A 72,089-nucleotide genomic window follows, 5' to 3' on the forward strand; every position below is an offset into this window, starting at 1 on the left:
GAAGGGGAGAAATCGATCTAAGTTACGCAACTTCAGCTACGTGAATAACGTAGCTGAAGTCGACGTACTTAGATCTACTTACCGCAGTGTCTTCACTGCGGTAAGTCGACGGCTGACACTCTCCCGTCGACTCCGCCTGCGCCTCTTGCCCTGGTGGAGTACCAGAATCGATGGGAGAGTGCTTGGCGGTCAATTTATTAAGTCTAGACTAGACACGATAAATCAACCCCCGCTGGATCGATTGCTGCCTGTCGATCCAGCGGGTCATGTAGACAAGCCCTTAGTTAGAACTCTACAACTTCAGTAATTCAGCTTGAGGTTATGGGGCTATTACAGGCAGGGCCGGCTTTAAGCTGATTTGGCCGATTCCCCGGAACGGGGCCCCGCGCCTAAGAGGGCCCTGCAACGTCCGGTGTTGCCGGCGGAGTGGGGGGGGGGGCGGGGGCGGGGTGGGGGCGGGGGGGCGCGAGACAATTCGCGTCCCGGCGTGGGGCCCCGCACCTGCTAAAGCCGGTCCTGATTACAGGAGTGGGTGGGTGAGGTTCTGTGGCCTACAATATGCAGGAGGTCAGACTAGATGATCATGATGGTCCCATCTGGCCTTAAAGTCTGCAAATCTATGAACAGAGGGATCCCACTGGTGGTAAGCCACATGGGGATAAAAGGACAAGGAACTTAAGCAACAGTTTCTGTAAAGGGAACACTGTGGTTGCAGCAAGCGCATTGGGCTGCAAAGTCCAAGACAAGTGCAGAGCAGAGATTCTAGGTGAGTGTCAGGAACTCAGGCCACACCATCCTTTTACCACCTCCTGTTGGCTCCATCATGGAACTGCACTGGAGATGTTGTCAAAGGGTGTTCAAGGAGAGGATAGGAAGCCATGCTTTCAGGCTTTCTGCCCAGTGAACAAAGAAATGATAAAATACGGGTAGGGAAAAATAAGCAGGAATAAAAATGTCAGAGCTAGTGATGGGGGAACGTATCCACGCAGTGTCCCCCATCAGAACTGGCCTTGAGTTCAGGAGAGAGTTGCTGCCTACTTCCCATGCATAGGAGGCTTAAAATTAGGGGTTCGTGGGTCATATATTGCTGAAGGTGTAGTTTGCAAGTTTGGGTAGTTTGCAAGATATGGAGAGGCTATGTTCCAACCCTTGCCTAGTGAGAGCGGGGATGCGTAATAACTCCATTGAATGGAAACAGGAGGCACAGGTCTAAACAACCTGAGACAGTGCTGAGAAACTTTAAATAAAGATGCTTGGCAGATGCCATGAAAGGCTTGGACCAAACTCACACTTCTCTGTTTGCCATTGTCCTGAGCAACAGGTAAATCTTGAAACTCCCCCTTGCCCCCAGCCACTTCCCACTAATGGAGCAAAACCGATAAACAGGGATAGATTTATTCTGCATCAAAAGGGAAGTTGTTTAAATGGCATGAGGGATTAAACCATGCCGGAAAGAACGCTCCTTCTGTAATCCTACATAATTAATGGGATGTGATCCTGCTCAATCCATTAAATTCCCAACATGCAGGCACAAGCGGTTTGCTTTAACTGCCTTTCAATGAGGCCCTCCCCCACCCACCAAACATGGTAAACAATATGCACAGTACACACATGCCATCCTTTACCTGGCTGGCTGGGAACTAAACAACATATGTGTTTGCAAGGTGGTGTCTGAGGGGCCTGTTCTATTGATTCTGCCACACAGCTGCTGCCACAGAACTAGCGAGAGCTCTGTGAGAGAATCACTGGGTCTGAGCTGGGCTGTAGTGAAACAGAAGCTTGGTACAGCGGTGCCCCAAATGGATGACATCAAGAGTTGCCTTTGCATCTTGTCAGCAGCCAAGGCTACACTCAATGTACTGCTGTTCAGCACTTCCACAGCAACGAACAAATATTAACGAATTGATGCCATTTAAAAAAAAATGCAGACGTCCAACCATAGTATGGGCTTGCCCGTGTATCTTCCTGGATAGGGAAGGGAGACACTCCCTGCTGTTTACGGACACCAGAAATAACAATCTCCCACCCCGCCCTGCCTCTTTCCCTGGTGCTACATTAGACCTCACCCCAAAAGGAGATTTTGCCTTCAGTTGACCTGAAAAATCTGTCAGTCATGCTGAGCATCTGACTTGAGGTTGGATTCGGATAAACAATCTCTGATTTTGCACCCAAAAATAACTACACCGCACAAAATCAGGCCCACGGATTTAAAGGCTGTGTTGAGGTCATGTAAGGCTACCAATAAGTGGATAAACCCTGCTGTGATGCCTACCAGTCACTCCCGCCTGGCATTGCTTAGGCAAATGATGAGAGGTGACTTCTGTGTTTCTGTTCAGTTCTGCTCATTTTGTTACCTCAAGTTTTCTTCCTTCCCCACCTGTTCTTTCCTCCTGCCATGTCCTGTATGTCATATTGACTCAGCTCGCTAGGGCAAGGACTGTCTTACATACCTGTACATCACCTAGCCCCATGGGGCCTTGATCCATGACTGGGGCTCCTAGGGCTAGTGAAATATAAATAAAAACAAACAACAACGTAACAGCAGAACATTGTATTTTTACCTTTTAATATATTTGAGTGAGTGGTGATATTCACTAGACCTGCATTATCAGGGGATAAAACAATTGTGCTGCGGAGGACTGAAGTGGCATCTGATTGCGGACCAACAAAATACCAGACTAGGAGTTAGGAGGAGAAAGATCCCTGTTGTTATACATCCATAGGTCTCTTTCCATTGTGTTTTTAAAGCACTGACATCTGAGGCCAGGTCTGTACTATCAATTGACATCGCTATCACTATGCCACTCAGGGATGTGAAAAATCCACACTGAAATCCAGTGATACTGACCTAACCCCAAGGTAGACAGCGCTCGGTCCACAGGAGGGCTTCTCCCGTAGACATAGCTATCGCCTCTCACACAGGTGGATTAAGTACGCCGAGGGGCAAAGCTCTCCTATCCGCGCAGTAGAGTCTTCACTGAAGTGCTACAGCTGCGCCACCGCAGCATTTTAAGTGTAGACCTGCCCTGAACAAAAACACCGGTACCAATCCAGGCATCATTCAACAGGAAGAACTGGATTAACGCATTTTATCAGCATTGTATCAGGCTTAGTCTGGGCTTTACAACCTGATCTTCAAAAGGAGTGTTTGAGAAGAGGAAAAAGGCCAGTTCAATCACAGAATCATAAGTTTACCACAGCAAGGCCTCCTGCTCCTTTGAGGGAGAAGGAAGACTGGGTATTTCTTTGCTTTGGGCAACTAGCCCTGCTTTTGTGATGCAAACAGGAAAGAATTTTATCTTGCACAGCAGATCAGTCACCCAGAGGTCTATGGGAAGGGTGGGAAGTGAGAGGCAAGGCTAAGGCACAGAGAAGCAATATGACTTTGCCCTGAGGCTTAGTTTCCTAAAGGCAGCCAAGTTAACCCATTCATATCTCTTCAAGACCCATAAATCCGCAATTTTATCACCACCAAAGCAGGGCACGCAGGAGGAGCAGAGCTGTGAGAGTAACTGATTTTTTTTGGTCTTTCAGCCATACCAAAAAAGAAAATAATACTGTAATTACGAAGCATAGTCTGGTGTTGAACAGAGTGTTTAATTTAATCTTTGGGCTTCTTGAAACTTAAAAAAAAGTTAATAAGCCAACGTAAATTTTGAAATGAGGAGGGCCCTCAAATCAAAAACTTGAAACTTTTTGATTTCAGATTGTTTTTTTTTAAAACCAAAACAATTTGGCAAATCTGACCTGAATTTGCAAAAGGTTTTGGTCAAACCAAATCTGCATTTTTCCGTGAAAAATTTCAGCCAAAAAAATTCACTCAGCTCTCCCCGGGAGTTCTTAACCCACACAGACTTCCCACTAGGGGCAGCTTCTGTAAATATCTGCTGACAGAGTACAAGCCCACCAAGAGAGATTTGTGCTGACTCAGGCGGATACAAGCACCACGAGGGAGTAACACCAAATCCAGAGCTCAGGCTGGTGGCCATCAATAAGGATGAAGCCAGTGGGAGACTCTCATTAATAGTGCTGACCTTACTGTATATTTGCTCAACAGTGATTGTTGTGTTAAAAGTTTCAGATCCCTCTAGGTCAAACTGTAAATCAGCATGGCTCCATTGATGGCAGTAACACCAGCCAAAGATCCAGATCTCTCTCTTGACCATCACGCTTTGTTTTGCCCACTAGGACTATGTGTTAGGAGTACAGCAATACTATCTATAAACCCCTATGACATTTCACAATGCATTTCAGGGGAAATCTTTCTCACCTGCCCTTATCAGAGAGGGTCAACGGGAACCCTGGAGCTTTGATTGTGATGGGTGCAGCTCAAAGGGCATTAGTAGGAAATGCTCTAGGCCCGAGGTCTTCCAGCAGAGCATGGTGAACACCTAAAAACATGCTCTGTGATTATCTGCGCTAACAAAAATTGAATTCGCTTCTGTGCTTGTGCCCCTGTTGCAATCTTCTAGCAAGCTACTTGGCTGTCAGAAACTTGCATGGAAACAGCAAATTTTTCAACTCACAAAACACACAGGTCATATTCACACAGTCTTTCACGTTGAGAATTGGAATCTAAAAGTTAGTGACATTCATCCTGCCAGGAATCAGGAGCACCTTCATGAGAGCTACATGTGCCATACTGACAGACAGTGTGAATTTTGGGCATTGGATAGTTGGAAGGAGCGGCTTATGAACAATCTACTGACTAAGAATCATTGTGAATCAATTCAAGATTATCCCCCACTGCCCAAACGTCATTCATGAACAGAAGCGTCTGGGTCCACTGAATAAATTATTTGTGCCGATTTACTACTTGCTGAGTTCTACCTCACAGCAACCCTGAGTCAGTTCCTCTCTTGGTTCAGGCCAAACCACTTCTTCAGAGCCAAACTGATTCGGGCAGCACCTTCCCACAGACATGCCATGTGTCACATAGGAATACAATGAAAAAACCATCGTCTCTCAGACTGGATTCCAACAGACAGCACAAGTAACTGCTGGACTAATCCTGGGAGCCCTTTGTATTCTTAGAGTGAGTCACGCACTCCTCAGTGGCCACAGTCATACAGTGGGCTGACTTAGCAATACCTATTGGACAAAGCAGGTGAGGCAATATCTTTTATTGGACCATCTTCTGTTGGTGAAAGAGACGAGCTTTTGAGTTCCACAGAACTGTTCTTCAGGTCTGAGAAAGATCCTCAGAGTGTCAGAGCTAAATATAAGGTGGAACAGATAGTTCAGCATAAGGAGTTCACATGTTCTAAGAGACCATTCAAGGTGAAGGAGGCAGTTAACACCTCTGCAGTGGTAGGACAAAAGAGGGTTAGTGGGTTATAGATTGTTGTAATGAGCAATAATCCACTATCTTTATTGAGTCCTTGATTTTTAGTATCTAACAACGTTATGAATTTAAGCTCCCTCAGGCTTGTCTTTTGAAGGTGTTGTGCAGATTTCCTTTGAGGATGAGGACAGAGAGGTCACATATGGAGCAATTGGTTTGTGAAAAGTGTTCGCCCTTGAGCGAGATGGTGTTTTTGTCTTTTAGACATTTCCTGTGTGAGTTCATTCAAGAACGTAGTGATTGTCTCATTCCACCCATTTAGTTATTATTGGGGTATTTAGTGCGCTGGATGAGGTTCACCACATGTTGTGATAGGCATGTGTAGAACCCATGGAACTTGAAAAATGTGTTGTGGGGGGTACTGATCGTCGTAGGAATGGAGATTTATCTGCAGGTTTTGCATCTGTTAGAGCAGGGACTGGTGCAGCTTTGAATTGGTGGGTTCTGGTCTGTGGGGAGTTTGCTTCTGATGATGAAGTTGGCAAGGTTGAGGAGTGGTTTGAAAGCCAGAAGAAAGGGTTTGGGAAAGATTTCTTTCAGGATGTGGTCAACAAAGAGTATGAATTGTAACTGCTTAATGATACCCTATATGGGTTCCAGTGTGGGGTGGTAAGTGCAGGGCCGGTGCTACCATTAAGGCAAGCTAGGCGGTTGCCTAGGGTGCCAAGATTTGGGGGCGCCAAAAAGCGGTGCCTCCAAATTTTTTTTTACAGCGTTCCTGGGCTGGGCTGCCGGCGGCGCACTGACACGTGCGGCTCAGACTCCCTCTCCAGTGCAGCGGCCTCTCCATGCAATTATTGTCATTGCCGGCGGGGGCGGTGTGCTCGGGGAGGGGGCGTAGCAGAGGTGAGCTGGGGTGGGGAGCCCTGCGGCAGCTCCTCCCCCCCGCCCTGAGGCACCCCCCCACCCCCACGGCAGCTCCCCACCCCAGCTCATCTCTGCTACGCCCCCTCCCCGAGCGCGCAGTCGCCGCTCCACTTCTCCCGCCTCCCAGGCTTGCGGCGCCAATCAGCTGTTTGGCGCTGCAAGCCTGGGAGGGGAGGAGAATTAGAGTGGGGGCGGCGTGCTCGGGGTGGAGGCAGAGCAGAGGTGAGCTGGGGTGGGGAGCTGCCGCACGGCTCCCCGGGGGGGCGGAGGGGGAGTTGGGTGGCCCGTTCCAACATAAATTGGTCCAATTACCTCACTTGCCTTGTCTCTTTAATATCCTGGCACCAACAATATACCGGTGGCAGGTATAGAGTATGCAACAGCCAGTGCACTGCTGAGGCCAATATTACCCATGGTTGAATGGAATGGATAATAGGAAGCAGAGCAAGGTGCCTGACAAGATCTCAGCTGCATTCCACTTTGTATTGGCTTAGAGAGATTTTTGAGTCCCAAACCTTGGTGCAATGAGAAGATGTTGCCTTGTCTGACTAATTTACGTCTCTTCAAGGACCCGAAAGGACATTTTCCACATGCCTTAATCTTTGACTTGCCACTAAGCTCTATATCATTCCAATGCCTGGTGTCTCTGGGTTCTGAGCGAGACTACATTAAATGATGCCCCATCACCAGTACAGATGCAGGAGAGTTTGCCTCACATACCACTTGCTTCAAATACCTCCCTAACTCAAAGCCTCGGGCTTAATCTCATACTACCTCATAACTGGCAGCTGAGAAAGAGATCTCAGGAGCAGTACAAAGGTGGCAACATCCTGGCAGATCAGTGTTCCTGGGGAAAGGGAGGAGGCACTGATCCAGGCTCTCTGGAGTCACAGGAGCAGCCTTACCTTCTTCAGCTTGCCACTCTTGGTCCCCACGAACACCACACTGTAGCCGTTGTAGACGTACGAAGCGACCGAGGTCATCCGGTCACGGCTGGCGGTGAAGAGGGTCACCCCCTCCACTGGTGTGGAGCCTCCCAGTGGCTGGTTAATGTCCAGCCCGCAAAAGTTGTCGTCTATCGGGACTGGCTGGAAAAGACAAGGCATTGGGCAAGGGTGAGCTCGAGGTGAAGGTGAAGTGCTCATCCAAGCACTGCAGAACTGAACGCACAGTTGTAACCATAGGGTGAGCGCACCGAACTTCCCCACACAGTAGCTGGGTGTTCACAACAACCCCCTGCTCATGTACAGCTGGTTGATCTCCCTAGGAGCTAGGGTCACCGCCACTCTCCCCAGCATGACCTAATGAACATCTCTCCTTATTTTTGTAATCTAGGCCAAGCAGCTGTGTGGCTGGCATGGGTACAGGCCACGGTGGGTGCACCACACGCTAGCTGCCAGGAAAGCCTTCATGGAGAGGACTGATGAGAATCCCCACAATGTCACTAACAGAAAACCATAGAGGAAAATGGTTTCATTAGCTCTCTTGATTCTCTCCCCTCTCAGATCCAAACCCTCTCCCCTATATTCTGTCCTGGTGCATTCATGTCCTAAGCTGACACTGTGTCTCTCTCCTCCACTGACTTTACCTCCCTCTAAATAGTCTTGGTCGGATTTCTGGAGGTCCTGATCGCCTGCAGCTCCCAGTTAAGAAACGGGAGCTGCCAGGTGCTTAGCATCTCTGAAAAAAAATCAGACCAGCTGCCTTTTCAAGGGCCTACATCAGGGGAGGAAGATTGACTAGAGGCTTGCACTGAAGATCATTCAAAGCTTCTTCTGCATTAACCAGAGAGGTCACAGCACAGCAGCACAAGCCATTTCTTCCTCCCCATCTCAAACCCCAAGAAGAACTGAGCGGGCAGTTTCCACAGCATGGCTGACCTAGGGAGCCAAGGACGAGGACAGAAAACTGACCCAGCCTCACTCACACGGCCATCCAGGGAACCTGTCCCTAATCCACCTCGCTGGCCCCAGGATGTGCTCCAGCAGCCTTGCTCACACTGCACTGGATTGTCAAATCCATTCATAAAAGGAAGCTGCAGTTCTCTCCTCCCCCCATCCCACTTCCCGAAATGACCCAGTGTCACGCAGACAGGTCAGCAGAGAGTCACATGGCTGGGGCCAGCGATTGCCTTCCACTGGCAATGAGCCTGCAGTGGGCGGCTGGGCTCAGAAACACCAGCCACAGGAAGTGCAGGTGTCTGCTCTCTACCTCTGCCCTCTGAGCATAGAAAGGAAGCTGCCATTTCCTCTCCGCTACTCATTTCTTTAGGGAAGCAGCCACCTCCCTCCTGTGCAAACAGCCTGACTTCATGACAGATTTAACACTCCGGATCTCCTCGTTACATTCCCCGAGTGAATATGATGCTGGTGCAAGGTGCCGGCCAGACTGGCTGTTCTTAAGAGGGACAGTGTATTTATCACCTCCCCGCCCCTGCATGGAATGGACCCTGGCAATGCAGAGTTTCCATACTCCTGGCCAACCCCGTCCCATCCTTTGAATGCCCCAATCTGATCTAAAGGGCTGTTTAGTACCTATGTTCTCCTTTCGATACAGCATGGTCTAGCACAGTGTTTTCAACCTTTTTTTCATTTGAGGACCCCTACAAAATTTTGAACGGAGATTTCTCCTTTGGAAAATCTTAGACATAATCTGTGGACGTCCAGGGGCCCGCGGACCAGAGGTTGAAAACCACTGTTCTACGGTAATGACAACGTTTCGTGGACCCCTTAGACATAGTTTTCAGGTCCCCAGGTTGAAAACAACAGGTCTAGCAGATAGAGAACTGGACTGGGAGTCAAGAGCCCTAGCCTTTATTCCCAGCTCTGCCACTGACTTGCGGTGTCCCCTCACTCTGCCTCAGTTTCCCCTCTGTAAAATGGGGATAAGGATGCTTATAAAACACTCTGAGACCAATGAAATGAAAGACTCCATATTATAGCTAAGTATTGCTAATTGATCACTTTGCTGAGCCTGCCCAATATGGAATTAATGCTAATTAGTGCCATTTGTGATGTGGACATCTACCAACTAGGACTGGGATTGCAATTCACCAACTCATCTCCCAGAGGAGCCACTGAATAGCTACCAAATGCCTTTGAGTCACTATTGGCTGCATTAATTTCAGCAGGCTAGATCTGAAAAGCTCACTGTCTCGTGGCCATCCTCTGCACTATCCACTCACCGGTCGCCCCAAAAATCCCTCTCTGTCCTCATTTAGCTCACATTTTTTCTTGGTACCAAAGAATTGGAAGCCAAACTGAATATGTTATGGTGAAAGGAGTTTCCAGGGATTGAGATGGCTCAAAAGGAATCCGTATGGTATGTAAATCAAGATCTGAACTAGCGAAGTAACAACACAGAGTGTGCAACTTCCATTTGCATTCACCTGGTTAGTTTTGTTTGCACTATACTCTCCTGCTGCAGGCTGGGAGAGAGAGGCTTTGGGTTAGTATGATTTTGGAATCAGAATGGGCAGCTGGAAATAGCAGAATGCTTCTAACAAGCTGCGACTTTTTAATCTGTCTACCTAGCTACTTCTGTGGCCCTTCGCACCCTAATCATCTCACAACATTAAGGATTTAATTCTCACAATCTGAAGTAAGGAGGATTATTATCCCTGTTTGGTATTTGGGGAAACCGAGGAACAGAAAGATCAAGTAACTTCCCTAAGCTTACTCAGGGTGTCTGTGGCAGGGCCAGGAATTGAATCCAGGTTTCCCAAATTCCAGTCCAATGTCTCCACCCCAAGACCATTCTTCCCTACCAAAATGGTGTTAGGAGTGAGATCGGATTTCTCCAGAGCAATAGTGGCAATGTACTACAACCATCCTTACTGCTTTGGTGCACTGGACATCCTTCCCCAGCAGCCAGTTGAGCTCCAAGTTGCCTTCCCCCTGGTAACAGGATTGCAGGCGCTCCTTGATCTGGCTGTTGATGGTGCGGATGGGGAAAACGCAAAGAGCCGAGTCATCAGGAGGCTGGTGATACTGCTTCTGCCCCTTGGAGAAGATGGCAAAAAGAATGTCATCCTGGGCTGTGATATTGAGGGCATTGGCCAGCACGTCCCCTGGCTTGGAGAGATAAGCCGCTTGCAGGAGGCGGTACTCCACATCCCCCTTGATGCAACCAAAGGGCAGCGAGACGTAGGAGTGAAACTTGGGGTCATTCTTACAGAGGCGGACGATGCGGGACGTGTAGAAAAGGTCGTTGGCCGAGTTGATGGAGACTCCCTCGGGGGTCTCCGGTTGCACCGTCAGGAAGTAGACGAAATTGCTGCTGGCGAACCCGTAGATATAGAAGATGTCGAAGTGTGAGACCAGGGCCAGCGTGTCTGAGGGGATCTTGATGAGCGATGAGACAAAGTCGCTGTGGAGCTCGTAATCCAACATGGCTGATGACTCCGGGTCCCGCGGCAGCTTGCGGCTAGAGAGGGTGGGGAAGTAATCCTGCTTGCCGTCCACCGCAGTGCCGATGAAGAGCTTGCCGTCCTCACCGTCGGAGCGCACGATCACCCCATACATGGTGCCTGTCTTGTTGACGCTAGAGAGGTAATGCTCCTTCTTGTGGGACGGCTCCACCAGGATAAAGAGGTCGTCCAGCCGCAGCAGCTTGCAGACGCCCTGGTAGAGGCTCCCGCAGGCCAGCAGCCGGTTCTCTGAGTAGTCAATGATCAACAGCTTGTTAACGTTGTTGGTGAGGGTGAGGATCTCACTGCAAGGCTGGACAATGAGGGGCGGGTAGCAGGACTTGTTGTCCTCCTCCGGGCCTGTCTTGTGAGCCACCAGGATGGTCAAGTTACCCGAGAGCTTGTAAACCCGGTTGATGGCTCCAATGTAGACTGCCCCGGTGCCCTGATGGACGGTCAGGTGGTTGAAAGTCCAGTCGCGGTTCTCTGAGTGGAAGGTGTTGAACAGGGCAGTACTGGCTGCGTTCCGGGAAAGTGAGACCAAAAAGAGAAAAACCACAGCTGCTGACCAGCCATCGGAGTCCAGCATCCGAGGCCAGTTCTTCCTCTGATCCATCCTGGGGCAGGGGAGAAGAGAAAGGGGAGGGTGAACTTCCAAGCTCCCTGTATGTGTCCCTTGCCCTGGCGAGGTTCTTCACATGGTTCTGGAGAGGGGGAAAAAATACACACAAAGCAAAGGATTAAATCCAGAGAGTGCCCTGTAGATACAATTCAAGAGAGACGTTTTAGTTATAACAGTCCTTGAAATGAAGCAAGGACATCTCTAAGCCCAGCCAGCATTAAGCAGGGTTCCTAACTTATTGGAAAACCGGTCAGGCTCCATGTTTTGCCACTCGATTTTGCCGCTGTGCATTAATTTGTTACGTGGTTTAACTGTTTATAATGTGCTCGGTGCCTGCGTTCACGGAGTGCAGGAGGAGATAATCAACCTCAGCCCTGGGACAAAGATTCCACAGTTCATGCACCCAACCATCAATCTAAATCTTGGCTGAAGGCACTTTTCCTACCGGGTGTATGACTGTAGGTGAGGGGTAAGTAAGAAGTGTTTTTTGCCTATAAATCCTGTATAATTGTAATTAATGATGAAGGTTAAAGTTTCATGCAGACAAGTACAACTTGCATTTATACAACAAAGCTTTCCATGCTTATAACGGTGCCTCCTCTCTGCCTCTCACCACTGCAGAGGTCTATGTACACTGCTGCCTTTGAGCCAGAAGGATCCCAAAGCAGCCTTTCCAAGGATTACTTCACCCACCACTGAAACGCAGCCACCTGCTTCTGGGCTGGAGGGGCATGGTAGCTGGGTGAACAAATATTGACATAGGAGATTTGCACAAACTCCCTACACTTGTGAAATTAATCCTGGGATCTTTAAAGCCTGTTCAGAGTAGACAGGACTTTGGGGTGCAAGGTCTTGTCCAAAACATCCACTAGATAGTAAACTGCATGTGTACTCTGCAGGGCCGGCTCTGGCTTTTTTGCCACCCCAGGCGAAAAAGCCTCCGGCCGCCCCCCCCCACCCCCCCGCGGGGGGGGCGGAGCTCCGGGAGGAGGGCAGCGAGCCCCGGCAGGGGCTCCGCTCTCCCCCCGGCGGCCGGGGGGAGGGGGGCCAGGGCGCGGGGGGGAGGGCGGCGAGCCCTGCTGTGGCTCCGCTCTCCCCGGGGGCCGGAGCGCTGCGCCGCCGCCCCCCTCCAGGTGCCGCCCCAAGCACCAGCTTGGGTGCCTGGTGCCTGGAGCCGGCCCTGGTACTCTGGGTGGAGGTCATAAATACAAAATCCCATGGAACGACAAAGGTCTTCTTTCATCTATATGGACCTGTAGCTGAAGGCCTGCCTCCAATCAAAGAGCTCTGGCCAAAATCTGTTTGGGTGAGACATGAAAGAAAGCAAGGGACCTTACATGGAAGATGTCTATTTGGAGAAAGCAGTTTATAGTCCCTAAAATTTCCCTTCCCGTTATCAATACCATTAAAAGTGTTGCAGTCATCAGCTCAGTGCAAAAAATTCCCATGGCCTCAGGGAAAAGAGCTGGCTGGAAAGAGTATTCACATGGGAGTGGGATCAAGGGAAGAGGCAGGTGACAGGAGAGCCCTTCATTTCCAGGGCACTTTCTGGGAAGCAGCAACAAAACGTGGAGGCTTCCACGCTTGATTTTCTGTTTCTTTATAAAATGCAGGTGGCAAGAGATGATGCAAGAATCCTTCCCATTCCCAGTGCAGTTACTCTACCTTGTGGTTCATGGGCAAAATCCAGGCGACAAGCCAGAGGAGCCAGATCACAGCAATATCCCATGTATTTGGATGGCCACCTGCAGCTATCCAAGAACCTGGTCCTGCAGAGCTACTAGCCGTGCATGTAGAACATCAGACTTTGAGTTGCTGAGGTTACTTGAAAGTCCACAAAAGCACCCACGCTCCAAGATCAGCCCTGCCCTAAAGCATGTACTTGAGAAACTCCAGTCTGAACAGGACCTGTGATCAACGGGACCTGTGAAATGAACTCAGTGAGGCAGAGGAAGCAGAGTCTGGGAAGGAGGTGACACTTTGCAAGGTGGTATCTGTCCACCTACCCTGAAGCTGCCTCATCACTGCAGTATTCAGGCAGAGGCATTGGTGTTTCGCCCTGCCCCCCTGGCTGAGGGGTAAACTGTAGGAGGAGGAGTGGGAGGAAGGGAGAGAGACTCCAGAGGGATGGGGAAGGATGAACTCAGGACTCCATCCTGGGGCAACTAGATGGGGAAGTTCTAAAGCAGAAAGGAGCTACAGAGAGGACACCATGATCTCCATCCTCCCTCCAAAACCAGCCAACCAAAGCTGTTAGGAAGTGAGAGGTCCCCAAACCACCTGTATCTGAGCAAGGAAAGAGCAGGGAGAACCCTTCCTTGCATCAGTGGGATTGGTCACCGTGTGCACAGAGGAAGGAGCACATGCCTCTTTGCCAAAGCTAGCTACCGCTGCTGGGATAGGCAGGGGCCATGAGCACAGAACCTGGGCTGGCACAAGCAAATGTCCACTTGCTGCTAAAAGGGGCATGACAATTTAGGATCTCGGCCAGTCTCCTCCCCCATCACTCCTGCTTTCTAGAGATGGCATGAGCTGCCTCTTCTCATCCTTCTGAATTTGGCCCACTCCCCTTCCTTCCACCCTGAGAGATTCACTCAAAATGGGAAACTGAAAAAAAAAATCTGCCTTTCTCCAGCCCACTTGTGCACCTCTTGTTTAAGTTTCACAACTCATTGTGTAGAAAACTTTTGCAATCCCCATTTTACCAGCAGGGAACCTAAAGCACAGAAAAGTCAAGGGACTTGACCAAGGCCACACAGTCAGACTGTGGCAGAGCCAGGAACAGAACCTAGCAATCCTGGCTCCCAGCCCCTCTCTGTACCTAGATGATCATACTAGATGAGAGCCTGGAATTCTCCCAGCAGCAAAGTGCTTAGAGGCACTGAGTTTTCTCCTCCTTCTCCCCTTGCACTCCCCTAGGGCTGAGACTCAACCTGATTGAGGTCAGTCTCAGCTCTTTAGTGTCAGCAGGGCAGTGCCTGATTCGCTCTGACAGAGAGGAGCTGAGAGGAACCATGCAACTCCCCCCACACTGACTTTCCTCCCTTTGTCTCCTTTTGATCTGAATGCTGGTCATCAGCTGCTCAGCACCTGCCTGAAAAAGCACTGGTTGGGAGAGAGTGTTCAGGACTTCCACTTATCCTCTGCTTTCAAAAGCTCTCCTTGGCCGTGGACAAGGGAAAGAGGTTTCTACTCTGCAGCTACTGCTGTCATAGGAGTAGCTGTGAGAAGGGAGCAGTGGTAGGGTTGCTGCTGCTGGAACAGGGTGTGTTTGGCTGAGTGGTAACATTGCTGAGTGAATCAACAGTAGCATGCCACATGGCATGCCCTAGTGACACTCTAGCCTCACCAGATTCAGGATGTGGACTGGATTCAGATGAGCCCCCCTGGAAATTCAGATGCTTCTCTGAAGTTTATCTTAATTTTCCAAACCACTTGAGTCTGCTAAGCAGGGCAGTTCATGCAAGGCTTGCAGGATTCTTGGTCATGCCCAAAGTACTATGGCAACAGCCTGTCTTGGCACCTCAGCACTTCTGGCTCGTTAGTTTTAATTAATTGTATTATGATAGAGCCTAGAAACCCTAGTCAAGGCTCTATACCCCACCGGTGAAGGTACTGGACAGACGTAAGAAAGGGTACGTTTGCACTGCAACCGGAAGTGCACTTACAGCTTGTGTAGACGTACCCGAGTTAGCATGGGTATCAACTGCAGCGAAGCCCAGCCTGTCCAAAACTCCACCGAGACCCTAGGACCGGTTCTTCGACAGCTAGCCTGTGCCAAAGTCCACGGTGCTGTAGCTTCACTGCTACTGATGCTGGAGCTAGCCAGAGCAAGCTAACGTGGTGATGTCCACATGTGCAGCAGACAGAGCCACCGACAACTCTGCCCAGAGAGTTTACAGTTTGAGTATCCGACAGGAAGCAACAGACAAATGGGGGTGCGGATTGGGAGACTGATGCAGCAATAGAGTGAGTACAGCTGTACAGAAAAGCAGAAGCCCTCCAACCAGTACTAGACAGGAGTGATCCCAGCAGAGGTAGGTTCTAAGGAGGGACTGAGAAGGGGATAAGATGTCAGATGCTAACCGCTAGGGCATTACAGCACGAAGGGGCAACTCGAGAGCCCTCGCTCCTTCCCTTTGTGCAGTGGTACGGCTGCAGTGAGATGATGGGGGTAACATTGCCCAAAATAACTAGAAGTCCCATTTTCAAGCGTCAAGGGGTATGTCTGCCTTTTGAGCTGGGCGGGGCGGGTTGATTCCCAGCTCCCGGAGACATACTCATGCTAGCTCTGATCAAGCTAGTGTGCTAAACACAGAGCGTAGCTGTGGTGGCAAGAGAAGAGGCTAGCTGCCCCAAATGTGTGCCTCGGGCCTAGGATGGGTACATCTATGGGGCAGCTAGCCCCTCCCACTGATCATCCTGCCAGGGCTACATTCTATTTTTAGCACTTCAGCTTGATCAAAGCTAGTGCAAGTATGTCTCCTTGAACTGGGAATCACTCCCCCCCCCACCGCCCAGCTCCTAGTGTAGACATGCCCAAAGGCGCTTGGGAACCTCAGGGTATGTCTACCTGCAAAAACAAAAAAAACCCCACCCCCCTGTGGCAGCTAGTCTCAGAGCCAGGGTCAAAGGAGCCGGGCTTGCAGGGCTGTTGCTACAGGGGTAAAAATAGTAGTGTAGACATTGCTCCAGCTCTGAAACCCAGTAAGGGGGGAAGGGTGTCCTCAGACGCTGGGCTCACGCCCGACCAGGAACATCTACACTGCTATTTTTAGCACTATAGCGCGAGCCTGAGTCAGTTGACTCCCGGTCAGACTCGCTGCTGCAGGGGGTTTGTTTTTGCAGCGTAGACGTACCCTGAGTGTCACAGACAGTGAGTGAGGAGGGCTCCGAAGTGCCCATCTGTCACTCCAGCAGAAGGAACGGAAGCTGGCTGTACAGACCACGTGCGCTTGCCTCCCAAAAAGGGAGAGATGCTGCAGCCTAATCTCCCCTCGCCCTCATTTAGGCTGTTGAAGGGCAGCCCTAACTCCTCATCCGTCTCCCACTCCTTCAGCAGCAGCTGACTTCTGAGGAGAACAAATGCAACCTTGAGCTGCAGAGATCATTCCACACCTCATCAACACTCCCTCCCTCCAGACACTTGACAACAAGACCATTTCAAAGCTGATGGGGTCTAGTTTGGGCCTGGGGGACAACAGTGGGGTGGGGCTGGAGCCATTCTGACATCCCTTCCCCCACTTCCCTAACACATACACTCAGTCAGCTGTCAAGCGGAATTAGGAACCGTAAGGCTGGGATTTCCTTAGGAAACAGGCGGCTTGCCTTGGGAAAGCGCTGTCTGCGTGATGCATGCTTACATCGGAGAGCGTTTCATCCACCCTTCCGGGACCGCACAGAGAAGCAGAGGGATTTTTTTTTAAAAAAGCCTTTCTACTCCCCGCTCCCCCCCCCGCATGCTTACATGAGCCCAAGGGTGGGACACAGACCCTTAAAAATGAGACCAGATGAGTCCTTATACTTCTATAGCGCCTTTTGTGCCTAAGGGTCTCAAAAGTTCTACACACATGCCACACCTCCTAGCTCTATTATTCATGCTGAGGTAGCTGATAGAGGCTCCACTGCAAGTCCCTCCTGCAAAGAGCTTGTAATCGAAAAAGGAAGCATCATTTCTATTTTACAGATGGTGATGTGAGGCACAAAGAGGGAGCTTTTCAAAAGCACCAACTCCCACTGACTTAGACTTGCATCTGCCTTTTGCAAATCTTCCCCAGAGAGATTACGTGGCTTGTCCACGGTCACACAGGGAGTCTGGGGCAGTCAGGAATTGAAGCCAGATCTCCTGATTCCTAGAATCATAGAATATCAGGTTTGGAAGGGACCTCAGGAGGCCATCTAGTCCAACCCCCTGCTCAAAGCAGGACCAATCCCCAGACAGATTTTTACCCCAGTTCCCTAAATGGCCCACCCAAGGATTGAACTCACAACCCTGGGTTTAGCAGGCCAATGCTCAAACCACTGAGCTATCCCTCCCCCCAAATTTTTTAAACTGGAAGGGACCCTGAAAGGTCATCAAGTCCAGCCCTCTTCCTTCACTAGCAGGACCAAGTAGTGATTTTGCCCCAGATCCCTAGGAGGCCGCCTCAAGGATTGAACTCACAACCCTGAGTTTAGCAGGCCAATACTCAAACTACTGAGCTATCCCTCCCCCATGCCTTAGTCACAAGGCTACCCTTCTACCTGGGAACAGAAGAAAACAGGACTGACATATAGGATGGGAGAAGGAGGGAAATTCTGGCCAATGATACCAGGGGAAAAAAAGTCTCCTTTCATGAAAAGAAACATATGTTCTTTAAATAATCATACAGAATATAGTTTTTAAGCTCTTCTCCAAAAGGCAAATACTTCTCCGATGATGGTGGGACAAAGGCATAGATTAGCTACTGGATTTTTCATCAGCGTCACCTAGCCATGCTCAGAGCAAGTCTAGCTGGCATGGTGCTTAGAACTCTGGCTGCTGAGGCTTACAGCAGCTGTCCTGCTGGTGGTGGCATTGGTAGAGCTGAACAACTGGAAATTTTAACCCCAAAAATTCTAGTGCAGACAAGGCTGTGCAGCAAACTGCATGGAAATCAACGTAGCTTCCATGGAAGGATGAAGAGTCAAGTCAGCTGTGCTGGGATCCGATTGCACCTGTTGTGCCAGGGAGTCTAAGTATTTCAAACCTGATGTTTTAAGCCCCCTCTCGGGCTAAAAGGCACCAGCAGAACGGGCCAAATGCACAATGCAGGATTTAGTGCTTTAAGACAATCATAATCTTCCACAAAAGCCTCAGTGTCATCACCCCATATTTCTGATGCAAATTGTTTCACAAGAGCAACAGATAGGAACACCATGTTTGTGGTGGCTGGAGGTAATTTGGGGTGTAAAAGAAGAGGTGTCAGAGCTGTAACCCTTCAGGTATTGTCCAGATCCACCAGGGAATAAACAACCGATCCAGATGGCAGGGGAGGAAGGTCTATTGGGTAGGGCACTGCACTGCGCTGGGACTCAGGAGACCTGTGTTCACATCCCAGCTCTGCCAAAGACTCCCTGGGTGACCCTGGGCAAATCACTTATTCTGTGTCTCGGTTCCCAATCGGCAAACCAGAGGTGATGCTTCCCCACTGCACAGGATTGTTATGAGGATAACATCTGGTAATAATTATGAGGTGCTCTCAGATTCTATGGGAATGAGGGCCACATAAGGACCTAGAAGGCAGATTTCAAGAGGAAGATCTAACTGTATTAGCAAATAATCCACCAGGAGATATCTTGGGAGGGAATCACATCTATACTTGACCGCTGGGAGAACCAGCTCCCCATTATTCCTTTACACATTGCCTTGGTGTCTTGGTGCTGGTCCCTTTCCCAAAACAAACAGCCTGTGGGATCCAGCAAAATGACTCTTTGAAACGAGCACTGTAATTCAGTTGCAAGTGTCAGTGCATATAACCCAGGTACTAACTGGCAATGAAGTGATGCTGGAAGTGAAGTGCCAACCAGTGCTAATGGTTAAGGACTGTGACACAGCAGTGTTGGATGGGTCTGCCTCGGCAAGCAAGGTCTACATTGCAAAGTGGGTTTCACCCTCTTTTTGAACATCCCTGTTAATTTACCAGGCTAAGATTCTGGCTGTACCATCCATTGTCTAAACACCTCCCATCCAGCAGAGCAGGCTTGAGCCATTTGGAGCAGCCCAGGACTTACTGTGGGATAGAGCAGAGAGCGCTCACAGGGAAGAAAAAGCAGAAACAGGGGTGCACTGAGATCCAGCACACAGGCACATCACCAAGGTAGCAAGAGGGAGCCCTAGGGCACTAGCAGCAAAGCCTAAAATGCACTTTGCAATGGTTGGGAATAACTCTTCTAAGGGCTCCAGCACAGAATGTTTTGCATTTCACCAAGGCCTTTATTCGGCCTTTGCAAAGTTGGATAAGTGTCCTTCTCCCATTTTACAGAGGGAGAAAACAAAGGTAGAGAGAATAACTTGCCCAGAGTTGCACAAATCAATGATAGAAAGGGGGATAAAATCCTGGTGTCCTACCTCTTCAGTTTGCTCTTTTACGCACTAGACCAATGCTGCCTCCAAACCAGAGCTGGGATTTGGAAAGATGAAACATTTTCAAGTTGTCTAAATGGCATATGTGAATGTCTAGTTGGCTAATTCAAAGCACATTTTAGGAGATTTGATACTGCCCATTACCGTAGCAATCTAAATGGCTAAGAATGGAACAGCAGCTCAGTTTGGAGAAATGGCCCAAAGTGCATAATTCTCCATCCTTTACAAATCTGAGGACAGGATGATTGCAGCAGCCAATCTTATCACACTATCTCAGTGCAAGACGTGCTCGTCTCCAGCTTAGCATTTCAGGCTTTGGTTTATTGAATCACCCTCAGGAGAAAGAGTCCATTTTGCAGTCTGTGGTAAAATTGCCTGTTCCATTAGTCAGCAGTGTTAAGACTTTGCTACTCTGGGTGTTTGGCATCAGTGTCAGACTACAACAAATGCAGTTAAAACAGTGCAGTTCCCCTAGTATAGACATGCTGTATTGGTGTGAATTGTAACTTGCACTAAGGCAGCATAGGGGTGAGGTGTAGTCATGTAAACCACCGTTTATACCAATGCCAGGTGTTTACACCAGGGCTTTGCACTAGTACAGTTACACTGATGCAAGAGAAACCATCATTACAAGGCCTTAGAAACCACGGACTGAATTCCTCTGTCTCTCATATGTGGTTTCCCCCACTTCAGAGTAAGAGCGCTTGCACTACTATTGCCTGTGCTATGAATAAAGACAGGACTTTACTCTCCAGAGCTCCCCAATTCAGTACCTCTCACTTGCAGGCAAATGAAGATTTGATTGACTCTGATATTGTTTTTAGTATTTAAATTGCTAACGCTCCCAAAAATGTACCACCCACAAGCGAGTGTCACCGAACGGACGGCTTCTCTTTCAGCTTGCTAACCTTGGGAAGAGAGACAGGTGTTTCTGAAAGGTAAATAAGCGGCTCAATCCCCGAACAGCCATCTCTAATCTCATTGTTAGCGATAAGACAGGGCAGAGGTAACTGAACTAGAAGCCTGTAATTGCCCTAAGTGATACTTCCCTGAAATGCCCACTTCATATTTGTGGTCTCTTAATTTTTACCTCTGGTTGTGGCAATCTGAGGTCTCTCTCCAAGTGAAGCTGTGGCTCCCGATATTGTAAGGAAGGCTGTGGCAGAAGAGGAGTCACTCTGCATTGAACTTGAATGAGAGAGTGGAAACAGAGCGGAGTCAGCCGCCAGAGTTGCCAGCTAACCTTTCAGATCCGCCTCACACGCACATTTCCTCTCATTAATTTTCCAAGCAAATGTTTTTTAAAAACTCTCCCTTTTCTGGCTTGGGAACATTTCAAAAGGGCAGAATCAAGTGGCTCCCGAGTCTCTGCTCTGAGGAAGGCTCTCCACGCTGCAAACTGCTCTTCAGGCATACAAGAGTTGCTGATAACCTGCAGTAAACACTGATGACCTGATCGCAAGCGCCACACTTTCGGGGCAGCTTTCTTCTTGGATAAAATGACAGCGCAGCCTGAAAAGAGACACCGAGCGGCCTGCATGTGAAATTAGCAACAGCGTTGCAGGCTAGGAATGTCCTGCCTTGTTGTTTTAGGCGGAAGGAAATACCAGGAAACTGGACGCAGGGGAGGAACAAAGGAAAACATTTACCCAGATTCCGGATGTGCAGGTACAAGGATCCCACTGAGCAATAGCCAGGGCAGGCTGCGGAATAACTCCAGTTTGCTCAGTTTACTGTGTAAGAAAGAACCGCCCCCCTGTCCCCTATGTACCCCCTATGTACCAAGTGAACCACTGAATTGTGGCATCTCAGAACCCAATACCCCCTAGCCAGAACAGAGTTATTAGCTGGGACAGTGCATGTCAGAAGGGAACTCTGATCATTGCTGTATAGAGAAGATTTCTCGTAAATGATGGTCTCAAAGGCCAAATTAGATCTCTCCCCCCCACACACACACTAAACACAGCTCAATCAAAAAACACTTCTCTCTATCCCATACCAAGGCAAAGGGGTTTTCCATGGCAGAGAACACAAACTGATGGAAATTTAGAAAGCAAAGAAAGAATTTCACTGGATTGGAACGGGCCATGAGAAATTCTTGCTTAAGGGAACTCCGTTACCTCCTTCCCTCTTACTAGCCACGGGTGCTCTTGTGAACATCACTCTCTCAGAAGGAGCAGAGGAGGATAAACATTTATCTAGGGAACAAATGAGTACTTGAACAATATTGTTCAAGTAACCAAGGAACCAGGGCTGCGATTGTCCAAGGAGGGAGTTTGGCAGCTAAATTCCATTGACGTGCAATGGGAGTTGTGTGCCTAAGTCCCCGAGACCTTGTCTACACTAGGAAATTAGGTTGGTCCAACTACGTCACTCAGGGGTTTGAAAAATCCACATCTCTGAGCGACGCAGTTAAACCAACCTAATCCCCGGTGTGGACAGCGCTAGATTAACAGGAGAATTCTCCTGCCAACCCCAGTTACTGCCTCTCGGGGAAATGGAGGATGGTGCTGTGCCGCTGCAATGTTTTCAGTATAGACAAGCCTCTGAAAAAGGGTATGTGTGAGCTCACACGTGGTGAAATCCTAGCAAAAAGAGAAGGCAGTTAGTTATTCTCATACGTGCCAGGAGGTTGAGGTGAAGAGTAGGAGGAAGCCTAGGGTTTCGTTTTTATCTGCTAACTCATATTCAAACTACAAACCTGTCTTGTTTTCACTAGGAGTTACCTCAAATTAGTTACCATGTGTTGGCTAACACATGATGAGAACACACCTTTTCCCCTAGTGAGAGATGCACCCTCAGGCTACTTTGGAAACCCTGCTCAAGGTGTCTAATACCTGACAGCCACCAATCAGAGAGGGAAGGGGACCACATCCTCCCGATCGTCACTTTATTGCCAACGTATGAGAGCTGGTGAGAAACTTTTTGATGAAATGTTTGTCAAAAAAGAAAAAAAGCCTTTTTGTCAAAGCTGAAGTGTTTTCCAAAAACACATCGATTTTGATGAAAAAGGACGTAGAGAGAGAAAGAGCGTGCATGAAAATCTAGCCTTTTTGATCAGAAAATGCACTATGCAGAAGTTCCATGATGCACAATGTTTAATGGTTTTGAAATGTATTTTTGTTCCTTGTTGGAAGGAAAGCAATTTTGTTTCATAGAACCCTTTGAAAAGTTCTGTTTGCATTACAACCAGGAACGAAAACAAATGTCAACGTTTTTTGTAAACCAGAATTGTCGTGGTCTGGCCAGCTCTATGCTGTGCCTTATTTTGCAAAGTGCCTTTCACAACTACTACATTCTCAATGGGTTTTGCAAAGCTACCGTGAATATTAACCTAGAGAGAGAGAAATATTAAAGAGAAGGAGGTGCACTTTCAGGGGAGATTTAAAGAGTACCAGCATACAAGGAGGTTATCCCTGAGGCCTGACGCATCAGAGAAAGTGGATCCGGCACCAGGGATGATGAGATTGTGTGAAGGCACAGACAGGGGGCCTGTGCGGAGTGCAGTAGAGATAAGACGGGCTTTGTGGCACAGAGAGCTTCAAAACCCAAGGAGGGCAATTTTCAGTTCAATCAGGAGCCAGTGGAGAGGTCTGAGGGCAGCTATTCACAGCTGGAAGAGTTAAACACTGAGTTGGATGCTCGTACGGGGAAAACGGGCGTGCTTGGGCGAGTGTAACTCGGATCCTTAATATTATTTGATGCCTTTTTTGTTTTTGTGAGCAGGGTATAATTTAGTCTAAAATGTGACCTTAAAAGCAATCTGGGATCCACTTGGCAATACAAGGTGAAAGGGAGAGTAAATTCAGGGACACAATATAAACCCAGGCAGCTGAAAGGCTTCACTTAGACTGAAAGGAGTTATCTGGTATTTAAATAATTATTAGATTGAAGGCATAATCATGGGTCTGAGCTGATTTTTTTCCCCCCACTGTCATCCTAATGGAGACTATAATATTAGTATTCAAATGCCCATGATTCTCATTGAGGGGGGAAGGAAAAAAAGGGCTCATTTAATCTCCATGTGACAGGGCTGCAGGAGGCATGATTAGTCATTTTTCTTATTTCAGCTGTCACTCACTCCCAGACGCTGCAGATTGTCATTAGTGTTATTTTATGCACGCGATAAAAAAGGGAAAATTAAAACAGAAATAAAGGAGAATTTTCTGCAGAAAGTGACAGGACCAAAGGAACAATTTAGATGTCGCCAGTACAGCAGCTGCGTTCGCTTCATTAAGACAGAATCTTTTTTAAAAGGGTACAGTTAGCCATATAGGGTTTAATGTATGCATGAATCCCCCTTTTCCCCCCTGTAGAGACTGGCTTTGCTCAGCTTTCACTTAGCCCTCCAGCTCTCCGGCTGACCCCATGGCCAGTGTATTTGGAAAGGCATAAAGACCCTAAGATGTAGGATTTTGCATTGCCTTGAACCTGGGCATTGCGGAGACAAAACACTATGAATTGTGACTTGGTAGCGTTTTACATTCATTGAACTAGGATTCCCCACTCACTTATATGGGGTCCAATTCACCACTGTCCTGCGCTTTGTGTTGTCATTTACACCAGTGCATTTTGCACGGACTTCACAGTGACTAGTGGAAATGACTGTGCCAGGGGAAAGCCAAAGACAGCAGGCCTGCCACCTTTTGTGCTTTAGGCCAAGGGAGTGAGAGTTACAGTCAGATCCCCATAGCAGGTCTACACTCTGATATCCAGCTCTCTTTATGAGGACCTTGGGAACGTAGGATCTGGAAGCACACAAATCCAAGCACAACGTTTTGCCCAGGCAGGGAAATGAGTAGATATTAGGGATGTAAAACCTGCTCTGAGAGACTCTCTCAATCCCCCTGCTATTGACCCTTCTTCCTTCTTTGGAACCAAACTCAGAACTCTTGTGAAGCATGTGACTACATTTCCCCTACTTCTGCCTTCTGGCTGGGACCAGCATTGCTGAAATACGAGAAGGAAGCAGCAGCCATACATGCAGGTGTCCAACACCTCACAAGAAGGTTTGCTCTGGCTAGTTTTCCAGCCCAGCTCTTGCAATACATCTTAATCCTGACTCTAAATGCCCCTTGGTAATCCAACCCCAAACAGGTTTGCGAGTGTCTGGACTCACAGCCCTGCCAATTGCTCCAAACAGTCTTTCTGATCCCTGTTGGCTTCTGGCGGAAAGTCAAAAGAAAGCCCCTCTGTTCCAGAAAGAAAGTTAAATAGAAAGCCTCATTCCATTTTTGACTCATCACTATCTCACAATGACATCACATAACACAGAGGGACACTGCACCACATTCAGCTGAATGCATGCTTGCTATCTGGATGAATCCTGGCAGTTACTCTGTCATTACCTTGAGCAGATGAAAGAGGGGCAGACAGAGGAGAGATCCATTTAGCTGCAACTCAACTGGCTGTGGGAATCTCTTTGGACCTGTCATCCAATACAAGATAACCCTTTGCGGGGCTTTTCGTCAATTTCAGTTACCCTTTATTCAACTCCCACATTATCTTAGCACCATGAAGCCCTGAAAGCAAGGCTGTAATTCAAAACAGTGCACATAAGTTTGGCCCTCATTCCCTCCCATGCCAGCTATTCCCAGGACTTCCCCTTTCAGACCTGCCTGTTACATCTTCTTCCTCTCCCTTCATAGAGGAGGAGAGAGGCTCAGCCTTTTTATCTTTGATGAACTGGAGCAAATGAGATCCATCTGGTCAGGGTGCCTGGATGAGTCAGTAATGTAGCTCTGCAATTCTGCAGGGCTCTTGATGCTTCTGCCCTCTTGCAGGGGAAGACAGAGCATGTTGTATACTGCAGAAGTATCTACCACCATACAGCACATAGGACCTGAACTTTCTGCCACATTCACCTGAACAGAAGTCCACAAAGACAAGCAGCTGGGAGAAGTAAGGCACAGCATTTAAATATTGACCAACTTCTAACCTGTACAGAGATAGGCTTCCATTACCTAACTTCTCTATACATTTTTCTCAGTTTGTCCCAATGTGCTGCTATCAAGGCCTGGGAACCACACAGTCTTGAGAGATGCTTAGCAGAAAAATAAAAACCCTTCTCATGTTTGTCTTTTTCTCTTAATGCCATGAAAGGTTGGAGTTGTCCTATTGACTTATGAAGCCTCTTCAGAAATTTAAGAGTTTGGGGAGGGGGGTTGGCTACAGTTACCCTCTGCTGAGCACTTTCTAGTCCACTGGCTGATTGTGCCCCGCGTGTTGTGTACAATCAAACTAAGATTCATTACCATGAGGCCAAGAGCAGGGAGTTATGCTAGCTCACCCTGCTGACCTCCTCCATATGTCACCGCATGTCAGAAATTCCCCAGTATTCCCTTTATGGTAAAAAGGGTCATCAAAAGGGCAGGCCTTACAAGCTACATGGTATAAACTAAAATACAAGGACCATTAATTTGGAGCAGTCTCATCCCTTTACCATCCTGACCTCTTTCGTGTGTGCTGATTCCAGTTCAATAGATAGCAATCCGAGGGGATGACTGGGAAGAGGGGCAGATAAAGAGTTTATCTGTTTAATAAATACTCCATTCTGGAATAAGTGGGAGCCAGGGTGCCTTGCATATATCTCTACAGAACAAATGCCCTGATCGGTGGGCTTCCCAAGCCTATCAGGGAAGGCTGTGTGGTCTAATAGATGAGGCACTGGATTGGGATTCAGGAGACCTGTATTCTGCACCTGATTCTGCCACTGACCCTTTGTTTAACCTTGGGAAAGCCACTCCATCTCTGTGCATCTGTTGCCCTTCTCACTTTTTAATCTATCTTGTGTATTTAGACTGCAAGTTCTTTGGGGCAGGGACACTTCCTCACTCTGTTTGTACAGTGCCTTGCACAATGGGGCCTCTCCTCACTACTTTAAGGGTACGTCTATACTTGGAACTGGAGGTGTAAATTCCAGCTCAAGGAAGCATGCTCACACTGGCTCTGATCAAGATAAAAACAGCAGTGGAGCTGGAGTGGCGTGTACTGCAGGACTAGCTAGCTGCTCAAATATGCTTAGTGTCCTGGATGGGATCATACTTGGGGAGGCTAGCCCCTTCTTCCGCTTGCAGTGCTGCAGATGCACCCTCCTCTTACTATGCTTGCTTGATCAGAGCTACTACAGGTAGGTCTCCTCGAGCTGGAATTTGTACCTCCAGCTTCAAGAGGTAATTCAAAAAATAAATACCAGTTGCCATTCCAGAAAGTATTGCCCCCAAAGTCAAGGAACCAGACAGTTCCCAATTAGAACTTTTCCGCATTCTATCTACAGAGCAGATATGCCTATTAGGGAAGGGTCCTTGTCCACCTCCACCTGCCACACAAACTTGAGAACATTTCTGGAACCTAATCTGAAGGGGGGGGGGGGGAGAGACTTTTCTAGAGGTTCCAAAAGGCTCAGTTAAGCATTTCTCCACAGGTTTCCTATCCAGAACCTGAACAGCAAGGGCCGGAAACTTAGCAAAAAGCCCATTTTTGCAAGACAGCAGTCAAGAAGTTTAGAGAACTCGGATCAGCACTGGAATTTTTGGGAGCTTTTCAGAGAATAAACCTGGAGTGACATCCTGGTCCCATCAAAGTCAATGGCAAAACTCCCATGCCATCAACTTCAATGGGGCCAGGATTTCATTCTTGATCTCTAAAGCATCAGAATTTCACAAAAAATCTTAATTTTGTAACTAGTTCCGACCCACCTCTACACCCCTGGACTTGGGGAAGTTTCCATTCTAGATCTGAATTTTGTGGCTCTGCCCTCATCTTTAGATATAACTGCAGTGATTAAAATATTGAATCCTGGTTTGCAGACGCCACACTATTATTAGATTGAGCTCCACTCTCATACAGCACCAGTTCTGCTCTACCGCTCAGAAACGTTACTTCACATCCATAAGAGTGTGTTTAGCTTGTTTCCACCGGTAGTAAATGCCCCAATACATTGGACGAAGGTTTCTTCTCCAGAGCCAAAATGCTGAAGTTTTCGAGGGACGTGTGAAGGCGGGGCCGGCTCCAGGCACCAGCGAAGGAAGCAGGTGCTTGGGGCGGCCAACGGAGAGGGGCGGCACGTCCGGCTCTTCGGTGGCAAGTCCCTCAGTCCCTCTCGGAGGGAAGGACCTGCCGCCGAATTGCTGCTGAAGAATGAAGCGGCGGTGGTAGAAGTGCCGATTGTGGCTATTTCCCCCCCCCCCCCCCCCCTGCTTGGGGCGGGAAAAATGCTGGAGCCAGCCCTGTGTGAAGGTAAAATTCTGCACACTGCGAGGAAAGGATATTCCCATGTAGAAAGTGTTCCATGACAGACAGAAAATGGTCCAGGGCTTCCTTCAGTGGATCAATACTAGTAACCCATACAACATTTGGTCTGAGTGCAGGGCTGTAATTCAACAACATATAATGCCTAGCTCTAATACAGCACTTCTCATCAATGGATCTCAAAGCACTTTACAAAGGAGGTCGGTCTCATTATCCCCATTTTACAGATGAGAAAACTAAAGCACAGTGGCAGTGCTATGAACAGAGCTCAGGTGCCACTCCAGTGCTCAAAGCCTTAAATCATTTCATCCAGACTAACTGCAGGATGCTCTTGCATTTTGGTCTCCCCAAATTTCATCGTCAGCGTCAAGAAAACATCAAGTTCAAGGTTTTTTGTTTTGTTTTTTAAATCCAGATATTGTTCTCACAGTTTAAGAGTCAATCCAATGGCGTACTTCAGAATTCGATGCAAACTAAAATTACACAGCATGATATGATCTGAAATCATTATGATATTGCAAGATAAAGGTAATTACTAGGACACCTACAGCTGTTTGTTTGGGCATTTTTTTTTATTGTTAAAGAAAAATAAAGAAAGAAAGAAAAGTAGTTATAAGTAATTAAACTAAAGAGGCCTGACGACCTCCCACATGCTGGGCCCTGAATGGTTAATTATCATGCTGCCAGAACAGTTCATGAGTCTTTGTTTCATTCATGAAGAGGAGGGACTGAGTGCAGGCACAATGAGATGAGGGGCTTTGGTCGAGTCCCATACACAGCTCTGCCATGTGTCTCTGTCCCCACCTGAAGATTCTCCTGCTAGCCCAGCTCTGAAGAGAGGAATACAGTTGCACCTTTACACACTACAGTTTCCACAGAGAAACACTCACAGGGCATTTAACACTCCAGCTAGCTGTGAACCCAGATAGCTCCTAGTGACAAGAGAGGCTATCAAAAACTGCATTTTCCAAGTGGCAGTAGTATGGTGGTGCCTATGCTAAGGTGAGGAAGATACAGCAGTGACTGCATCACAGAGGTTTGTTTATTGAATGGCACTGGCAGTAGTTAACTCTTCGAATAGCTTGCTAAAACCATTCCATATGCCTCATTTTCTTATTTCACTGCCCATGGAGGGTCTCCCCACAAAACTCGCTTAAATTTCACTAAGACAGCCATCACCACAACATCCTTAGAGCTAACTCTAGCAGCCAAAATCAATAATCACTGGTGACCCTAACGGCCACATACCCGCCGCCCTGCCTCTTCCTCCTGGCTGCTTATTCATGAGGATGGTATTTTGCAGGCTAGTTCACAGCTCTCGGGGAAAGAGGTAGCAGGGCAAAGTACAGTATTGTGATTATTGCTTCCTCCAGGACTGGGGTGGGGTGAAGGAGGGGAGAATGAAACCCAGCTGTGAAAAGGCATTTCCTTGATAACAAACATAATTGCATGAATTATGTACAAAATGCACTCAGTTTGTCCGGACTCAGATATTGTTTATGCAACAAATGTACAGGACGATCCCTCTCTTTCCCCCTCCCTTTCCATATCTCTCTCCCACACACACACCAGCCTGTCTGGGATAAAGGGAAGCAGAAAAACCAATGAGCAGGACTTTGGGCAAGTCCCTTCCTAGCAGTTGTGATGGCATGTTTCCTTTTTAGGCAGCATGGTTTAGTAAACTGAACAGGGGACTGGGCAGCAGGAGCCTGGTTCTATTCCTTACTGCCACTGTGCCTGGCTTGTTGTGTTGCCTTGGGCAAATCACTCCCCCCACTCCCCCGAATCTTTGTGCCTTAGTTTCCATGTCTGTAAAATGGGGATAATGCTTTCCTCACTGGGGATTGGGGGTCTCTGAGGTTTAGTTGATGAAAATGCTCTGAAATCATCAGGGGCAGGGCCGGCTCTAGGCACCAGCAAAACAAGCTGGTGCTTGGGGCGGCACATTTTTAGGGGTGGCATGGCCGGCGCCAGAATGCCGCCCCTAAAAATGTGCCCCGGCTGCCCTAGCTCACCTCCGCTGCCGCTCGCGCGCCGCTACTCTCCCTCCCTCCCAGGCTCTCAAACCTGGGAGGGAGGGAGGGGGAGATCCCGAGCGGCCGCGGCACGCGAAACAGTTGTTTCGCGTGCCGCTGCTCCCCCTCCCTCCCTTCTAGGCTTGAGAGCCTGGGGGGGAGGAGGCAGGGCTGGGGATTTGGGGAAGGGGCGGAGTTGAGGCGGGGGTGGGGTAATTAAAAAACGGGGGGGGGCGGCCAAAATTGTTTTTGCTTTGGGCGGCAAAAATCCTAGAGCCGGCCCTGATCAGGGGAGAGGTACTACATGCAAGCAAGCCAGCATGGCTTCCTGGTTAGGGCACTGGAGTAAGAGTCAGAAAACCTGGTTTGGTAATCCAGGCCATGCCACTGACTCTGTGTGACCTTGGACAAGTTGCAGTCATGTGTCTAGCACAATGGGGCCTCTAGGCACTATTGTAATACAAATGAACATGGACACAGCTAACTCTATGAATTGCAGCTCAATGATGCTGTCACAGCTGTGGTGTGCAATGGCACAGGAGGTATTCCACGCTAGAGATAAAATCCTGACCCAAATGAAGTCAGAGGCAAAATTCCCACTGACTTCAATGAAGCCAGGATTTCACCTTAAATCCCATTTAAGGCTCTAAATCAAAATCCCAGCTCTGGCTGCAACATACGAACTGCATCCAGCTATCCATCTCAGCCGGAAACACTCTCTAAATTTAAGTACCAACCAACCCCAAAAGAGAACCAGCAAAATTCACCACCACCCTAGAACACCTGAGTAGCAGAAACAAGACACCTTTTCTTCTCATTGCACTGTTACCCAGCACCTGTTATCTTGTCGAGTACAGCTGGCAGCTATTCGGCTTTAAACTTACTGCTGCAAAACGGCTTCTAAATTACTCAAGATCAGTGGGGAAGGGGCTGGGAAGAGAGGAAAGATGGCTTTATTCACCATGCAACCATTTAGCACAAAATCCAGGGCAGACTGCAGTTTTTTCTTATTGCCTTGAAAAATGAAAGAGAGAGAGAGACGCAATTTGGCCATTTTTTTCAACCTTAAAAATGTTTCATTCAAGTTTTGGGAAGGGGAGGTGGGTTATTTCATCCAAACCCGAGTAAATGGCTCAGTTGCTTTGAATGATGTCACACCTCTATCTAGGTGCTTATATCACTATAGCATCTGAGCATCTCACAGTCATTAATGGATTTTATTCACACCATCCCAGCATGAGGTAGGATTTTATAGATGGGGAACTGAGTCACAAGCAGATTAAATGACTTGACCAAGGTCACACAGTAGGTCAGAGGCAAAGTGGAGAATTAGCCCCTTGTCTCCTGAGTCCCAGTCCCGTGCTTTATCCATTAGATGACCTCAGATTGCCCCATGGTACACCATGGGAGAGGATCAGAGAGTGGCCTTGGAACTGGAGGAGGAAAATGGGTGCTCTCTTCTCCTGGACCCACTCCAAGATTAGTGCAGGCAGCTAACGAATCCCAGTTCCAAATTAAATGGGTCCCCAACCACATCTAAATAAAACCCCAAGCCTAAAAGCCTTTGGCCGTGCCAGCTAGCACAGCATTGTGGTGTTTATTATCCTGAATACTCCCCATGGCAGCTAGCTGTACTTACACGGCAGCCGCAGTGCCGTTACCTAGATAAACAAGGACATTGTACATTTGTTAAAATTAGATTCTGAAACGCTGAATCCACAGCTGTCCGGCTATAGAGTTCACTCAGCCGGCAGCACTGAAATTATTAAGAACATACAACTGCGCGTTTGTGCACAGTGCAAGTCCCTGTTTGGAAGGTGCTCTGTGGTAACATGATACGTGGTTCCATTTCAGGTGGGCAGGTATCTTTTCAGCATCTGAAATAAGCACTGAGCAGCATCAACTGAAATATAGCCCCTAACAATGGCCATCCCTGCTCTAGTTCTTATCATTCTGGGGAAGGGAAGGGATAAGTTAGCCATAAACGTGGCGAGGGAGGAGCAAAAGTGCACGTAAGCACTCAAATGGAACATGTTTTGTGGTTAGCATGGGGCCAGGCCTCCTGGGTGTTATATTCCAGTTCTGCCACATTTGACTTTTCCCCCTCCACTCCAGTATATAAAATGTGTTTATCACAGCCTCTAAGCACACATTAGTGGACATTCCAGTAGATTGCCAGATTCCTCCCTATTGGTCTTTGTTGGTTTCAGTAGCCCTAGGACCCAAGAGATCCAGTAGGCCAGCTACTTGGTTCCAAAATCTAGTCATCAATTAGAATACTGGGATTTCCACTACGAAATTACTACTGTTTATTTCTGTAGTGCCACTGGTGTGCATGGCATCTAATAGACAGTAAGGGAGATGCAAGTGTTAGAAGCCCTTAAGTTAACAGCCAAACTAAATTGTCTATGCCAGTACAGAACCTCTCATGCCACTAAAGAACCCTTTAGTGTGCATCAAACCTTCCTGGCTTTGTGCATAACCTTTAGTGGACATTTCAGGCCGTGAAGTGTAACCAACTTTAGGGGAGTAACTTCGCCTCTCTGGGCCTCCATTTACCCATCTGTTAAACTGCCTCATTAGGGTGTTTGAGGCTTAATTAATGTTTATGGAGAGCGTTGAGATGCTGGGGAAATGTAGTGCATTGGTATGAACATGACAGCTCCTTCCTAGTTTGCTGCAGAGAGTGACAACTGGCAGCTGTGGGAGAATTCAGAGCAAATGGGACAGAGATTGAAAATCCTCTGCAGCTCTCCAGTGGCTTCTCAGCCTTAACACCAACTCCTGCCAGTGAGGCTCAGGCACTGACAGGTGGAGTCCTTCCAGACATTGTAACTTGCACCCTTTGAGCTCAGGCTAAGAGGAGAGTGACAGCTGAAGAGCCCCTGAGTCTAGTGTATTCTCAGCACCTTCCCAAGGAAGCAGAGGAGCGGGCAATGCTTCCCACCATGAAGAGCACATTAGCATCCCTCCAGCAGGATTCTGATGTAGATTTCTACCTGGGAAAGTGGCTTCTTCCCATTCAGCTGCTCCCTGCTCTTCCACCCTGCTTTTCAATTTCAGAGCGCTGGCAGATCACTGATTAATTCAAGCTTATTTAATAACCCTTCTGTTTAGATGAAACAAGCTGTCTTGTTTTCTTTATTTTTAACACTGACTCTTGTTTCTTCGCTAAGGATTGTACTGTCATTTAGAAACTTCTCCCTCTCCAACCAAGCTGATAACAGGATGGAGAAAGCAGCTGCTTAGGCCTGTGCATAACAATGAACAGAGGTTACCACGCAGGAGGCAGGGAAGTAACCAAGGACGACTGGACGGCATGATGCGGTTCTGAGGGCCCAAAAGCCTGCCCAGGGTAGAGTGACTGACCCAACTCTTATTAATTTTGGTGGCGTCCAGCAGGCTAGTTGAGATCCAAGCACTGTACAAACACAGTGAAAAACAGTTCCAGCCCCAGAGAGCTTACAAACCAAATGGACAAAATAGAGGGAGCGTGAGGAAACAGAGGCACAGAAAAGCAAAGCAACTTGCCTAAGCAGCAGAGGTAAGAATGGAGCCCAGGGTCTTCCGTCTCCTTGTCCAGTGTTTTGTTTGCTAGCCCATAGTGCTACTACCTTTCCCGCAAGCTCTCATGACGCTCTTGCTTTATGGACGAGAGAAGCTCCTCATAAAAACCTGCAAAGCCACTGAACTCCTTCTTTAAAACTCACCCGTGCCGCGATGCTTACCAAACTATTGGCAATGGCTAGACAGTGGCTTCTCATGACTGCTGCTTATTAGACCAAATACACTTTTTTCACTCTTATGCTGTCTCCCCTCCATCTGCATATTGTATATTGGTTGTATCCACCTGCTGTCTCTCAATGTGCTTAGACCGCAAGCGCTTTGGGGCAGGGACTGCTGTTTGGGTGTCTACAGTGCCTCACACAATGGGCTTCCGACCCCTGACTGGGGCCTCTTGGCACTGCTGACAATACAGCCAACAAAATCTTGACTCACTTGGGAAACAAGTTTAGAAGTCTCAGCTGTCTCCGGCCTGTTTCAAATTCAAAGCTGCACTTGTCTGTAGAGCAACTGAGTAATTTCCTTCCTACATCCAGACTATACTGGACTAGATCCAGCAGTGCCTGTAATGCAGAATATTCACCCAGGACTTGTAGGACCATATTTCACAGGGAAACAGCAAAATTTGCCTATTTCCAAAATGCCTAGAGCTCCCCTCCCCCTCTGTTCCATCAGAATAATCTTTCTTTGGACCCACTCACAACAGTCTTCTTTCAGTGAATGCAACCAGCACCATATGGCCCTCAGTTAATTTCACCCTCTCTGCACTGCCAGTAGAGTGCTGTGAAAGGCCACGGTACACACCAGTGCCAGCAGTCCAGATTGGATGTGCATTACTTTGCATTTATCAATATCGAATTTCATCATGATCTGCCATTTTGTTGCCCAGTCACCCAGTTTTGTGAGATCCCTTTGTAACTCTTCGCAGTCAGCTTTGGACTGAACTATCTTGAATAATTTGGTGTTGTCTGCAAACTTTGCCGCCTCAATGGTTTACCCCTTTCTCCAGATCAGTTATGAAAATGGTGAACAGCACTAGTTCAGATCCTTGGGGAGCCCCACTATTTAACTCTCTCCACTGTGAAAACTGACTATTTATTTCTACCCTTTGTTTCCTATATTTTAACCAGTTAGTGATCCATGAAAGGACCTTCCCTCTTATCCCACGACTATTTAGTTTTCTTAAGAGCCTTTGGTGAGGGACCTTGTCAAAGGCCTTCTGAAAGTCCAAGCGTACTATATCCACTGGATCACCCTTGTTGACACCCTCAAAGAATTCTAATAGATTGGTGAGGCATTTCCCTTTACAGAAGCTGTGTTGACTCTTCTCCAACATACTGTGTTCATCTATGTGTCGGATAAATCTGTTCTTTACTATAATTTCAACCAATTTGCCTGGTAGTAAAAAATTAGGCTTACTGGCCCGTAATTGCCAGAATCATGAGATTTTTATGTAGGAGACGTGTGTGTCAGACAAGCCCGGCCAATTGTTTTGGGTCAAAACCAAGCAAAATTAAATGGTTTCAAGTTAAATTTTGCCTTTGAACCTCAGAACTTTAACTGAAGCTCTGAGGATGAGAACCCATGTAAAATGGAACCCCCTCCAGACTAAAAGTTATGTGTTTTACTTAGACGTCGGGAAACACTTTCTTGATACAGGCCCAGTCCTGCTTCCATTGACTTCAGTGAGATCAGGGGTAAATCCTCTGTTAGGCAGTGATAAGGTCCATAATACCGTTAAGCGAATGAACTAGCATAGATCACAAAACAAACTGAGCTACAAGGAAATTAACATTACATCCTATTCCGTAGCAAGATGGCTGGATTAGATAACCTGGCAATGCATGTTTATAGATGGGATTTTGCAGAAGAGGCAACAGGAATTGCCAGGGATTAACACATTTAGGACTCAATATTTTGCTTTTCTTCATGTTGCATTTTGCATTATTTGGAAAAGCTTTTTAAAAATAAAAATAAAAAGAGGGAGAGATGGTATCAGATTAGCCAGAGGATGCTTGTTTGTCAACTGTCATTTGCAGCCTTAAGTAAGAGAGACATAAATAACTACAAGAATTGTCAGCTGAAGGAAATAAACCTTTACTTCAAACCCCTAAAGTGAGAAAAATCAGACAAAAAAAGAGAGCACCTTTGTATTCCACTTTATGGGGTTGTTTGCATGCTCCCTATTGTAGGTTGCTTACGAAAGCTAGAAGCTGCACAAACTGGTTTCTTACCATGGGACCCCAAAATTAGCCTTAAATGTCACAATTAGGGTGATCAGGTGTCCGGTTTTCGCCCAGAGCACACGGTTGAAAAGGGACCTTGGCGGCTCCAGTCAGCACCGCCAACCGGGCCGTTAAAAGTCTGGTCGGCAGTGCGGCAGCACTAAGGCAGGTTAGTCCCTACCTGTCCTGGCTGGCACCGCACTGCGCCCCGGAAGTGGCCAGCAGGTCCGTCTCCTAGGCAGGGGGCCATGGGGCTCCATGCGCTGCACTGCCCCCGCCCCGAGCACTGGGTCTGCACTCCCAGCCAATGGGAGCTGGGGTGCCTGCAGGCGAGAGCAGTGCATGGAGCCTCCTGGTGCCCCCCTGGTGCGATTCCAGGACAGGCAGGAAGGCAGCCTGCCTTAGCCCCCCGAGCGGCGCCACTGACCAGGAGCTGTCCAAGGTAAGCCCACACCCCAACCCCCTGCCCCAGCGCTGAGCCCCCCCCACAAACCCGGAGCCCCCTCCTGCACTCCAAACCTCTCATCCCTGGCCCCAGCCCAGAGCCCTGACTCCCCCTGCACCCCAACCCCCTGGCCCCAGCCCAGAGCCCCCTCCCACACCCTGAACCCCTCAGCCCCGGCCCCACCCCAGAGCTCTCACCCCAACTCCCTGCCTCAACCTGCAGCCCCTCCCACACTCCGAATCCCTCGGCCCCACCCTCCAGCCTGGATCCCCCTCCTGCAGCACAAACCCTCATCCCCAGCCCCACCCCAGAGCCCATTCCCCCAGCCAGAGCCCTCACCCTCTTCCACACCCCAACCGCTTGCCCCAGTCCAGTGAAAGTGTGTGAGGGTGGGGGAAGAGTGAGCCACCGAGGGAGGGTGAATGTAGTGAGCGGGGGGCAGGGCCTCGGGGTGGGGGCAGGGCTTGGTTTTGTGCAACTAGAAAATTGGCATCCCTAGTTACGATGGGAGCTGCTGGTCGCTCAACACTTTAGCAAATCCAGCCCAAGCTGTGGATGCAAGTAGAGCTGGGATATTTTGATAAGAAATATTTTACAGGAAAGGGTTGGTTTCGACAAATTTATCAAAAAAATTCTAGAAAAGAAGTTCTGATATTGTCCAAATGTTTTGTTCGGACATTTTCCAAATGAAAAATTTTGGTTTTCTAGTTTCAAACAACTTTTCATTTAGAAATTGAAGCTAATTGTAGTGTTAAAAAAAAAAAAGTCAAAATTGAAGTGTTTTGAAATCAAAATGGAATGTTTCGATTGACCCAAACCTTTTTTAATTTGGATTTTCAGTTCACAGAAGCTTTTGAGATTTTGACTTTTCATCCTGTTTTGGGATGGGAAATTATTCAAAATATCTAAAATTTTCTTGGCACAGGAAAACTGTTTCCTTCCCAGCTCTAATGCTAGGTACTTGAAAATCTGGCTTGGCACCCATTCAAACTGATATATCTTAACTCACCAGCCTAAATCCTACATCACAAGCTCCCTGAGACAGGGGCTGTTTCTGTGTTGTTTGTTTGTATAGTGACTAGAACAGCGGGACCCCAATCCCTTGTTGGGGTGCCTAAGCACTACCATAATACAAATAATAATCAGTTTCCTGTCACCCCACATTTCAACAAGGGGATTCATTGGCACCAAATATTACGATGTTTTTTTTGTGATGTGGATGGCTTGGGACCTAAATTATCATGAGTGATTCTGATTGTTCAACATGAGAGATCTTTAAAGGAACCTGATTTGCAGGAAGCAGGTGTTCAGTACTTCTGAAAAATGGGACCCTTTCAAGTTGGGTATCCAAAATCACTATTCACTTCAGGAAACATCGGCCTCGTCCACCAGGAGTCAGACTGACACTCATATAGACAACCAACCAGCTACCGGATGGTAACAACTTTCAGCCACTGCCATCCTGGGGCCAAATGAGAAGCGGGGAGCTCCATCTGCAAAATCAGTTCAGCTCCTGCCCAACTTTCTAGCACCAAATCCTTAAAACAGAGTTTCCCAGTGGCCTACGATCCCTTGAGCATGTTTTATTTCTTTAAACAAGTTACAAAACATGCTCCCAAGCCCTTAAATAGCAGCTGCCTTTGTCTCTTCTGGAGGATTAGTTCTAGCACATCCCAGCCCGTGACAATCTGTGACCACCTCAAAGTCAGAAAATTTATTTGGTGGAACTGATGTACCAGAACAGCCCATGCCACACAATTTCTATGCCTTGAAAAGCCCCATTACCCAAGACCTTGCATCAGAACATTATTACATCCTGAGCAGACAAGCAAATAAGGGCTCCAAATCCTTTCTTCAGCTGAGCTCAAAAGTGTTTGCAGACTCTCCGTCGTTGCTATGTGAATTTAAAGCTTGCACAGACCAACTGCTACTGCACAAGCACTTAGCACAGCCCGTTCCCCAAGGCTCTATGTCCACCAGCCTAAACAAAATAGAACATAGCACATTGGTCACAGAAGATCCCATCGTCTCTGCTGGAGTTAACCCAGCAATAGTGGTAGAAAGCTCTAAGGTTAGGTATTGATAAATGGTCGATAAGAGAAAAATTCTGTAATGGAACTTCTGTTGCTGTACCACAGTCCGGCTAAAGGATTATTGACAATGCAAATTCTCCCCCCGCCCCCAGCTCTACCATCTTTCATAAAAGGATCCCAAAGTGAATTACACCTTCACACACCTGCAAGATAGACAAATATCAAACCCATTTCATAGACAGGGAAACAGAGAAGCACCACAAAGTGCCAGATTGTCAAGTGAATTCAGGGTCAGATTGCCAACTGTTCTGCACCCACAGCTGGGGCCAGGTTTCAAAAAGAGCTCAGTTCCCATTTAGATATATAAACAGCAGCCAGATTTTGGCAAATGCCCAGCACCCACCCTGCCTAACTCTTTCCAAAAATCAGGCCCTACATTTGTGTCCTGAGCCCTGATGAAAACTCTGGCACTTGTGTCTTGACCAAAGTCTCACACTGGCAGACCAAAGAATGGAACCCAGAAGTTTTGACTCCTTGTCCCCGTTTCTAACCCGTTGACAACAGTGCTTTTGAAAGAGAAAGTCAAAACACCAGGAGAAATGAATTATAGTGTTTGGGTGCTGGAGTAAAAGATGATGTCTGCATCCCTGTAACTCAACAAGTTAGTGGTTCCTCATATCTTTATGCACTTCGCTAACCTAAGAGCCGCCCATGCCATCCACTTGCACATGTTTCATCACAAAGCCAGATGACTGAGACACCTATAGGATAGATAAACTCACTGAGGCCTCCCTTCCTGAATAATCGGGGTGAGGTTATTTTGGGTCCTCCATCCTAGCTGGAGTGAGAATTTGAGATTGGATGCTGCAATGGGGAGAGTTGACTGTGTTATAACATCATGCCAGCACGATGCTGTAATACAAAGATTTTAGTATACTTTATCCCAAGTGTCCAATAGACCAGAGACACTCAGTTTCTAACTCCAGGTCCAGCCAATCTGTCAGAGATGGCAGCTCATGAAATTATCAGTGTGTAATAAAGTGGTTTTAAAACTTACTATGAATACACTTTCCCCATCCTCCTCCACTTTTTAAAGCTTCTATTAAAAATAGAGGAAATTCACCGGGAAAAAATATGTTTAAACAACATTAATGGCTGTGACAAACCAGCAAAAGGCAGGAAATTTGAGTATGAGGCCAATGCTCCATCCTGCACTCTTGCCGTTGTGCCTTTCGGGGTATTTGGCAGCTGCATGCATTAAAGAGACAGCTTTCCATCTCTCTCTGTCCTGCTAATTCCAGCAGATCTATCCAGTCTCCAAGAACAAAAGTACTTGATGCCTCTAAATCATATTTACTGACTGTGCTACCGTATAAAAGCAGCCAAAATGCTGCAGGTGCTGTGCCTAGTGCTGCTTTTGTAGTATTCTTTAGAAAGCAGGGAGCCTTGGAGTCCAGTGAAGTGATTTCATTTAACAATTTTAACAGTGCTGCAAATGCTCATGACTTTATCATGAGACACAGTGTGACAGTCTATACCATTATGTTCACCACTTTTACAAGACTATGATAAATTTTATACAAAGTATGCCTTGCGAGGTATCATTTGAAAAGTCATAATCTGCTGAACATTACTGTCCCAGTAAAATAGGTGTACCAACATTGTAAGTGAAGTTATAAGATTCTACTATGTAGCATTGCTGTAATGTACTCCAAGTTTAAGAAAAGCAGGCCCAAAATTCTCAGAAACTAAAGAGAGACCAACACCCAGTCAGGTGCTAAAAGACTATCCCTGTTTAAGCGGCCATTCTCCAGCAGGGGGAAGGTGTGAATAAGAAATTTAAATTCCATCACAAGGACGGTTTTGTGCACCTGAGACTGCTTGTCACCTGCACCCCAGTTGGGGGTAATCCTCAAAGAGGGGAGAGAGGTGTAAGAATGAGAGAGAGAGAGGCCTCCAAATCACCTCTGCCCCTCCATCTCTACTCATGGCAGCTACGACACTTAAAAAACAAAGAGAGCATCATTGAACTGGGAGAGCGGTGATCCTGGCTGGAAGGCTTGGATCTGCTGTGAGACAAAACCTTTTTGCTTTTAAGTTCACTTAGCTTGTTAAGTTATTAGCAAGCATTTTACTCTTATTTCTTTTGTAACCAATCCTGGCGTTTAAAATCTGTCTTTCTGTAGTTAATAAACTGATCTTATTGTTTAATCTTAACCAGTGTGTTTGGATGAGTGTGTGTGGGATACTCCATTTGGGAGAACAAGGCTAGTGCATATCAATTTCCTCTGATGAAATGATGGACTTTTGATGAGCTTGTACTGTTCAAAAGGATACCGAGCAGTATAAGACACACATTTCTGGGGTTGGGACTAAGAATTTGCAGGTGTTGCCCTGTATGTAAATTCATGTAACATAGCTGGGAGTGATTTTGCATGCTGAAGGCTGCATGAACAGGCCAGGAGTGGATGTTCTCACAGAAAAGCAGTCTAAAAGGCATCCTAAACTAAAGAATTAAGGGGACAGCTGTTCAACAGTTCAGACTGTACCCTGGGTAATGGCACACACATTACTTGATGGTTTTCTTAAGTCCCAGCTCCTGGAGTCATGAGAATCTTGGCTTTCCTTCTTTTTAAAAGTAGGTTTCTAGCCTCATGATTACAGAGAAAGGCTAGTAAAGTTGAACTCCACAGCCTCAGAAACCAGGAGGCAAATAAAAAGAACCCAATCTCAAAACTTTGAGGGGCCACACCCATTAATTTTGAGTGCTTAAGGTTGGCAATGCTTCATACACAACGTGATAAATTAACAGGATGTAATATCTGTAACCTTAAGTGCATCCCAGTGCCAGAGGGCAAGGGGCTCATTGGTACTAGGTAATGAGTTTCAGCTGGCCTGACCAATTCAGTATATCCCAACTCATTAGGGTTATAATCTGTATCTAAAAGGTGTCATGTAACATGGCACTGGAAAACTCACTGACCACTAATAGTCATGCATGATGAATGTGGTGTGTATTAAGAGTTATGGATATTTGCTTAGGCAAAGATCTTTCACCACGGAAGGCAAGGGAGAGCAGCCCCCTGGTGCTTCTGTGGGAGGCCCTGATTGAGGGAACATCAGCCATGGGAGAAAGAACAAAGACTGGTAAGAAATCTATCTTGAACAAAGACATTCAGGGTAGCAGGGTATGTGGTGACAACCCTTTACTTGAGCAGATTGCTGACACGGTATCTTATTCATAGGACCGCTACACTCTGGTCTTGTGTACACACAAACTTGTATTGGTTTAACTAAATCGGTTTTAAAACAAAGCTCTAGTTAAACTGGTACAAGTTTGTGTGTAGACCAGGCCTCTCCTTCTTTCTCCTGCCATCTTCCCGTTAGATACTGGTATCCTTTGTAGGGTCAGATTACATAGGACTCCTACCATGGGAACCAAAGACCTGAGCCATGGAGCTGCCACCTTCTGTCTAGCTTACATGTTGCTGCATGTTGTCCCAAAGCCAAGGGCAGCTACTGCAATGCGTATCAAGCTACATCCTGATGACACAAGTGAGTCTACCTAAATCAAAAACTGCAATGACTGCTGCATTTTGAGAAATCTCTTACAAGCATTTGTTCCCCAATTCACCAAGCCTGGATAGAACATAGATAACTTGATCCAAGCTGAGTTGAGCCCTGACAGCAGCTTTTGGAATAAATCAAGGTAGAGCCACTTTCTTGAAAGTCTCCTCATGTAGAAGAGCAAGTGAGTAATCAGTGACGCACTGCCTGAGAGACTTCCTGTTTTCTCCAGCATTACTGGACTTCCTGACACAAGGTAAAGGGCAGTCAGAGCTCTGTAGCTTGACACTGATCAGTAGCTGCTGCTGAATGAATTAAAATTGCTGTTTCCAAATGGTGGTAATTGCCAGTCAGGGGCTGAACACTATAATAAGCTGTTTCCTTTAGCTCTCCATGATGCATATGGAGAGTAGCCTCTCCCTGGACCATTAGCCTGCCTCCCTTCAAGGTCTGTGCTGGGAAAATGAAGGCTAAAAAAGCCCTTCAAGTGGTGTGGGGTTTGGATGTGAATCTGTAACCTACTGGGCAGTGCGTTTTACACTTCCTCTTCGGTGCAGATCCACAGAGGACGTGAGGCGGTTACAGCTGCGGACCCTGACTCTTTGGCTCAAGGTTTCGTCTCTGGAGGTCTCCAGTTCAGTCCCTGGTGTTTGTCATGCTGGCGGCCCTCATGCATCCATTTGGAACTTGTCAATAGCACTTTGGGGTCACCCCGAGGGGTCCAAGGCTGGATGTGCTCACTAACCTGCTGCCCGGGGTGCTCAGAAGCCAGGCACTGCACCACACCAAGGCTCACTCCAGCCTGCTAAAAGAACATTGTCCCCATAAGCTCAAGCCACACATGCTGGCCCTTATGAGCTTTGGACTGAATGTACTGACTTGTAACCAATAGGCTGCTCAGAGGACCTGGACTCCTAGCATTGAGCCTGCATTTGTTGTACAAATGTGGTGGTGAAAAATCACAAAGCGACAGACTTTCCGAACAGCCAACACTGAAAGTTTTATAAGGTCAAACCCTTAGGCCTAGTCCACACTAGAAAAAGTCTGTATCGGCAAAACTTCCTAGTGTAGACTCAGCTTATGCTGGCAAACAAGAGCTATTTCAGGTATAGCTTACACTAGTTCCCCCAAACAAAATAAGCTATACTGACAAAAAATGCTGGTATGATTGTATCTACACTAGGACTTCTGTCAGTACAGAAATGTCGTAAGAAACCCCACCCCAACTGTCATGACTATACCATCAAACGTTTAAGTGTAGAACTGGCATTAGCTTCATTTAACCAGCTGGGAGACAGTTGTGAAGTGCTGGCTGGCTCCCACCTCACCAGCAAAACAGCTGCACTCCAGGTTTGAGCAAATGTTTCTCTTAACACTCACTAACGGAGGATGGGGATGCACAAGCTCACCAGGCTGCGAGGAAGGAGACTTTCCTTTCCTGTTTGGCTTTCGGTGCTGAAACAACTGTTGTCTCACTCACAGTTTGGAGTGGACCCCCACTTGCCCCGCTCCGCCATCCCTCGGAGGCTTAATGTGTGAGGCTCTGGCTAGAGCAACTCCTGCCTCTCCCTCTGCAGCTCACTCCCAGAGCATCTGGTTGTTTCATTAATGAGCCATAAGAAAGGAGCAGCAGCAGGAGGGCGAGGTGAGAGGTCAACGTAATATTTACCCAGACGTCACCTTTCACTTTTGCACGGCGGGGAAGTCACTTCAAAGCAAAGGAAGGGCTGCGAGATACATCCCGGGTCTGCTGGGGAGGCTGTGCTCACATTAACACAATAGAGCCACTTCCAGCCCAGCTCCTGTCAGGCAAGGGAGGCCCCAGGAACTTCTGGCAGTGCTTCCAAACCTCTGGTCCATAAACCAGTATAGCCCCCTCAGACTGTTAGGAGTCTGCCTATCCTTCTCTCTCTAATGCCACTTCTTGGCCTCCCGCTCTTCCATAGAAGCCCTAGACTGCCACAGGCAACCAGGCAGCTTGGGCTGCTGGGCCTCAACTCCAACCCTCCTGGTTCTGAACACCCTTCATTTCAGAGCAGTTTGGATTTTGGGGCTAAACCCCAGTACTGAAAGCCACCCAGGCTCTAGGCAGGTTAGAGTGCGCAGCGATGGGTGGAAGGCCAAGGGAACTGGCAGGAGTAGTCAGGATCTCTGGAGAGCTTGGAACTCCCATTGATCTCCAATGCACTCATTGCAATTCTCTAGGAGACCCCAAGGTAGACAAGAGGCTGCCCCACAAATGGGCCCGTTCTTCAGGGCAACATTTTTAAGGCACCCTAATGCCACAGGCCACCCTGTGTGTAAAACCAACATAGAAACAAGTGGGTAGGATGGGGACATGCCACAGGTAGGATTTTTAATTTCCAGGCAGAGATATTTCATTTGGTGACTGACCATGTGTTACTGAGCGATGTGTTTGTACATCAAACCTTTTACTAACCCCCTGTTAAGGTAGTGGGCTTGTGCTTAGAGCAGGACGACTTCTGAGTTCTATTCCTGGCTCTAGCAATGCCTTACTGTGAGAAAACCACCTCAGACTGCCTCAGTTTCCTGATCTGCAAACCAGCGGTAGAATTTACCTGTCTCCTACAGCTGTGGAGGAGAAGCTTAATACATGTAAAGCACTTTAGTATTGGATAAAAAGGATGAGAGAAATGCCAAAAATTGTTAATGGTGTCTAAGGCAAATCATTGCTTTAACATTGTCCTCCAGGGTATCACGCTTGGAGTCCCACCATCAAACCTTTCAGTGCCTTGCAAACAGAGGACGAGCTCTGTCAAAATCAAGATGCCCAGCCACCTAGCACTATTCTTCACACAAAAGCCACTTGGAACGTCACAGAGACAGTGGGGATAGAACTCACATCCCAAAGGCACAGTACATTATCCCTTCAGCTCAAGGAGAACCTCCATTAGCTCTTAGCACCGAAGGGCCTATGACACATAGCTGTGTAACTCCAATTCCATCCAGCTGGGCAATGGTGAACACACATGTATAATGGCATTTCACCCCGGACGATGCCAGCTACGTTGGGATAAACCCAATGCTTTGGCTATTCCCGCACAGACTGCAAACTGCTCCCTATATTCCTGCTACAACAAAATGGGTATATTCACCTGAGTGGCCTGTAATCTCCTCTGTAGATTGCTGGTGCTCTTCAGACAAGGGACTAGAGAACATACCTCATTTGCTTTCCCGTTGCAGCAGAACAGCCTACATCTGCATCAGGCAGGATGGAGGGCTTGGCTGACAGGGCTCAGCCCCGCTCACTATCACTCTTCCTTTTAAGATGATCTGGACTTTTTTTTTTTTTTTTTTTTATAATGTGACTCTCATGCCTTTTATCTCCTGCTCTGAATGTAATTTTAGCCCAGGCAAAGCAGGATTAAACTTTCATAACATGATACATTTATCTCGCTTTTCATCCCCTCTCCCTCCCCCCCTTCAATTTCACCCAACGAGAAGCAGAGATTATACTGAGAAATATGAGAAGGGATATATCAGATCAGAACAAGGGAGGCCACTTTTTTCTCAGCACCCCGTCTCTGGCACGTACCATCCCATGGAGCAGCCAGAATCACCATTTAGCCAGCAAAGTAAGGCTAACGAGATTTCTCAACCCAACTGAAACACAAGGTTGGATTATAACACAGAGAAAAGACCCAACAGAGAACACACAGTGGAAGATTAGATTAGAGAGATACATCATTGACATATGGTATGCTCGCTTATTTCATCTTACTTTATTTATTTATTTTCAAGTCTTGCCAGAGCAATTTTACCACCACCTGAGAACATCTCACCACTGCATTCAGGCCACAGCAGGGGAGGCAGAAAGACAAACCATGCTGAGGCGATTCCAAGAGCACCTCTCTCCTGGATAAAGGGGGTGGGGGTTGGATGAGTGTATATGGGGCGGGGGGGACGGACGGGGGACCATCAGCTACAGCCAGTCTGATTTATCTGGGAATTTTTGAACACATTAAAGTCTTCCTGCCTCTCCCAAAAGTGCTGTTTCCAGTAACTGGTAGGTCTCAGCAAAATGGTGGGTCAAATTCTCAACAAGTGCTTCTCATCTTAGTGTCTCCTTTCACCATAAGGGACCAGTGGCACTCAAGTGATGAGATGGCCAGTTTTAGTGACTTCCCAAGTTAAATTCGGTAACAGCTCTGCTTGCTGCCCCCCCCCCCCATCCTTTTTTAAACTCCCACAAAACAGCTCTTTAGTACCTTTTAGCCTGAACTGCGGGAGCCCCCCTCTAGTGGAGTGAGATGGTATTTCAGGTGGCCCACAACCCAGTCTCATTCGCTCTTCCAGCAATAACTGTATCGTAGAAAATTCAGTCCCACTCAGACTCACAGCCCAGCCTGGGGATGCATTACTTTGACTAGCTCATGAATTGTTACTGCTCTGCTGTTTGGCCTGAGCGGTTCCCAAACTGCTTAGGCCAAAGGTGGATTTGAACAATGAATCCTGGTGTAGGGAGGGGAGGAGACAAGTGGAAACGAGAGTGAAATGATGGAGCGGGAGAGCACAACTTTCATTCTCAGTTTGTTAGATAAAGATCTTTTAAAAATAACCCAGAACTAAACGGACAATAAAATCCCTTTGCAAAGCAAAAGCAGGGTGGCTTTTTCAGCAGGTATTTAACCCCCAGAAGCCTGGATTTGAGAACAAGGCTCAAGTCACAAGTGACATACGTTTGACCTGCTCAATTCAGCCTTCTACCATAGATCTAATTCCTTAACAAACCCGGTTCCCAATTCTGGAACAAAACTGGGTTGGTGTAAGGAGTTAGCATGCAGCAGCAGCCTTGCTACAGGCTAGCGCAGCAGAATGCTTGGGGACAGCATCCCTGCCACATGCCCTTCTCTTCAAAACACCCCAATAAATATACATTTTTCCTTTAGCTAAAGAGAAAGAATATGAATATAAAATCCTTTTAGGCAGCAGCAGCCTCCACTTTCCCAGGCCAATACATTGCCTGGATTCTTCTTGTGTTCCCAATTTCTCTTCTATATCCTTGAAGCTTTCTAACAAACTACTCTTCACAGACAAAGAACTTTCCACTGCCTCAGCCCAGAATGCCTTTTAGTCTTGCAGACAACTGAGGTTAGATCTTATGGAGGCAAAGAGGGCAGAAGAGGGAAGACGCATGACTCTAAGAAGCCAAGGAGTAAGTGGACATACTCAGGTCACGTGTAGGATGCTCTTGGCCATAATCATAAAGGCACCAGGGATCCAGTCATCAAGACTGTGGCCAAACCCTAGGAAAAAAACTTGGTAGTGCCTTCCCCCCACTTCCCCTCTTGTCCTTTGTTGTCCTCCTAGCCAAGCTGGTTAAGAGATTAACACTCTAAAAACCACATTTACTCTAATTAGCCATGAAATCTTTGTAAGTAAGTGAAAAAATGTTTCCCTTGAGGGATTTTTGTCCATTCATCACTGTTTGAATTACAGGGGAGACAGAGAGAGATGGGGGGGGGGGAAGGGAAAAAAATTAGAAAATTCAGATCTAATGAATTAATAGCAGAATGCCCAAAGGGGAAGCGGACTATAACTATAAAATGCAAGCAGCTCAAAGGGACGATTCGGAATTATTTCTAGTTAACAGACTGTAACACAACGCTCCGGTCTCTTTATGATTTGGGTAGCTTGGCTAGCAGTCCCTGGCTCTCTCATTGGTAGTGATGGACAGAAGTACATTGTGCCCCCCAGGCTGTGTGTACAGACAGCTGTGTGCGACTCCACCAGGAGACAGCTGGGTAAGGAGGGAGATAGGCTAGAAACAGCCATCAGGCCCCTTGCACCTGATTTTTAATGATTATTTTACCATGGGAAAGCATTTGAGAAGGGCTGGGGTGGGGGCGGGGGGGCGAAGCAGGGAGAAAATCTTGCCTCAACTTAGACCCATAAATATTTCATAGCACCGGCATAAGAACGATTATATTGCTCCTTTCTTGTGTATTTTAAACATCTCACCGCCTTCCACTTTCTCCCCCCCCCTCCTTTGTGTGTTTCTTGTAACAGGCCCATGAAATAAAGATTAGCTGAATAATCAAGAGTGTTTAGAAATGTGAAAGGGGCCGTCTCAGGAGCACCACAGGCTCATCACTCTCAATTTCCCCCCCCCCCGCTTAAGAATTCCAGAGACAGAGGAAGGAAGCAAATTTTTCATGTGCTTAAAAAAAAAAAAGCCTCAAGGCTGGAATGGGAGTGGGATGGATGGGCACAGAGCTTGCTGCTCCTCATAGAAAGGGATCACTAGAACAAGTATGAGAAGAGGAGACATTCTCCACCGCTACCCCGTTACATTTTTATTGTTTGAGCCGCACAGGGCCAATTAAAACAACTTGATCAGTGCAGCATTTGGACTGAAGCATGGGGGTGGATGTGTGTAATTTTCCTGCCTGTGATGGATTTTACCTTTACCCGCTAAACCAGGCCTCCCCGAACAAAGATACTTCGAGAAGACCTGGCAACCTTTGGCATGCATATTGGCACCAAAAAGCAGACCTGGCATTTCCCCTAGAATCTTCCCTCCACACGTACCCTGCAGCACCCAGCCCTTATATCCCAAGCAGCCTCAGTGGAAAGATTCACCTATCACCTGAGAACACCAGTGCTAAAATCCACCCAAGCCATTGGGTCATTCCTTCACGACTCGCTCCAGGCTTCAACTGCACAGAGTTTCCACAGCCGGCCTGGAAGCGCTGAGGCTCTGAGGGGCCAGTCAATGGGAGCCCTCGTGCACAGCATGGGAGTCACACGGCTTCCTGACACACCCCACAAACGGCTCCCAATGTCATTTCCATTTAGCTGCTTTGCAAGCCAGTTTGTCACATACCAGTGTGATTTGCTGGAGAGAGTTAAAGAGCAGGACAGTTGAAGTCATCTCTTCTCCGCTGTCACATATACCCAGGCGTACAATGGTCAGAATCTATTGGTTTTTTCCTTCTGGTATCTAACCGCATGGGGGGGGGGGGAGGGGAAGAGTTCAGGTTGTTCTACTGAGGAGCAGGGGAGAGTTGAGGGTTAACAGAACAAGTAACACAGGGAGTGATGAAAAGCACCCGGAGAAGCTGTTCCTATCATGTTTGTGGATTCTGTGCGGATTCTAAACAGCATCTGTTACCTGTTCCCACTGCACAAACTTGTTATAAGCCAGGGGGAAACTCCACAAATAATTACCTCCAATAAAGATATAAAGGCAGTGAAGAGTAAATTGGGTTACTTTATCTTCCTGCAACGAGCACAGCAGAGATGGTTAGGCGAGTTGAGTGAAGTGCTGTATTTTGCTATACAAGCCATTTCACAAGAGAAATTGTACATTTTAGTTACTCTTTAGCTGAACCGTTTTTCCAAAATCAAAGCTATTTCGTTCGGCTCCCTGAACCGCTCTTAACTATGCTATTGGACTCAGAGTGAATGGGAAATTGGCCAAGGACAGCAGCGGAGGTAAATTATTTTATAAAAGGGCTAAAATCTCGGTGTTTGAAAAAAAACAACCCCTCTGTTCTGAAGAGGGCACCGATTCTCTTTGAGGCAGCAGGCTTTCAGCTGCAGAAGTAGGTCATTTGACTTAACTTTCAGAGACATGGGTATCAATGGGGCTGTCCAGCGAAGGAGAGCAGAGCCCATCTCCCAGAACTCAGCTACCAGCTATCAAACCGAATCATCTCGCCACTGAAATGTTAAGAGCTAGACAAATAATGGGGGAAACCCCTTAGTAATGGGATTTTGTAGCATCGTCCCCTGCTAACACTGCATCCTCTCTCCCCGCTGAGACAATACCCTGAACTACCGATCACACATGCACAATTGCCCACCCATCACTTACTAACCCCCCACCCCTTAATGCTAGTCTATGACACTGCTCGGAACACAGAATTATTAACTCAACCTCTTTGCCCCAGCCACACAAAGTATTGACGCGGCTCGCACAGAAGAAAGGCTGGTTGGTATTGGGCTATTCTAGGTTACACTGGGGGCACGAAGTCGAGAGGACAGTGTGCGTAGATGTCCTGTGTATAGAGACAAGCCGCCCTTGCCACTACACATGGGCCAGCCAAACAATTCAGGGGTTGATGGGACTGAGGAACACACAGACAGTACCTCGGATTTCTCTGGAGAAAGCACAGACTGATTCACTTTTAGCCCCCCTGCCCACCCGGCTTCCACGAGAGATTTTGCAGCATTTGGGAGTTTTCATGGGAACACTTTTTGGTAGTCACGAGCGCTTAAAATAAATAAATAAAAAAAGTCTCTCCTTGTCAATGGCAACGTTTTGTTTGCTCGTCTCCTCTGATGCACTTCCTCCCCCCAGATCATGACTGCCTGGGAGAAAAATGAAACCGCTGAGATTCAAGGAGGAATAAAATACATTTATAGAATAGCTAACCTAAGAAAAAAATAATGGGGAACCTAAAACGGAGCGGGGGGGGGGACGGGGGACCAAAGGGCTCTCTTGATGTATCTTTATTTCCAATGGAAGAGGAAGCGTGTCAGGATGCTGCCTCCACACACACTCCCCTCCAGAGGTGCAGGTTCCCAAGTGCACTGTCTGGAAAGACAAACATGTCACTAACGCTTCCAGCCTAAGCCACGCAGCAACACATGGGGCTGGAGCCCTTCCGCAGGCACACGTTACACACAGCCCTGTCCACAAGAAAGTGGCTGGGGTCCTCTATGGGGGCGGGGGATCTCCCTCAGTCCCTCCTTTCCAAATGCATTGTGTGATTATATCAAATGACGGGGGGGGGCGACTCTTGCACCCCAGAGATACATGCAGAATAAAAGGGGGCAGGCGGAGGTTCAAGGCACAAGCCCCGGTTTGATGACTTACCAAACCTCAAGGTCCGCTCCTGTCCGTCTCCTTGGGGGGCGGACAGCCTCCTCCCCCCCCGCGCCTCCTCGGAGTTAGGGAGAGGCGATCCGCCCGGCCCCCCGTTGCATTAACATCCACAGCAAGTGCCCAGCTCCTGATCTGTATTCCTGGAGGCTCCCTGCTCTTCCTGGGAGCCGCTGCTCTGCACCCCGGTGCGCCTGGCTGCCCAATGACTGCTGTGTCGAAACTCTCCTTATTCCTCGCCTTTGCCCACCGAGCCCTCTCCTCGACCCCCCCTGGCATGAGCCACCCCGGGCTGCCTGCCCGTCCCCGCTCCCCTCCTGCGGGGAGCTGTTTCCCCCTCTCCCTCTTTCTCCCAGCCGAATTTCCCAGGAACTGTGGGCTCCTTCCCCCAGCTCCTGCCTGGCACTGGAAGCTCATCCCCCCATCAGCAGCAAGCTGGCTGGCTGCTAAAGCCTGCCTCCCTGTATTACCATGGAGCTCATTAACATACAGTCTCGGGGCTTAACCCTTCCCCGGCCGAGCCCCGGGCCTCCCCGCGCCCCCGGCGGGGAATTCGGCCAGGTGCTGAGCGAGACCCACCCGCAGCAGCCTGGGACCCGCCTGGCGCTGCCGAGAACCTCCGTCCCCCACCCCAGCGAACGACTCCAGAGAAAACGCGGCGAACCCAGGGGCTGGGCCGGTTTGTAAAGAGCATTAAAAGGCACCAGAAACTGAAGCCGGCACAGACACCCCACAACCTGCCTGGCTCATCTCCGCCTTCCAGCGCCCGCGTTTCAGACCTTGCCCCCTGGCCCCCATAAGGTAGCAGGTGTGATTGGAGGGAGCTGAAGCTGCTTTTCCATTTTATCTCAACTCCCCCACACAGTTGGTCAGGATGCCCGCGTAGGGGGGTCAGCATCTCCTGCCCTCATTTGATACAGGCCACTGAGCAGCGAACAGGCTCCATAAATAACCCGTTGCCAATCCCCTGAACGCTCCTGCAACCCACAGTTATGTATCTATAACCTTCCTATCTACTGCAGACTATCAGCTCTGAGATGCAGGTAGCAGCTAGGGAGTTCATGAGGGAATGTGATCCAGCAATCAGAGAAAGGGTCTGACCATCCTGACTCCTGGGGTCTAGTCTGAGCTAGGCCATTGACTTGCTAGGTGAACTTGGGCATTTTATTATTAGTTTTATGCTGCTGGAATGAAGGAAAGGAAAACACCCACCAAAGATTTGTGTCTTATGTGCCTCAGTTTCCCCATGTATGACAAGGAGGGAACCTCACAGAATTGACATAAGGCATAATAACTAGCCTTTGTAAAGCACTTTGAGATTCTTGGGCCACAAAGAACCACGGAAGTGCAAAGAATTATTAACCAGCAGATGGGGAGACCAAACACAGAGTTAAAGCACCCCAGTTTCCACAGTCCACAACCCAGTCACACTGCACCGAAACCCCCCGGGGTTCTGTATCCCCCATTCTGTCATCCTATACTAACTGAGCACTATTAAAAAAAGTCTAGCTCCAGTTGTGTGGGCTGAGTATTTGGAAATCTAGGCCCAGAGGTCTTGGCACCTCCTACCTGGGAGATCTCCTTTTACTCCTCATACACCACTGCAGGTGTGATCCCTGTAATTATGCTATCTGGGCCCCAGTTTACTATAAGAGAAGGGTCTGCTAGAAGAGTAATCTCAGACCATTTTCCTTTAGAAAGTGTTTCCCCTTTTGGCCTGAATTAACCCAGCCTGTTGTCCTCCAGGCCATGGTGGAGGGCAGCTGAAGAAGAAGGGGAAGGGAGGGTGATTTGGGTGGTTATTTTGTGCTATTACACATCATGGCATTGCTGCTTCTTTTTAACATTTGTCAGAAGTACCTATTGCATCTCACGAGGGGGCTCTTCTAGGGTAAATAAATAAATTAAATCCATTTTTGTTAAAAACAAACAGTCCCCATTCCTCGCCTTAGCCAGTGTCACTTCCCTCCTGTATCAGAGTTAGGTACTGCCCTCCCACCCACCCCGGTGGGTTGCCAGTAACTAGATGGTTGTCAATGGGGATTTAAGCCATGGGGTGTACTGTTGCCTTGTGTTATGTCTCTGGAAAGTTACCATGGCATAGCACAGCATGTGGAAGAGCCTGAGTGGGGTGATCTCAGAGTTGGAGATGGACACTCTTTAGATAAGTCCTTTGACTGATTTAGAGAACGATCACATATAGGGAGACACTCATAGTAACTGAAAAGCAAATTAAAATAAAAAGGGAAAGGTACATACAAGAACAGCTAAAACTTTCAATCAACTCCACTCACTGCCATGGGGAGACAGACAGACAATACAGCTACCTACAGGACTTCCCAGTTCTTTGGTGAAGAGCTCCTGAACATTCCCCACTCAGCACTAAAATAAGAGCAGCTGCCAAAGGGTGCTATTTACTCAGCAGGGCCAGGTCATATGGCTGCCTGGTGCTTAAAGCTACAACCACACAGGTGTATATTTTAAATGAACACACGTCATCACTGATAGCAGAAAGCTAGAGCCTGACTTGGATCCCAAAAGGATTCCCAGGCGCTACTTCCTAAGCTTTTTAATAAAGGAGAGACTTTAATCAATCCACACTTCTGCCCACAAAACCAGGACCACAATCAAGGGGAAGAAATTAACTCTAGTGTAGCGATTCTGTAGCTGCCCTCTAGTGGCAGGTCACATGTCTGCAGCTAAAAACACCTGGGAGAGATAGAAGGGAAATTTCTTCCCTGAGCTCTTCATGTTCCCTCCACCAGGAGTATAAAAGCAAAACAGGCTCAGTTGCGTGCCAGAAAGGAGGGGGCCAGTGCAGTCTCTCTCCCTCTCAGCCCCTGGGCTGCCTTTTCCCCTTGCAGGAGTGGGTAACTGGGTTAGGGATGTTTGTTGTTTTTTGGGTCTTTTTTGAGGCTGGTGGGAAGGGGAGAGGAATCAAACCTACAAACCTATTTCTGTTGCTTGCAACTAAAGTTTAAAGGAGCTTCCCAATTTGGGAAGGTGGGGGTTGTAAAAGACGATAAACTTAATTCCTCCTCCAGGGACAAAGTTGCACAGTAGGTTGTGAATACTTCTCTACGATGGGTCAAATTTCTCCCCTGCCTATGTCTACTGATATTCATAGAAGGATTTTCTTTTTAAACACATCCCCTACAATTCTGCAGAGCATAGACAGGAGGTGTCCCATCTCACCTATCCCACTTAAGGGCCAGATCTCATTGCCATTGAAGTAAATAAGACGACTCCCACTGACTTCACTAGGACTTGGCGTGGACCTCTATTGGGGATATTTTTGATGTTCTGCAAGGATACTATAGGATACAGCTGTTTATATCAGGAGGGTGCTCAGTTTAGAGAAGGACCATGCCCTTAGCAAGCTCTGCTCTTTCATTATTCTGTCCCTGCCTGATATATTGACTGTGTCTTTCATTCACAGCAAACTGCACTAAATCCCATTACAAATACCAGCTTTGGTTAAATGCTTGTGCTGCTAATGCAATTTCTCCTTTCACAGAAAGCAGTACAAGGCGGGTCAGAGCGTCTCAATCATTTCTCTCCTCTTTGCAGGACTGCATCCTGTTTATTATTTATTAGTGGCAAATTGTTTTCAGGGATGCAGGGTCTATCTCCTGCTAATTACAGGATTTCTGAGCTAGGGAGCAGAGGAGGCCATTGTATGATGCATGTGAGGAGCCAGGGTTTATTTTGGGGCACGAAGAGCAAAACAGCACTGGTCTGGGATTCACGGCTAGAGAATGTGAGCTGATAAACGATGCCATTTGCATGACCAGTCCTGTGGTCAGATGTGCTTTAGGCATGGCATGTCCTTACCTGAAACAACTTTCGGGGAAATCCTCATCTGGATTTGTGTCCTCCCATCCCTGAAGCTGATGATATGTACTAGTGCCTGGGGATCACAGGAAGCCCCCTTTAGAAGCATGCAGTAAATATCAGTATTTATTGTGTGGAGTTGAGGTGGTGAATGGGAATGTAAGGAGGGAATACCCTATTTGTTGTATTAATGTGTGTGTGTGCTGCACGTTTGTGTGTCTGTGCCTGTGTGTGCATGCGTGTGCGTGAGTATCCTGTGCATTTCTGTATCTCACTCATTCACTCACGCCCGTCACCCCAGTCGGGGTATGGGCCGCCAACTACAGATCTCCAGAGTCCTTTATCCTGGGCTATTTGCTCTAGCTGGTTCCAGGTATAGCCCATTTTTATGCTATCAGCCTGAAGGTCGCGTCACCAGGTGTTTCTTGGACGGCCTCTTTTCTGCTTGCCTTGGGGCTTCCACCGCAATTTCTGTGTCTGCCGTGCCAGAATTGTGTGCACGCGCGTCTTGTGTGTTGTTTGAGTATTGGTTTGCATGCATACTATGTATTGCATATAGGTGTGTGTGGTGTGTAGATGGAGTGTGTTTTTGTTTGTGTATGGTGTGCTGTGTACTTTGTGGATTTGTTCGTGTGTATGTGTTTTGGGTATTTACGTATTATATTTTGTGTATGTATTGTGCCTTTATTTTGCGAACATGTGTATTTGCATTTATTTTGTGCAGTTTCTGTGCCTTCATTTTGTGTACATCTTTTGTGTGTGCTTGTTTGTGCTTTGCGTTAATATTGTGCCAGCGCCTTGTGACTATATGCATGCACGTGTATATTTCTTTGGCATGTGTGCACTTTTGTTTGTGTGATATGTTGCGTACACATCTAAAAAGAAAACTAACAGCACTGCATGACATCTCTTTTACTGGCTGTTGTGCTGTGAGCTAATTATAACCCACATTGCTATGACATGTGGATGGGCTCCCAGCACCCACCTGGGAATTGTTTCGCTTTTCAGCCTTTTCTCCAGCGGGTCCAGTCATGGCATCTTACAACCAGCAAAGAGACACCAGGGGCAAGTGGCTGTGGGTAATTTACAGGCAAAATGAGGGTGAATGGAGAAAACAGATCACAGAGAGGCAAGGAGCTGTCCCTGTTGGGAACCAAACAGGCAGGACCTGCATGAAGAGCAATAACTCACTAAGGCGTCTGCCTTTGTGGCCCCTTTCGCTGGTACTCTCCAGTATGCAAATCCCAGTTTCTAGTGTACTTTATACAGTAGCTTGGCTCTTAGAGCTGCAAATCAAACAGGGCAGGACTGGAGTCCTTTTCTGCTAACCACAAGCCACACTCCCCTTTCCTCCCCTGCTTTGTGAGCATCACCAGGGGGAAGAGAGTCTCTTGAACATGCCCCTTCTATCACACCTGGCAATAGCAGCCCTAAGCCTGGTTCAACCAGGAGTCCTTAGGTGCAGTATCCCAGCAAGCCAAGCTCCCTTTCCGTCTGACCAAGCGGGATTTGCATAAGGGCTGACTGGCCTTTGTAGGGGGTGTAGCCTGGCCTCCTTCAGGCAGGGGAAATAAAGTGTAGTGAAACGAATGAGATGCAGCGGCTTAATCCTGTGCTGTCTTTGCTTGCATTGGCTCAGAACAACAGAGGGAGGGAAGCTGGAAAGAGACCTCTCTCTCTCTCTCTCTCTCTCTCTCTCACACATACCTGTCTTCAATCATTCCTAGTGGGAAAAGCAGGAATTGCTAGCTTGCCTGTGGCCAGTTCTTGTAACTTGCCTCTTGTGGAAGGTAAAGGAAAATGTTTTCTATATATAGGCTTGGAAGGCATTAGATTTTGAGCGGTAAATGTCAGAAAACATCGATTTCACCTAACACACAGCCTGCTGAAAAAATATTTCCATCGACAATGATCAGAATTTACAGATAGGCAAATGAAGAAAAATGCTGCTGCAGCACTTTTATGAGAGTTTGATTTAAGGGTGTTTACTTTGTATATTTTGACATGTGATGTTAACAATTTGTGTTTGATCTGTTCTAAAGCTTTAGCTTTTAAAATCTCAATGTCTACAGTCATTAAATAATTATTGTCTGCTCCCTCCAAATTTCCAACAATCTGAAAATTTAAATCAATAAAAAATGAAAAAAAGCCTGAAAATAAGCACTGATAATTTTTCAAAACTATAAAAAACAAAAGTCAAATTCTACCAGGCTTATCTATATACAGTCGTGGCCCCGAGTCTCCCCTACTTACACATCCACTGGATAGAGAGGTGCATCACATACGTAAGCAAATGCACATGCATGAGAATTGGGCCTGAATCAGATCCCCAGACCTGACTGCTCTTGAACTCTGATTAAATCTGGATTCAGACTTGGTGCATATGTGTTCAAAGGCAACGAAGCAGGTGTTTGAATGGAGATCTTAATTAAGTTGGGGCTGGGTTGGAAGATGAAGGGGTTAAAAAAAAAGCAAAACCAGAGTGATGTCATGGGAGGGGTCTACTATAGACCACCAAATGAGGAAAAAGAGAGGTGGATGAGGCTTTTTTTAAAACAACTAACAAAATGGTCCAAAGGACAGGACTTGATGGTGATGGGGGACTTCAACTACCCAGAAATCTGTCGGGAAAGCAACAACACAGCAGGGCATAGATGATCCAACAAGATATTGGAATGTATTGGAGACAATTTTTTATTTCAGAAGGTGGAGAAAGCAAGGAGGGGAGAGATTGGTTTAGATTTGATTTTGACAAATAGGGAGGAACTGGAACTTGAGAATTTGAAAGTGGAAGGCAGCCTGGGTGAAAGTGATCATGTAATGGTAGAGTTAATGATTCTAAGGATGCTAGGAGGGAAAACAGCACAATAAAGATAATGGATTTCAAGAAGGCAGACGTTAGAAAACTCAGGGAGTTGGTAGGTAAAATCCCATGGCAAGCAAGTCTAAGGGGAAAAACAATTCAAGAGAGTTGCAGTTTTTCCAAAGAGACATTACTAAGGGCACAAGAGCCAATTATCCCACTGCATAAGAAAAATACAAAGTATGGCAAGAGACCATCCTGGCTTAACCAGGAGATCTTCAATGATCTGAAACTCAAAAAAACCCAAAACAAAACAAAACAAAAAAGTCGTACAAAAAGTGTAAACTAGGTTAAATTACAAATAACACAAGTATGTAGAGACAAAATTAGAAAGGCCAAGGCACAAAATGAGACAAGGTAGACCCATTACTCAATGAGGGGGTGAAAACAATAATGGAAAATGGCAGAAGTACTAAATGACTTTTTTGTTTCAGTTTTCACCAAAAAGATTTTTAACAACTGGACATCTAACATAGTGAATGTCAGTGAAAATGAGGTAGGATCAGAGGCTAAAATAGGGAAAGAACAAGTTAAAAAATAAGACAACTTAGATGTCTTCAAGTCACCAGGGCCTGATGAAATACATCCTACAATACTTAAGGAGCTGACTGAGGAGATAGCTAAGACATTAACGACTATCTTTGAAAAGTCATGGAAGACGGGAGAGATTCCAGAGGACTAGAAAAGGGCAAATATAGTGCTCATCTATAAAAAGGGAAATAAGGACAATTAGGGAATTACAGACCAATCAGTTTAACTTCAGTACCGGGAAAGATAATGGAGGAAATAATTAAGCAATTTGCAAACACCTAGACGATAATAAGGTGATAAGGAACAGTCAGCATGGATTTGTCAAGAACAAATTGAGTCAAACCAACTTAATAGCTTTCTTTGACAGGGCAAGAAACCCTGTGGATGGGGAGAAGCAGTAGATGTGGTATATCTTGACTTTAGTAAGGCTTTTGATGCAGTCTTGCATGACCTTCTTATAAACAAACAAGGGAAATACAACTAGATGGGTCTACTATAAAGCTAGATGCATAACTGGTTGGAAAGCCATTCCCAGAGAGTAATTATCAGTGGTTCACAGTCAAGCTGGAAGGGCACATCAAGTTGGGTCCTGCAGGGATCAGTTCTGGGTCTGGTTCTGGTCAATATCTTCATCCATGATTTAGATAAATGCATAGAGAGTACACTTACAAAGTTTGCAGACGATACCAAGCTGGGAGGGGTTGCAAGTGCTTTGGAGGACAGGATTGAAAGTCAAAAATATCTGGACAAACTGAAGAAATGATCTGAAGTAAATAGGATGAAATTCAATAAGGACAAATGTTAAGTACTTCACTTAGGAAGGAACAATCAGTTGCACACATAAAAAAATGGGAAATGACTGTGTAGGAAGGAGTACTGCAGAAAGATCTGGGGGTCATAGTGGATCACAAGCTAAATGGAGAGTCAACAGTGTAACACTGTTGCAAAAAAAAACCCAAACATCATTTTGGGATGTATTAGCAAGAGTGTGGTAAGCAAGATAGGAGAAGTAATTCTTCCGCTCTACTCCGCGCTGATTGGGTCTCAACTGGAGTATTGTGTCCAGTTCTGGGCATCACATTTCAGGAAAGATGTGGACAAACTGGAGAAAGTCCAAAGAAGAGGAACAAAAATGATTTAAAAAAGTCTAGAAAACATGACTTATGAGGGAAGATTGAAATAATTGGGTTTGTTTAATCTGGAAAAGAGAAGACTGAGAGGGGACATGATAACAGTTTTCAAGTACATAAAATGTTGTTACACGGAGGAGGGAGGTAAATTGTTCTTGTTAACCTCTGAGGATAGGACGAGAAGCAATGGGCTTAAATTGCAGCAAGGGAGGTTTAGTCTGGACATTAAGAAAAACTTCCTGTCAGGGTGGTTAATCACTGGAATAAATTGCCTAGGGAGGTTGTGGAATCTCCATATTTGGAGATTTTTAGGAGCAGGTTAGACAAAAACCTGTCAAGGATGGTCTAGATAATACTTAGTCCTGCCATGAGTGCAGGGGACTGGACTAGATGACCTCTCAAGGTCCCTTCCAGTCCTACAATTCTATGAGTCAGGTTTCAGGTTTCCATCTGATAGCATCAAAATCTCAGCAGCTTGTTCTCACATGATTTCAGCCCCAAAAGGCAGATATCTCACAAGTCTGGCATTTGTCTCAAGATTCCCCCATCTCATGGTGAAATTTAGCAAGAAAGGTTATTCTAATGGGACTCCATCTGTTTCTGCACTATAAAATAACTGCCCCCCGTCATATGCCTGTGCCTACGCCCACACCCACTCACCCACCACACAGTGCTTTGGAACAAAAACTGAGGGACCATATCAGGTCTAAGCATTTGAATCTATGTCTGAATCCCCAAGATTTTAAGGGGCCCATCTCTAATTCACACAAACACACGCACATATACAAAACACAACGGACAATCACATGCTTATATACACAAAAACGCACAGAGCCACTTATGCACCCCCCTGCACCCTCCCTGGCACCCCCGGGAGAAAAACACTAAATTGCGAGAGTTGCAAATATTAGTTCATGCCCGACCATCCTTGTTGCATTATCAATCTGATCTCCTGATACCCGCCATACGTGACCAGAGGGGCCCTAGGAATCGGCCACAGCAAGAGCAGTGTTGCAATCTATTGAAACCATAATGGCCACATCCTCCGTGAAGTGAGGCTTGCTGCTGCTGCTGCTGGAGACACAAGGTCACGGACATTTTCAAATTGACACATACGTAACCATGGCTTCACTATAAAACCTTTAGATCATGACCGGTATGCCATGCCATTACTCTCACAGCCCCTAGAGCAACCCTAGCCAAGGGTTCCATTCCTAGGGCGAGATTGTGGCTGTGTCATCCCAGGAACAGCACAGGGAAGGAATCCTGCTTCAGGAAGATATCACTCCTTCCCTGCTTCTACCTTCCTCTAAGCAGGGATGGGGTAATTGGCTATTGGCCCTTACCAGAAGAAGGCTACAGTACCCGGGCCAGCTGGTGCATTGGTGGGGAAGGAGGATGCTCTAATTTATCCTGGAAGCCAGGCTAGTGCCTGGACAGTCAGGGTCAGGGGTGCAAAGTGGCTCAAAACCACCTATATACCCTTCTCCCGAGTTGCCCTGAGAGCTCCTCGGCCACAGCTCAGGCCCTGGGCTGTAGTTTGCAAACTAGTGTCTTCTAACAGCCTGTAAAGCTGGGAGTCAGAGGGTACGTCTACACTTACCTCCGGGTCCGGCGGCAGGCAATCGATGTTCTGGGATCGATCCCGGAAGTGCTCGCCGTCGACGCCGGTACTCCAGCTCGGCGAGAGGAGTACGCGGCATCGACGGGGGAGCCTGCCTGCAGCGTCTGGACCCGCGGTAAGTTCGGACTAAGGTACTTCGAATTCAGCTACGTTATTAACGTAGCTGAATTTGCGTACCTTAGTCCGAAGTGGGGGGTTAGTGTGGACTAGGTCACAGAGAAAGAGAGAGAGAGAGAGATATCGATCAGCTGCTTTAGCACATTCATGTGTGATTTCTCTCTTTTCCTCACTTTGATAAACTCCCCTGCTTTAGTGTGCAAGGGTCATGGGATCTCTCTGAGCCATGCACTTCCTTAGGCCTTTCGATCCTTCCAACACTCAGCATTTCATATTCTCTAAATTCCTGGATAACATGGCTGTGTGTCAGGTTTCAGAGTGGTAGCCGTGTTAGTCTGTATCAGCAAAAACAACGAGGAGTCCTTGAGGCCCCTTAGAGACTAACAAATTTATTTGGGCATAAGCTTTCGTGGGCTAGAACCCACGTCGTCAGATGCAATGATGAAGTGTGTGATGGCTGTGTGTGTTTCTCCTCTAGTGTTTTTCTGAGTATTCACAGACATATGCAACAGCAAAAGGCATTAGTGTTTGCTGTATAATTGCCCTCCCAAGGATAGTAACATGGATTTTGTTTTCAACTAATTTCTTAAACAGGCAAATCTCTCACTTCTTCTTCCACGTGTCCATTTAGGACATTGCACCAGGGTCACGGAAAACGGAATCCAGGACCACAGCTGATTTGGATTTAAAACAGCTGTTGGACGTTGTTGGGAGAGAAAAGAGCGCCATCTATAGGTTCCTGAGCAAACCAAGCACTGCTTCGTCTAGGGAGATTTCATTCAATAGTGCTGATGCCAATTGCTGACAGCTTTTAGCTACTAGCATCATATCTATCCAATACAATATTCAGAGCTAATAATTATTCAGCATTAATCACTACAATAAGAGAATAGCAGGCAGTTATTTAGAAATGATTGCTTCCACTCAGTTATTACCTCTGACAGTAAAAGGAAATATCAAATAGTCAAGTCCACATATACACATGAAGCAGAGTGAAAGATCAACGGGAATGTAACCTGTAGTTTATGCTATTTTTCTTCTTCAAAGGAACCTTGTGAAGTAATTTTGCATATTTTTGCTCTCTGTTGTTCATAGTATCTCCTTGAAGATTGATAGAATTTTTCTTTTCCTTATCAATTTTGCCCCTTTCCCACTATCATATTGGCACATGGAAGCATTTGTCTCTTCCCCCTGTGATCTGAATGGAGCTGAAATTAACATGGAATTTTTTAAAAAACTAAATATGTTTTCATTAAGTTCAATGACAGGAGAACAGAACGTATCACTCCCGAGTTACAGAATGCCTTGTTACTGTCAAAAAAACACAATTGCCAACAATTTCAGTGCCGAGTTGTGATATCAAAAATTGAAGGCTCAGATAATATGCCATTTTTAACCAATCTCATCAGGCACCTAAAAATAGCTCGAGAACAGAGCGTGTTACGGAGACAGGAGGAAGTATTGAAGAATTTTGCAAAATACTAAGAATGTTTACAAAGACATTTTAGGAGCATATACTCTGCCATGTCTTTATGAAAATGTTAATTAGGTGAATAGACAAATAAGGTTATGAGAGAGGCAAGTGAGTAGGGAAGAAGCAACATCTTTGTCTGGTGTATTTCCTTCTCTCTTGCTCTAGCAGCAAACTGTAATGAACTAGCCAGTGTGTATGTGTGTGACTGCCCTCTACTGGGTAAAATCCGAACGGCTCAGCAAAGTCATCAGGACCAGATGGCATTCACCCAAAAGTTCTGAGGGAACTCAAATGTGAAATTGCAGGACTATTAACTGTGATTTGTAACCTATCATTTAAATCAGCTTCTCTACCAAATGACTGGAGGATAGCTAATGTGATGTCAATTTTTAAAAAGGGCTTGAGAGGTGACCCCAGCAATTACAGGCTGGTAAGCCTGACTCCAGTACCAGGCAAACTGGTTGAAACTATAGTAAAGAATAGAATTGTCAGACACATAGATGAACATAATTTGTTGGGGAAGAGTCAACATGGTTTTTGTAAAGGGAAATCATGCCTCACCAATCTACTAGAATTCTTTGAGGGGGGTCAACAAGCATGTGGACAAGAGGGATCCAGTGGATATAGTGTACTTAGATTTTCAGAAAGCCTTTGACAAGGTCCCTCACCAAAGGCTCTTAAGCAAAGTAAGCTGACATGGGATAAAAGGAAGGTCCTCTTGTGGATCGGTAACTGGTTAAAAGATAGGAAACAAAGGGTAGGAATAGTCAGTTTTCAGAATGAAGAGAGGTAAATAGTGGTGTCCCCCAGGGGTCTGAACTGGGACCAATACTATTCAACATATTCATAAATGATCTGGAAAAAGGGGTAAACAAACAGTGAGGTGGCAAAGTTTGAAGATGATACAAAACAATTCAAGATAGTTAAGTCCCAGACACACTGCGAAGAGCTACAAAGGAATCTCACAAAACTGGGTGACTGGGCAACAAAATGTCAGATGAAATTCAATGTTGATAAATGCAAAGTAATGCACACTGGAAAACATAATCCCAACTATACATATAAAATGATGGGGTCTAAATTAGCTGTTACCACTCAAGAAAGAGATCTTGGAGTCATTGTGGATAGTTCTCTGAATACATCCACTTAATATGCAGCGTCAGTCAAAAAGGTGACCAGAAAGTTGGAAGTCATTAAGAAAGGGATAGATAATAAGACAGAAAATATATTGCCTCTATATTAATCCATGGTACACCCATATCTTGAATACTGCATGCAGATGTGGTCGCCTCATCTCAAAAAAAAGATATATTGGAATTGGAAAAGGTTCAGAAAAGGGCAACAAAAATGATTAGGGGTATGGAACAGCTCCCATATGAAGAGAGATTAATAAGACTAGGACTTTTCAGCTTGGAAAAGAGACAACTAAGGGGGATATGGCAGAGGTCTATAAAATCATGACTGGTGTGGAGAAAGTAAATAAGGAAGCATTATTTACTCCTTCTCATAACACAAGAACTAGGGGGCACCAAATGAAATTAATAGGCAGCAGGTTTAAAACAAACAAAAGGAAGTATTAGTTTACACAACACACAGTCAACCTGTGGAACTCTTTGCCAGAAGATATTGTAAAGGTCAAGATTATAACAGGGTTCAAAAAAGAACTAGATAAGTTAATGCAGGATAGCCATTGATGGAACTATTAGCCAGGATGGGCAGGGATGGTGTCCCTAGCCGCTGTTTGCCAGAAGCTTGGAATGGGCGACAGGGCATGGATCACTTGATTACCTGTTCTGTTCATTCCTCTGGGGCACCTGGCATTGGCCACTGTTGGAAGACAGGATACTGGGATAGATGGACCTTTGGTCTGACCCAGAATGGCTCTTCTTATGTGTGTCATTGGCCTGATATTGCTAATATTGACGAGCCATTGTGGTGGAGTGGACGGAAAACTGGCCTGGACATCAGGAGCTTGAGGTCTAGGACTCACTGTGTTGCTGAGTTATGGATGTGATCTTGGGCAAGTCACTTCATTTCTATGTGCTTCTGTTTCCCCATCTGCCTTGTCTAATTAGACTGTAATCTCTTGGGGGGCAGACTGTTTCTTACTATGTGCTTGTACCACACCTAGCACAATGGGGCTCAAACTTGGCTGGAGCCTCCAAGCACCTGGAGCCGGAGGATGTGAGTTGGAGACCCACTGTGGCTGTGAAGTGATGAGTGACCATGGAGTCTTGAGTGGCCTGGATCAACAACACTGGGCCAGATCATCAGCTGGTGTAAATCAGCCCAGCTCTATTGACATCAGTGCAGCTACACTGATTTACATCAGCTGAGGATCTGGCTCATTATCTTCAGGCCAAAGCATCAGCCCATCGTCATTACGGATACATAACTAAGCCTGACATTTCCTTTACTTGTGACCATGCAACACATGGACTTCAATGGGGCAATGAGGGCGGAATAAAATTCAACCTGCCCTCTTTAGTTCTCTTAACATGCAGAATGCTAATTACATTTCTGCTTTGCCGACCCTTTTCCACAGAAAACATGTATATGCTATTTAGACCTGCTACACAAAACTATTTGTGCCTCAAACATATTATGGCTCATTATCATCATCTTCGCAGGTTTATTGTACTAATACTCAGTGACTAGCATTGCCCAGCAATTTGAGCAGATCCAAGCAGAGTAGCTTCCAGGCTGGCTAAATATCGAAATGACAGTAAAACAAGCAGCATGCCAAGTTTCGGTGCAATTACACACACATCCACCTCATTCACGGACCCAAAATGTTCCGGTAATGTGACCATTATAGGTCTAAACACCACAAAGGTCTGTATAACTCTTTCCATAAATATCCTGCTGCATCCTTGTAATTGACATTTCTGGGGCTGCATATTTCCCTTCAAATTCAACAGAGGCCATATTCCCAGAAGGCAAGTGCTCAACACTTTGAAAATCAAGCCCCTTTTAGGACTCATAAGGAAAAAACACCAAAACCCCCCAGAGACCCCCCCAAATCACTAGTCACTTTTGAAATCTTCGCCAACAGACTCTGTATTCTATTACCAATTGCCCCTGAATCATCAAGTGCCTCTAGGCTTCTTTTTGTTGTGTTCACTCTAAAACAACCCCACAAACTATGGCTCTTTGAATGAAATTTAAAACACCGGTTTTGTTTTGTTTGAACAAGAGGTTATTACACATGGGTCGAGAACGTCAGAAGGCTTTGAGTACATGGCTTACAGAGCAGGGATGGGCTATGCATTCACCCAATGGACTGTAACTGATCAGAATGAGCTATTACAGGCCGTTGTGTCAATCATCGACTAACTAACTGAGGAGTCTTTACACAGCCCTTGACATGAAACAGAAGAGCAGTTACTCTAGCCTGTCCTGCTAAAAATCTGCATTTTAATAATCTCTAAGGGCCAAATCCTGCCCTCAGATGAGCATTCCTGGTTTGCCATCAGTGGACAGCAGGCACAAGTGGGATGAAATAATTCTTCTCCCATTGTTATTGTTTTACCCAAAGTCGAGTTAAAAGTTCCTATTGATAAAAGTCTAGAGATATTCAGAGTTCAATCTGAACTGGCACCATGGATGTCAGGTGTGCTGTTTTGTCTCATAGAATCTCAGGGTTAGAAGGGACCTCAGGAGATCATCTAGTCCAGCCCCCTGCGCAAAGCAGGACAAATCCCCAGACAGGTTTTTTTTTACACCCTAGTTCCCTAAATGGCCCCCTGAAGAATTGAACTCACAACCCTGGGTTTAGCAGGCCAATGCTCAAACCACTGAGCTAGCCTAGTCTCTCCTTTCCTCCATTATTCTGGGCTTGGGCTGTCCCTGTAAACCTTGGGTTCACCCACTCAGCTCTGATTTGCTTGCTCTTGCAGGTTGAAGCTGAATTGTCAGGAATGGCAGTGGGGTTTTCCTTCTCGAATATCATTAATTATTTTTATTCAGTAGCATCTAGACCCCCCAATGTGCTAGGTGATGTAGACATACACATCATAAATGATGGTAGTCTTTGTTCCAAAGCGCTTACAATCTAAAGAGAATCACTCTTGCCTGCAACTGTCACTATCACAGGGTACATTCGTTGAGTCTTAGGACTCAGGTTTTTAAGATGCCAGAACTTACAGTTGGGGCCAGATTTGCAGAAATCTCAGTAGCCAGCAGGTCCCATTGTGACTCTTATAGCTACATTGTTGAGAGCTCAGCACCCAGTGTGAACTCAGTGAGCGGAGCTCTTTGGAAAATCTGGCTCGGAATGTGCGCGCGAGCATTTCCGAATGTTTTGCTTAAGCAAACTTCTTCAAAGTGTGATAGAAGTTTAAATCCAGGGTTTTGGTTTTTTAGCTCACCCATAACATGACCAGATAAAAAAAGGGAGGCCTTTTGCTTTTATGTGCTATATTCAGCACACCGTGTGGGCACCTCTCAGACTAACCACATATACACAGTAATCATGTATATTGCCAAGTCTGAAAGGTGGGCACTGTTATTAACAGGCTATTTTAAGGATAAAACTACACTATGTACATCACTGATAGCAATCATTTGGCATCTTTAGCATTATCCTCAAAGAAATCATTTCAGACCTACTGTCCTAATGAAAACAGATTGTGGAGCATATATTGTCAAGAGTGACTGGAACTATGTTTTTTATCCGGCAGTATTATCTCCTTTAATGATCCTTTATCTAGTGTATTTTAATAAAAATACAAAACAAGCTTCGTGAAACCCTAATTTCATCTTTTCTCCCACAGTAATTCAAGGATCAGGATTTTTCTCTGCATAATGGGAGGAGGAAAAAAAGGGCTGGAAATCCTTTTTTTGGTGGGTATATTATTGTTAATCTTTCTGCTGAGAGTTTTATAAAGCATTTTGTAAGGAACTGAGGAACGCGGTGCCTCAAATCTGCATATCATTTCATATTCTTTTGCTGGATTTTCATCCTTTCTTAGGAGTTTCTTTGTGAGGGGTGGGAAGCGTGGGGGGGGGGCATTCATAATCAAATACAAACATGGAAGTTTAAAAGAAGCTCCATTCTCTTGAGGGAGCCCAGCCAGACTCAGAAAAGAGGGGGAAGGTACGGGTTTGAGGTTTTTTACACAAATCCTGATAAAAGCCATTAAGAATATGAATTTATTTATTTTTGAGAGAGTATCATTCATTTTTTTCGACAATGTGGAGCTGCTTCTAGTCGAATGTATCCCTACCCCACCCCCCGAATCTTGTGTGTGTGTGTAAAATAAGACTTAACAATGCACCTTCCCACTACATGCTGCACATCAGACAGCGCTCCCCAGCTTTTGTGCCTGAACAAATGTTCCCCTCTCCCATTCTACCCCACAGTGGCAGAGACGTCTGATCTGAGTCAGAAAGACAAATCACAGAGGGAGACTTATTTTGTGTGTGTGTGTGTAAGTGATTATTGCGGAAAGATCTGTCAGCTTTAATTGATGTATTGGATTCTGTATGATAAGGGTATCTAGGGAGTTTTCCCACTACAGCCAGATGTATAAAAGGGGGACCTCCTCCAGATCCCTTCTTTGGTTCAATAGCCGGCAAGGGGCCCACGGATGTTGGGGGATTAATGTTACAACAGAGGGGAAAAAGGCTGCCTTTCAATATATTTTAACATTTTATTTCACCAGGACCCCAATTAAACAATCCCTGTCTGAAGAGCCCAGAGATGAAAGCAATAGCAATGAAGTTAAAAAAAATAATCATCCCTTTGGAGCTCTGTCCATGCAGCATGCTCCCCTCTCTTTTCCTCACAAATGATGGAAAAAGATAAACTAAAACTGAGAGAAAAAAAAAAAAAAACCCCACACCACAGATAAAAGTGCCCCTGGTGGAGGTGTGATCCATGCTCCCTCCCATCCTCTCCGCAGCTCATCTCGCATTCACCATGACACATGCTGCTTCCTTATGTGCATTGCTGTAACTCAGTGCCCAAACTTTTCTTGTCGTGCCCCCATCTTACCAGTATGGAATCAGTCCGCACTCCCCCCTCTATTACTGAGCAGCCAAGGCTTCCTCAGTAGAGAAGCTTGGGCTGAAGGCAGAACTTGAGATAGGGGAGGAGCTGGGGCTAGAGGCGGAGCCGGACTGTGGGAGGGGGAGGAGCAGAAGGTGGAGCTATGACTGGGGGTGGATCTTGGCTGCGGCTGGGGTGGGGTGGAAGTCCACCCTGCCACACACCCCATCAAATGTTCCTAGGGAGGCGCAGAGGGGGCGTGCCCCAGAGTTTGGGGACCACTTCTATAACTGCAGTGAGCTTGTGGGGTTGGTAGCTCCAAAGACTCCTGCCTGCTGTCTTCAATGGGCTTTGGAGCAGGCCCTTACAGCACTTTGAGTCTGGCCCTTCAGGTCCAGGTGAAGGGGATGAGGTCACATTCAGCTCAGCTGTCTGGGCCATTTCTGGCTCATATTGGAGAATAAGTTTTCAATAATGTGACCTTGAAAAAAAGCTCTTCTGGGTATAAAAGGTGAAATTCACCCCAGTGCACAAGGCCTAGCAGTTAATGAAGACCTCCAGTAGCCCTCAGAACAGGATTTCAGTGTTGGACTGACAGTCCTGGGGAGAAAGCCTACACATCTGCGTGGACAACTTCAATGGCTTTTCCAGGGTGGTTGACCTCGTGCTGGTGGTCTGCCTGGAGCTGTCAATCCAGCACTGCATTAACACTTAGATGAAGAACGGAACACCTCTGAACAGTGACAGAGCCCAGCAGTGACAGTAAAATACTCCCACTACGCCTCAGGCGTGTTCTGGACAGGCTACCCCTGGGGATGTTCTGTCTGCAGGACCATTCAGTCCTTGGGTTCACCACGGAGGCCACCAACAAGGGGGACAGTTGTGAAAGGATGGTTGTTGTTTTACTAATGTAGATTCCTGTTCACTACAAATGGACTGAGACCATCAACTCCTTTCATAAAGCCACTGAAGAGCTACAACTTGGCAATAGCTTTCGATCACTGCCGACCTGGGAGGGATTAAAACTACCTACCTACCTACCATGTAAAAACTAGCTACACCAAGGGCCAGATTCTTGTCTGGCATAAATCAATGTAGTTTTGTTGAAGTCATTTATATCAGCTGAGAATCTGCCCCCCATCCATTCTGTATCTCATTATCAAGTTCCTGAACCATCAAGGCATCATGGCTGAGCCCCTGAGTCTACCAAGAAGGGATTCCTCTAGTGACTTGCGAAGAATACATGGCCTTGGTAGCACTTCTCGTGGAGTAAAAAGTACGGCCCAACATGAGTACTGGTGGTGGAATTTGGCCACAGATTAATAAGGGTTTGAATGAGGTAACGGCAGAAGAAAAGAATTAATAAAAAATGTCCAACTGCAAACTCCATTATGCTGACACTGTGATTGACATTATAAACGACCCCATGTGCTATGTAAGCTATGCACCCTGCTGGTCATATGGGTAAGTAGACCAATCACCTATTTCAATCCAAGTGATAAGGATGGACTAGTTCAAAATAGAAAGGAGCAGTGTATTCTGAAATCCTCTGACTCTGCCAAGGCCCATTTCCAGTTCTTCCCTCGTTATTTGGATAAGCTGAAGGTTTAAATGAGAAAGTTTTCCTTGGCAAATATTTGTTGGCACTGCAACCCAACCTACTAAATATACCAGCCCAGACAAAGAGAAAAGACCGCTTCCAATTATAAATGCTTAGATATTTCTGATGTTGTTTGGGCTAGAGACAGAGCTTGGGGGGAAGTTTTGATTGGCAACGGAGGAAACCAAAGAAATAATTTTGCCAACATCTGATGAACTTTTCAAATTCCTGAATGATTCTGGCATAGGAATCTTCTCAGCCTTCCATTTCCCTTGGCATTTTCAGGGCTTGAATCATTCTGGATTATCATCAGTGGTCCTGAAAACAAACCCTAAATCATATTTATTTGTTCAGTGTTATAATTCCAATTTACACAGGAGCTACGATAATGAGTGCCTTCTACATAAGAGGTTACTAAGCACTGTTACACGTACTGGTACTTAATGCTTTTGCCACTGGTACATGGCTGGCTGCCTGCAATACATGTCTAGCTTCCTGAAATGCAGCTACAGCCTCTGTACCACCACTGCCTACTTCCCATAAAATTGAACTTAAGCTACTGTGACCCCCAGCCTTGTGCAATTGGCCACATTACAAGATATAGTTGCAATGGGGTTTAAAGAGGCTGGCATTCAAGTTCTTTATTAGGGAATAGAGGTCGCTGCAGGAAAAGTAGAGAACATTTTTTTCTGGATGGTGCAGCTGAGATGTACCCTGGTAATCTAGCAGAGTTGCCTGGAAAGGTTGGGAACCGCCAATATCATGTAACTTTAGTGTATGTGTTCTGCAGATTCTCTGTGTACTCACGTGGACCCACAGTAGACTCTTCCCTCAGCAGCCACAAAACCCATGCGCATAGCCCCTCTCAACCTCACCACCATGTTCAGATTATCCCTTCTCTGCAGAGTAGGGCTGTATGTGGAGCCAGAATAAAAAGCACTGATTAAAATTGCTTTGACAACATAGATTGTATGTGTACCCATTCCACAGCCTTTAGATGGTGGGGCAAGATTTAGCCCATACAACAGTACAGAAAAACTAGATTCCCTTTCATGCAAATATCTAACCTACAGCAATCTCTATGTACACACACAAAATTACAGCATTAATGTATTTATAGGCAGGAGCGCCACCAGCTTTTCTGCTGCCCTAGGCGGCAGAAGGTCCCGCCCCGAAATGCCGCCCCCCACAGAGACGGCGGAAGGTCCCGCCACCGAAATACCGCAGCGGTCGCCGCCCCCCAAATTGTAGCGCCCTTGGCGACTGCCTAGGTCACCTAATGGGTTACACCGGCCCTGTTTATAGGTATTTATGTAGGCATCATTGTAGGATCTGTGCACCACTGTATTCTTCACTAACATTTCAAACTACTACAATTCAGTGGTTTGGACCACTGTCGATCATCACTTTGTATTAGAGCATTATTACTTATCTGTATTTCAAAAGCATCTAGTGGCCTCAAGAAAAACTGGGCCCCCCCATTTTACTAGCTGCTGTGCATACACATAGTAAAAGATAGTACATGTCCCAAAGAGCTTATAGCAGGGATCGGCAACCTTTCAGACGTGGTATGCCGAGTCTTCATTTATTCACTCTAATTTAAGGTTTCGCGTGCCAGTAATACATTTTAACGTTTTTAGAAGGTCTCTATATATTATAGACTTATAGAAAACTAAACTATTGTTGTGTGTAAAGTAAATAAGGTTTTAAAAATGTTTAAGAAGCTTCATTTAAAATTAAATTAAAATGCAGAGCCCCCCAGACTGGTGGCCAGGACCCGGGCAGTGTGAGTGCCACTGAAAATCAGTTCGCGTGCCGCCTTTGGCACCCGTGCCATAGGTTGCCTACCCCTGGCTTATAGGCTAGGCCCCTGAGTTAGCAGTCCATCCATATTTAGAAAAAAGCACTTGAGCACATTTTTAACTTCAGGGATGTGCTTAAATTCTGTTAAATTCAATGGCACTTAAGCATATACTTAGAATTAAGCATGTGTTTGTGTGCTTTGCTGAATAGGGATGGCCTGGTGAATTGGTGCTTTAGATTATAAACTGAATAAAGATGGCATAAGGAATAGATAAGACAAAGGAAAGATCATCATCCCAATTTTAGAGACAGGGAACTGGGGCACAGAAAGATTAAGTTGTCACACAGGTCTGAACGGAACCCAGCTCTTAAATCCCATTCTAATGCCTTATTTAAAAGGCCACTGTTCCTGTCATATAAAGACTACTATAGTATTCTACAAGAGCATATTTTCCTCCTTTCTCGATCTACTGGAATCCCTGATAAAAACCAACAGAATATCACCACGATTTAAATGTAAAAGTAATTTAAATTTACAATAGAAAAGTTTTACGGAGGCTAGAAGAAGAAAAAAAATCCATTCAGTGTGAAATCCTTATTTAAAAACAATTCTACAATGCTCTTACTCATTACGTGTATTGTGGTAGCACCTGGAGGCCACAGTCAAGGACCAGGACACCACACCACTGTACTAGGTACTGTGTACACACACATTATAAAAATAAAAAAGACACCCCGTCCTAAAGAGCTCACAATTTCAGTTCCGCTATAAATGGTCCAGAACACCACAACTTACAATAGCAATTCAGCAGGCTCTAGGGGCATC

The 72,089-nt window shown here is 46.6% G+C and overlaps 1 protein-coding gene across 1 annotated transcript; it reads right to left on the reverse strand.

Moving 5' to 3' along the window:
* Positions 1-7,098: 7,098 nt before the first annotated feature.
* LOC113408163 (plexin-A2-like) lies at positions 7,099-50,528 on the reverse strand. The gene is made up of 3 exons (XM_026660982.2): positions 50,290-50,528; positions 10,048-11,323; positions 7,099-7,299 (listed from the first exon to the last, which is right to left on the reverse strand). The coding sequence occupies exons 2-3, from the start codon at positions 11,233-11,235 to the stop codon at positions 7,099-7,101; spliced, it is 1,389 nt and encodes a 462-aa protein (XP_026516767.1). The 5' UTR covers positions 11,236-11,323; positions 50,290-50,528.
* Between the last annotated feature and the right edge of the window lie 21,561 nt (positions 50,529-72,089).

The sequence above is a fragment of the Terrapene carolina genome, unplaced genomic scaffold (genome assembly GCF_002925995.2).
Source record: "Terrapene carolina triunguis isolate 2854851 unplaced genomic scaffold, T_m_triunguis-2.0 Scaffold926, whole genome shotgun sequence".
NCBI classification, from domain to species: domain Eukaryota; kingdom Metazoa; phylum Chordata; order Testudines; family Emydidae; genus Terrapene; species Terrapene triunguis.

Coding starts and splice junctions, on each gene's coding strand:
- LOC113408163 (XM_026660982.2), bottom strand. CDS start 11,235: ATGGATCAGAGGAAGAACTGGCCTCGGATGCTGGACTCCGATGGCTGG. Junction 7,300..10,047: donor ATGTCCAGTGCACCAAAGCA/GTAAGGATGGTT, acceptor TGTCTTTTCCAG/CCAGTCCCGATAGACGACAA.